This window comes from Ochotona princeps, chromosome 4 (genome assembly GCF_030435755.1).
Source record: "Ochotona princeps isolate mOchPri1 chromosome 4, mOchPri1.hap1, whole genome shotgun sequence".
Taxonomy (NCBI): Eukaryota; Metazoa; Chordata; class Mammalia; order Lagomorpha; family Ochotonidae; genus Ochotona; species Ochotona princeps.
Window position 1 is genome coordinate 4,728,164 of NC_080835.1, and position 64,355 is coordinate 4,792,518.

Below are 64,355 nucleotides of genomic sequence, written 5' to 3' on the forward strand. Positions count from 1 at the left end.
CAGGTTACAGTACCTGCCAGCACACATGTGGCTCAGGTGTGGGGGCAGCCAGGCCTGGCCAGTTCATAGCACCCACTAACAGATGTGAGAACCAGGATGAGGTGCAGGACAGGCCGAGTTGGACCGCACACCAGCCAGTTCACATTAGGGTCAGGTCTGGGGGCAGTCCAAGCTGGGTTAAGCTGCAGCACCTGCCAGCACGAGTTGGAACTGGAGCAGGCCAGGCCAGGCTCTAGTACCTGTTGGCAAATGCTGAGGTGAGGCAGGTCATGCCAGTCTGGGGCAGTGAGGGGATTTACCTGGCGAACATGTGAACTAGGACTGGGGGCAGACCAGGCTGGGCAGGGCTGCAACACCTGTTGGCCTTCCTGTGAATTAGATTAATGGGAGAGCCAGGCTGGGCTAACCCACTGTATCCATTGGTGCAGGCATGCGCCAGAGTAAGTTCAGGTTGGTTGGGCTTTGCTGCAGTGTCAGCTGATAAGTGCTGGGAATGGGGGCAAGTCCTGTCAAGCTACACTGCAGGACTACCTGAAAAGTGCAAGATCTGGGGCTGGGAGTGGGTCTAGTAGGGAAACTGTGGGCACCCCTCTAATGGGCTGCAGCTCTCACCAGTGAGCACCAGAACCAGGGCTTTGGGTGGACTAGAGTGGACAGGCAGGAGTGCCCACCAGCATAAGTGTGGGCTGGATTGTAGGACATTCGGATTGAGCTAGGCTGCAGCACTCATTGGTGTGTACATAAGCTGAATGGGACATGGAACAGACCATTGTGTGCAGGAATCAGGGCTAGGGATGGGCTTCACGGAGGTTACTGGAGGTCACTCGGACTGAACTGCATTTCCCACTGGTATATGTAAGGGCTTTTGGGTGTGGTGGATAAGGTTGGGCTGAGCCACGCAACCACCAGTTTGTATAAGAGACAGGGCCAGGGCCCGGCAGCGTGGCCTAGCGGCTAAAGTCCTCGCCTTGAACGTCCCGGGGTCCCATATGGGCGCCAGTTCTAATCCCGGCAGCTCCACTTCCCATCCAGCTCCCTGCTTGTGGCCTGGGAATGCAGTTGAGGACGGCCCAAAGCTTTGGGACCCTGCACCCGCGTGGGAGACCCGGAAGAGGTTCCTGGTTTCCGGCTTCGGATCGGCGCGCACCGGCCCGTTGCGGCTCACTTGGGGAGTGAAACATCGGACGGAAGATCTTCCCCTCTGTCTCACCTCCTCTGTGTATATCTGACTTTCCAATAATAATAAAAAAACTTTAAAAAAAAAAAATATGAGATGGGGCTGGAGCAGGGTTGGCGGCCAGGTTGGCAGAGCCAGTAAAGTTGCTGTGTGAGAGGCAGGTTCGTGTCCCAGCTGCTCCACTTCCCATCCAGCTCCCTGTCTGTGGCCTGGAAAAACAGTCGAGGATGGCCCAAAGCCTTGAGACCCTGCACCTGTGTGGGAGACCTCGAAGAATCTCCTGGTTCCCGACTTCAGATCAGCTCAGCTCTGGCCATTGCAGTCACTTGGGGAGTTACCAGCAGACAGAAGATCTTTTTCTATGTCTCATCTTTCGGTAAATCTATCTTTCCAATAAAAATAAACACATCTTAAAACAAAACAATACAAAAAAACTAAATACCCTACGGCTGAGTCCTGGGAAGCAGTAGGCTGTGCACCACCTGTGTCTGTGGCATCCCACATTGGCACGAGTTCCAGCTCTGGCCGTTGCAATTCCAGTCTAGCTCCCTGCTAATGCGCCTGGGTAAGCAGCAGAGAATGGTCTAGCTATTTAGGTCCCAGATGGAGTTTCTGGCTCCTGGCTCCTGCCCAGCTCCAGCAGGGCAGCCATTTGAAGGAGAGAACCGGCACGTGGAAGGTCTCTTTGTTTCCCTCTCTCCATGTCTCTGCTTCTTCAATAAACCTTTAAATACAAAACTGAAACCCCTGCTCCTTCTGTTTGCCTGTGAGTCTGCCGCCCCCGGCCACCCAGCCCAGCTCCAGCCACAGCCCCTGGCTGAGCCTCTGGGCTCACAGGCACTGCCTCCCTGGCCTTGCCCGAGGCACCGACAGCTGGCCTGGCCTCAGGTGCCCTGGCTGCGGCCTGGCAGCTTGTGTCTCCTTTGGTCCCCTGTCCCATGCCCCTGTTTCTGAGCCCATTCACCCCTCCACCCCTGCTCTCACAGGTACCCCCTAACATGCTCACCTGGGCTCTTGGTGCTTTGCTGGAAGGCAGTGATACTGCCCACAGCAGGCGGGTCCCAAGCACGGCGTCCCCAGCACCCACAGATGATGCTCCCATCCTACTCAGATGCTGCCTTCCAGACCGGCACCCACCTCCTCTGAGGTCCTGCCTAGTCCTTCTCCGCAGCCCAGGGCCACGCCGAACTATGATCTGCACTGGCACACCGTGGCTCCCCCACGCCCCCTCAGCTGAACCTCAGCCACTTACTGCCCCGGCCACACTGGAGGGAGAGGCAGGCGTGTGGACGGGAGGGCAGAGGCCTGCACACACAAACACTCCCTTTTACTATTACTTTTTAAATTTTTTTTTTAATAAATTTAAGAACAACTCCACCTTCTCTCTGTCCCCCCAAAAGCAACTAAAACCAACTAAAAGGAGTATGGCCCGGGGACCGGGGCAAAGGGCGCTAGGAGTCGTAGTCCTCTTCGTCCTCCATGTCTGGTGCAGATGGACCTGGGGGCACCGGCGGCGTGGGGGGCAGAGGCAGAGTGGGGGCGAAGGGCAGGAAAGGGGCGGCAGGGCTGTGGGAGGAGCAGAGGGGAGATGAGGCTGGGCCCCGCCCCACCCCACCCCTGCCTGCAATGGGAGCCAAGGCCCAGGCAAGGGGCAGGCCCCAGCTGATCACCGCCCGGCCCCGCCCACCGCTCCTGCTCAGGGTGTGGGGACAAGGCTTGCAGACCAGGGCCTAGCGTCTAGGACCCCCCTGCTCACCCCTTGGCTCCCATCCTCCACACCTGCCCCAAGTAGCAAGACCAAGTGACCACAAGGGACTGGAGAGAAACTACGGGGTCCCTGAAGAGGGGCTCACCTCTGAAAGTGGACAGGCGGGTGGCTGGTCTGGGGAGGGGGCATGGGTGTCTCCTCTTCCCCGTCCGTGTCTGTGTCCTCAGACTCGCCCTGGGAGGGGAGACGGCAACAGGCCAGGGCCCATCGTTGGGGGCTGAACCGGCTCCCCGTCATGCCCACCGGGGCCACCCGGAGAGCAGGGGCCCAGGCCGCGCAGGGCCTCACTCACCTCCTGCTCGGAGTCGGTGCCCGACAGCTTCTTGTCCTTGGCCTTGCTTCCCATGCCACCGTTCTTGCGGCCGCCGCTGCCTGGCTTCCGACCCCTGTGGGAAGGCCGGGCCTGTCTGCCCCACAGGTTCCCTGGCTCCTGAACCGGGACCCCCACCCCTCCACTCACCCGCCACCCCCCAGCACCAAGCCCTGCGGGCCCAGCCCCTACCTTCGGGGCGCCTTGTCGCCGTCCATGTGGTTGTCCTCCGCATCCCCCTGCATGTCGGGGACAGAGGCCACCAGGTCCTTCAGGAAATCAAACTGTTGCTCCACTTCAATGCACTGCTTCCTGTGAGAGCCAGGGCGGAGTGGGGGGCGACGCTGAGGTGTGGGCTCCCACACGGGGCAGCCCCTCTCCCCTCCGCCCAGCCAGGTGCTGGGCGCCTGGCTCCCTGGGGTCTCCCCGCCCCTGCAAAGTGCCCCAGCGGCGGCTCACAGGTGGGACGTGGTCATGGTCTTGGCATTTCGCGACTGTGTCACCTGGCAGGCCTTCCTCAAGAGGGATTCCAGGAAGAGTTCGAGGGCCCGGGCTGGGGGTGGAGGGTCGTTAAGGAGAACGTGGTGGGGACCCCCCTGAGCTGCACACCACACACACACAGCCCCCTTCCGGCAGGATACAGATGATGACAGGCACGGCGGCCGCCACCTTCCCGATCTCTTCGTCCGTTTGCATGATCTTCTTGATGCGCGCCTGCGGAGGAGACCGCAGGGTGGGGGCGGGGACGGGGATCCCGGGAAGCAGGGGGCGGGGACCGCGGAGCGAGGGGCGCGCGGAAGGGGGCGGGACGCTGGGCTCCCCGGAACGCCACCCCGCACCCCATACCCCGTCGCCGGTGCGGGGTCGGTGCGGGGAGGCCCGGAGTCTCCGCCGGGGCTCCCGGGCTGGCTCGCTGCGGCCGGGGCCTCCCAGCTCCCCCGCCACGTGCTCACCGGCGGAAACCGCGCGTTGTACTTCTTCTTCTTGCTCGGCATCTCCGGGCCTCGCTCCGCCGCGCCGGGCCCTGCGCCGCCCGCAGCCTCCCCCGGGCCCCGGGCCTGCTCCGCCGCCGGCCCGCCGCGGGTCCCCCCCGGGTCCTGCCGCCTGCCGCCCGCCCCGCCGCCGCCGCCGCCGGGTCCTAGCGCCGCCCGCAGCGGGCCTCCTGGCAGGCCCTGCGCCGCCGCGGTCCCCGGACGCGGTCGTCACTCCTCCCGCCCCCCGGGCCAGAAGAACGAACGTTAGCTCCGCCCCGTCCCGCCCAGGGCACGCCCCGCTCTCCCGGGTGACACCGCCCGGGGCCCGCCCCTCCCGCCGGCCACGCCCCCATCCGCGGCGCCGGTCACGCCCCCGCGGCGACGCTTGTCTATAAAATTGTTGTTGAGACGGCGCGGCGATAAGATGGCGGCGGCGGCTGCCGTGGCGGGGGCGGGGCGCGGCGGCGGTGGCACGGAGCCCCGGCCGGAGCGGACCCGGGCCCGGGCCTGGGCCGGCGCGGAACGCAGCGAAGGCCGGAGGTGACTACGGGGCAGGGCTGGAGCGGGAGGGACGGGGACCCAAGTGGGGCCGTGGGTGCTAATGGCGGCGGTCGCGGCAGGGCCTGATCCAGCAGGCCCTCCTTCCGCATGCTGACAGACCAGGGTTCGAGTCCCAGCCCCGGCCCATCAGTGTCCGACCAGTCGCTTACCCTCGGGGGCGGGGGTGGGAGGACTCAAGGTCCTCGTCGTTAAGTGGACCTGGTAACTTCCCGTAAGGAGGCCTGACCGTCCATAGGGCGATGGGGGGTGCAGGAAAGGGTTGCCAAGCGAATCTGCTTTTCTCCATGAATAACCCACCCTGGGAATAGCTACCTGCCAGACCCTCCGATGGCCGGAGTAGCCGAGGCCGGGGCTCCCACACGGGCCCTGCCCCTCACTGCAAATGCGGTCTTGGGCAAGACCCTCCCCATCCCTCAAAGCGTCGCCCCCTCCCCCGGGTGAGCCTGGGGGAGCCACAGCACCCCTGGCAATGGTGCTTAGCCAGGTGCGTCCCATGAAGGGCATTTAACTCTCACGATCCATCCACACCAGCCTGGAACACTTGCTGGCCCATGGTCCAGATGAGGCCTGAGGCCAGGCAGCGTAGGCAGTGCCCAGCGCCCGGTTGTCCTGGTCTCAGAACTGCTCACACAGGGTTCCGTCCCAGCAGGATGGAAGCAGGGGAGGAGCCAGAGGAGGACGACTCTCCTGGCGGCCGTGAAGATGGCTTCACCGCGGAGCACCTGGCTGCGGAGGCCATGGCGGCCGACATGGACCCCTGGCTGGTGTTTGATGCCCGCACCACGCCTGCTGCCGAGCTTGAAGCCTGGCTGGCCAAATACCCACCGTCCCAAGTTACCCGCTATGGGGACCCTGGTTCACCCAATCCCGAGCCCCGTGGGCTGGATTGCAGCCTACGGGCAGGGCTACACCCCCAACTCGGGCGACGTGCAAGGGCTGCAGGCAGCCTGGGAGGCCCTGCAGACCAGCGGCCGACCCGTCACGCCAGGAACCCTGCGCCAGCTTGCCATCACCCACCGTGTGCTCTCTGGCAAGTGGCTGATGCACCTGACACCTGGCTTCAAGCTGGACCATGCCTGGGCCGGCATCGCCCGGGCTGTGGTGGAGGGCCAGCTCCAGGTGGCCAAGGTGAGCCCCCGTGCCAAGGAGGGCGGGCGCCAGGTCATCTGTGTCTACACGGACGACTTCACGGACCGCTTGGGTGTCTTGGCAGCGGATGCAGCCATCCGAGCGGCGGGCATCAAGTGCCTGCTCACCTACAAGCCTGATGTCTACACCTACCTGGGCATCTACCGGGCCAACCGCTGGCACCTCTGCCCCACTCTCTATGAGAGCCGTTTCCAGCTGGGAGGCGGTACCCGTGGCTCCCGTGTACTGGACCGGGCCAACAATGTGGAACTGACCTAGTAACGGGGAAACCTCCCTCTGGTCTCCCCTCTGGTCTCCCCTGCTGGAGGCTGGGTCCTCCTTGTCCCAAGGTCAAGGTCCCCCAAAAACTGCCTGTGTCTTCCAAACCCTTGAACTTGGGCGCTGTGTTTAGGGCTGGCTCGCGCTTCCATACGTTCTGGCTCCCAGCGGGCCCAGTGCCCAGCCACCCTTTCAGTGCTCCCCGCCGCAGACCAGGGCCAGACATTGGGTGCAGACGCCGTGGGAGAAAGCCCACCTTGGCCACCTTTGCCAGACTGCCCCTTCCTCCCACCCCCGCCTTCCTCCCTCTCAAGGGGAAAACAGTGCTTCCAGGCCCTCACTACGGGGCCTTCAGGGTCCAGGGAAAGGGGCCCCGCAGCCCAAGCATGTCACTTTGCCAGGAGGGTAGTTGTACCCACTCATCCCCCAGCAGAGAGAGGGGATGCCAGCGCCACGGACATGGTTCTGCCCCTCGCCACCCACACAGCCTGCTCCACCGTCCTCCCCTCCCAGCTACCCTGACATGTGCCTGCTCCTGGCAAGCTCAATAAAAGTCAACTTGGGTCTGTGTCCTGTGTGTCTTTCAAAAGAGTGGCTGAGAGGCAGGGTCAGGAGGGTGCCCTGGCCCAGCTGGGCACCCCTATGTTACCAATGACTCTTGGAGCCCTGCCCAGAGTCCAGCGGGAAGTTTGTAGAGCACTTGGGGTGCATCGTTGAGTCCTCACCCCACTGCAGAGGTGACACTGACTGTTCTGCAGTCAACAAAATAGAGGCCAAGTAGGGAAAGTTTTCTGAGGTCACGTGCTGAGCTGGGTAGGGCTGGGACGACTGTCACCAGAGCGAGGCCTGTTGTCACCCGTGAAGTTGGCGCCTTGGCCAAGTACATGTGCTCACGTGGTCTAGCTGGGAGCCCCCTGGGATGCTTCTCTCCCGCGTGCCAGAGCTGACTCAGCCCCCAGCAGCCTCAGCACGCTGGAATTTGGAGCGGAGATGCCACAGGGCTGACTGGGTGGAAGTGGCTGAGTCATGAGATGCTGGCTCATCCCCCCCCAGCTTCCTCCCCACCCTGAGTATCCACAGTGCTAAGTCCTCCCAGCCCAGTGGTGGGATGTCTCTGGAACCAGTAGTCTCAGTTGGGGCTTGGCACCCTACCACCCTCAGGCCCTGACACTCGACATGTAGAACTGCCTGCGTTCCCTAACACGGCTGCAGAAATGAGCCTATCCACCCAGGGCCAGTCATAGCCCAGATGTGAGCTACCTTCAGGCACCCCTTTGTGCCTGTGCTGCTGCACGGATGCCAGCTGGCACCTGGTTCAGCCCCTGGCACACAGCCCTGGGCCTCAGGCTTGCTCATGCTTGAACACCTGCCACGCGGTGCTACTCAGAGGATTGTGGGCTCGGTTGAGGCCTGCTTTCTGCCAGCCGTTTAGCCACATGCCCAGACCATGTGCCCTGTGAGGACAGGAGCAGTGTGTAAGGCAGTCCTGTGCCCAGGGCCTAGCCCCGTGTGTGGCCAGAGCCAGCTGCAAAGCCCATTCAATGGACGAAGGAAGCCCTCCTGTGCGCCTGCTCACCCTCCTTGTTCCAGAAACGCACACTGTGCGTTGTTTCCCCGCACTCATCCTGCCCTTTGTCACTTCTGTGTCTCGGTTCTTCCTGTGGCCCCTGCTTAGCATGGCCTACTTTCCTGGCTGACTTCCCATCCCAGTGTCAGTAGCTTGCCTGTCACCCTCGCTCACATTCCTCCCCACCTAAGCTCACCCACAGGCTCTCATCTCTGTACTGGGGACCTCTTGAGGATGGCTTAGCTCCGGATTCTGGGTCATTCTCATCACCCAGCAGAGGACCCAGTGCACTGCAGGTGCCAAAGATACGTTCTTTTTTATTTAAAAATATAGCTATTTGAAAGGCAGCGTTACAGAGCTGCAGAGGCAGAGATTTTTTAAAAAGTTTTTAAAAAGGCAGATATACAGAGAGAAGAAGAGACAGAGAGGAAGATCTTCCGCCCACTAATCACTCCCCAAGTGGCTGCAACAGCCAGAGCTATGCTGATCTGAAGCCAGGAGCCAGGAGCTTTTTCTGGGTCTCCCACATGGATGCAGGGTCTCAGTGCTTTGGGCCATCCTCAACTGCCCTCCCAGGCCACAAGCAGCGAGCTGGGAACTAAGGCAGCCAGGATTAGCACCGGCACCCATATGACATTCTGGCGCATTCAAGGTGAGGATTTAGTCACTATTGTACCAGGCCTCTAATTTTATTTTTATTTTTTATTTATTTTTATTTTTTATTTATTTTTTTAAAGATTTATTTTATTGGAAAGGCAGATATACAGAGAGGAGTAGAAACAGAAAAGAAGATCCTCCATCCGATGATTCACTCCCCAAGTGGCTGCAACGGCCGGTGCTGTGCCGATTCGAAGCCGGGAACCAGGAACTTCCTCCAGGTCTCCCACACGGCTGCAGGGTCCCAAGGCTTTGGGCCGTCCTCGACTGCTTTCCCAGGCCACAAGCAGGGAGCTGGATGGGAAGTGGAGCTTCCATTAGAACCGGCGCCCATATAGGATCCCAGCGCGTTCAAGGCGAGGACCTTAACCATTACACTATCATGCCGGGCTAATTTTATTTTTAATGTTGTTCATATAGCTGAGAGGGATGCATGCCCATGTGGGTCTCTGATTAAGGTGAGGACGGTCCAAGTATCAAAGAAGGTGGGTGGGACAAATGTTTCAATTTTTTTTTCTTCTGAGTGCCCAAGAAGAGGATAGGAAGGGAGCCACTTCCAAGTGTCAAACTACATCAGCACCTGGGGATGGGGCACAGTCATCTGATGACTCCTTAGAGACCCCAGTGTGGGGAGAGTGTTCTGCAGGTGTTACTTGAGTGGTTTTGATAGTTGTGAGGTATCTTTTAAGGCTAACCAAGTCCACCTTAGTTCATTTACAGGCCCAGGAGCATGTTGCAAAGCTTGGCCAGGAGTGTGGTCCAACCTGTTCTGTTAGCTATCCTCTAACGAGGCACTCGACGTCCTGAGCTAGCTGTCATGTCCTCTGTGCATCTGGGCATGCCATCCACTGCACAAGCACCAGCAACTGAGGAGGCCCAGTCTTGTGGCTAGGGTTTGAGTTTAGCCATCTAGTTAGGGGTGTCCCCCAAGAAATCTTGCCTGGGGTGACCTCAGACTTGACTATTTTTTAATATTTATTTGTTTTTCTTGGCTCCCTTCCTATCTCCCCCCCCCCCCTTGGGAACACAGAGGAAAGAGAGATTTACAGAAAGAAGGAGATAAAGAGAAAGATCTTCCGTCTACTGGTTCACTCCCCAAGTAGCCACAATGGCCAGAGCTGGGGCTATGCAAAGCCAGGAGCTAGGAGCTTCTTTCTTTCTATTTTTTTTCCCATTTTTTAATTTTATTTTTGACAATCCTTACATAGCTAATTAGGGTAAAGAGGTTCAAGGGCTACAGGAAAATGGGTAAGATACTATTTCCATATTGTTTCCTTCATGTATCTAAGGAAAAGGGGGATTTTAAGGGAGAAGCCCCACCCAGGCTCCCCCCCCACCCTAGGTCCCCGGTGTGGGGCATTAGGAGCTTCTTTCTGGGTTTCCCAAGTGGTTACAGGGTCCAAGGCTTTGGGCCATTCTCCACTGCTTCCCTAGGCCACAAACAGGGAGCTGGACTGGAAGTGGAGCTAGAATGTGAACCGGTGCCCATGTGGGATCCCAACGCATGCAAGATGAGGATTTAGCCACTGAGCCATCGTACAGGGCCCAATTTGACTCTTATATGCACCGTTGGAGGGTCAGTTTCAGTCTGTCACCTGCACCAACCAACACACACATACTGGTGGATGCAATTCCCTAGTCAGTTGTACCCCAAGCCCTAGCTCTCAAGGGGACAATTAGCCAGTTGAGCCATCGCACCAGGCCCAACAGAGGGCTTCTATCTACTGTTTCATTCCCCAATGTAACCGTAACAGATTTTGTGCAGGCCGAAGCCAGGAGGCAGAAACACTACATCTGGGTTTCCTACATGTGTGTCAGGACCCAAGAACCTGGACCATCTGCTGCTGCTTTCCCAGGTGCAGTAGCACAGAGCTGGGTAGGAAGTGGAGTAGCCAGGACTTGAACCATTGCTCCAGGAAGGAATGCTGGACCCTGGAACAGCTAGGCAGGGACCCCAGGGCCACCTGGCAGGGAGGTTGGGCCAAAGTGTGGACTGCACCATGGAAACAGGCCCAGTGAATGCAGAAACTACCCCAGCCTGGGTAGCAGTCTCCCAGGTGCATAGTTGGGGCCCTTCCCCTGACAGGCCTACGGCTCCCCAAAGCTCACCCTACAGGCTGGCATTCCATTTGGTCCCCAGCCCCTTCCCCCATGGGGACAGGGTAGTGCCCGAAACCCCAGGACGTGAAGGGAGGCAACTGAACCCACACTTCTCCCTCCTCTGAGTCACTCAATATGTGAAGCCCCCATGGTGGGGGATGGGGTGGAGTTCTCCCTCTGACCCTTGCCCCAGCCAGAGCTCCATAGAAGCGGGAAGCCAGGAAATGGCTGAGTTGAGAGAAGCCTGTGGCCCAAGCTTTTGCAGGGTTTGTGGGATTTTCCCATCCAGGGCAGCTGTACCCCACTCCCACTGGCTGGGAGGGCCTTGGCAGGGACCAGGATTGGGTCACACGGCTGATTCATCCCAGGAGGGAAACTCCCCACTCTGTGCCGCTCATCTCCAGGCACCGAGAGCAGGCTTGACAGCACTCAGCTAAGAAACCCACCAGCACCATCTGGTTTTGGTTCTGGCCTCCCAGGAAAGTACAAGTGAGGTAGAGGGCCCCAGGAGGCCCAGCGTGCCAGGGCTGCAGGGAGAGCTGCTCCGGGGCAGGAAGCAGAGATGGGGACCAGGGGGAAGCCTGCTTTTCATCCCAGCTTTATTTTGGAAGAAAAAACACTTTTAAAAAAGTGAATTAAGAGCAGCACTGTGGCTCAACAAGTTCAGCTGCCGCCTATAACACTAGCATTCCACATGCATCCCAGCTGCTCCACTGCCCATCCAGCTCCGTGCTAACATGCCTGGGAAGGTAGTGGAGTATGGTTCAAGTCCTTGGGCCCCCTCATCCATTTGGGAGACCCGGAAGAAGCTGCTCCTGTCTTCTGGCTTCAGACCAGCCCCGCTCCAGCCAGCCCAGCTATTTAGGAAATGAGTGGAAGGATGGAAGATCTCTCTCTCTCTCTCTCTCTCCCTCTCCTCTCTGTAACTTTTTCAAAAAACAAAACAAACCTTTTTTTAAAATAAGTTACTTAAATTAAGAGAGTTCCTAGACATCGATCCATTTCTCAGGGAACTTAATCCAGGGTTCCCTTGGAGGTGACAGAAACCCAAAGACGCGTAGTCTCCCGGAGCCCATTAGCAGGAACTGTGCCTGGAGCAGGACCCAGCTGCCTGGCGCCTACCGGTCCCCTCGTCCTGACGAAACACAGGCAGGAGCAGCCAGTAGCCAGCACCGGACCTCAGGCCCCCCGGGACACTGGCCTCCCTGTGACCAAGTCTCCCACCTACAGGTCCCAACCTTGCCCCTGGGGTCCCCCAGGAGAGGAAACAGGTCCACCAGTTCTGGGCTCTGTGACTGACGCTGCCTCCCACAGAGGCCTGGAGAGGGCGGCGCAGAGTTCCCGCCAAAACCCTGCAGAGCCCAGCGCTTCCCTAGCGGGTCAGCCTCCTTTCCCTGGGCTGCCAGCACAGCTTCCCATGCCCCTGCTGGGTGTCATAGGAAGCTGAGAGTCACGGCTCCCTAGGCGTGACCAGGGCCCCCACGCAGGCGAGCTGTGACCCACTTGGCTCCCACTCACAGGCTATGTGACTCACCCCGGCCCCCAATGACTCAGTTTACACAGTGTCCCGAGGTTCTCCTAGCATGGGTGGGGCAATTTATTGGCGCAGCCCAGGCCCACCAGCCCTTCATCCCTGTATGACCACTCCTGGCTCAGAGCAGGAACTGGCACCCATGGTCAGGACACGGGGGGCTGGCTCAGCTGCCAGAAGCCTGGAGAACAGGAAGGGGTGGGGAGCCCCAGGTCTAGGGGGCCGAAAGGAGCCCTCCCGGAACTGGCCAAGATAGGCTCTAAGTACCCTGGAGAAGGACCTGGGGCTGAGTGAGCCAAGGCGGCAGGAGACAGGCTCTTTTTAGAAGACATGGCCCCACAGCACAGAACTCAACAGCCAGAAAAAGCTCAGCCACATTTTGGTTTATTTTGTAAATGTGTTTAGTGGGCCCGGCACAGTGACCTAGCGGCTAAAGTCCTCACCTTGAACGCCCCGGGATCCCATATGGGCGCCGGTTCTAATCCCAGCAGCTCCACTTCCCATCCAGCTCCCTGCTTGTGGCCTGGGAAAGCAGTTGAGGACAGTCCAATGCTTTGGGACCCTGCACCCGCGTGGGAGACCTGGAAGAGGTTCCTGGTTCCCGGCTTCGGATCGGCACAGCACCGGCCGTTGCAGCCACTTGGGGAGTGAATCATCAGACAGAAGATCTTCCTCTCTGTCTCTCCTCTCTGTATATCTGACTTTGTAATAAAAATAAATAAATCTTTTTTAAAAATGTGTTTAGTGATACTGAGATGGAGATTATCTTCCATTCAGTGGTTCTCTTTCCTGATACTTGGGCCTAGGGCTGGGCTGAGGGCTGGGAACCACATTCAGTGGTTCTCTTTCCTGATACTTGGGCCTAGGGCTGGGCTGAGGGCTGGGAGCCAAGAGCGCAGAACTCAGTGCCGGTCACCCATGCCTGTGGGTGGGTGGGGTGGCAGGAACCTGTTGCCCACAGCGTGTACTTTAACAGGAAGCTGGAGTCAGAAGCAGAGGTAGGACTTGAACCCACGCTCCTGGCACTTCTCTGGCCTTGTGCCTTATCTCAGCACCCCTGCCAGCAAGTACCTCCTGTTGACAAATACAGATATCAAGTTAAGGGCATACACACGCAGGCATGTGGAATAGTGGGTTAAACCGCCTTGAGTGACACCAGCATCACTACGCACAGGAGGTGAGAAATGATAACCCTGATGCCCATGGGGGACACCCACATGGGCTTCCAGGCTTCTGGCCCAGCCTCAGCTGTTGGAGCCATTTAGAGAAGGAATCAGTGACTGGAGGAGCTGTGTGTATCTGTGTGTGTGTATGCATGACTGTGACTTGCACATAAATAAACACATAAACCTTTAAAACAAAAATAAACCCTGGCCAGTTGACAGAAAAACACGGAAGAGCTTCTTCCAGGTCTCCCACATGAGTGCAGGTTCTCTTGGACTGCTTTCCCGGACCACAAACAGGGAGCAGGAAGGGAAGTAGAGCAGCCGGGACATGAACTGGTACCCATATGGGATCCTGGCACATGCAAGGTGAGGACTTTAGCCACTAGGCTATTGTGCCGGGCCCCATCTGCTGTTTTACTACCTAAAAGTCCACAATAATCAGGGATGGGCTGGGAACTCCCACATGGATGGTAGGGACCCAAACATTGGGTCAGCCTCTGCTGCTTTCCCAAGCATGGTAGCAGGAAGCTGGACTGTGAGCAGAGCAGCCACTGGACCAATGCTCTGATATGCGATGCTAGTGCCACAATCAACAGCCTCACCCACTGCACACACTGCAAAGACCACACCTCCATTCATCTTTTATTTATTTTTTTAAAAAGGTTTATTTATTTTTATTACAAAGTCAGATATACAGAGAGGAGAAACAGAGGAAGATCTTCCGTCCGATGATTCACTCCCCAAGTGGCCGCAACGGCACGTGCTGCGCCGATCCGAAGCAGGGAACCTGGAACCTCTTCCAGGTCTCCCACACGGGTGCAGTGTCCCAATGCATTGGGCCGTCCTCAACTGCTTTCCCAGGCCACAAACAGGGAGCTGGATGGGAAGTGGAGCTGCCGGGATTAGAACCGGCACCCAGATGGGATCCTGGTGTTCAAGGTGAGGACTTTAACTGCTAGGTCACTGTGCCGGGCCCCTCCATTCATCTTTTATTTATGTATATTGGAAAGGCAGACTTGCAGAGAGGGGAGACATAGAGAAAGATCTTCCACCCATTGGTTTACTCCCCAAGTGGCTGCAGCAGCCTGAGCTGGACCAGGCTGAAGCTGAGAATAAGAAACTCCAACAGGGTCTCCCGCCTGGTAAGCAAGGGGCCAAGTGCTAGAGCCATCAGCTGTGCTGCCCCGGGTGTGCATCAGCAGGGAGCTGGGTAGCAAGCAGACACACACACACACTCGTGGGTGTCCCAAATGCCTGCCCCCAAATGTGTAAGAAATAGTAAGGACGAGCCAGCAATGCGGTGTAGTGGGTAAAGCCACAGCCTGTAATGCCGGCATCCTATGTTAGCTCCAGTTCAAGTACTAGCCACCTACTTCCTATCCAACTGCCTGCTAATAGACTGGGAAAGTAGTGGGAGATGGCCCAAGTCCTTGGGCCCCTGCACCCACATGGGAGACCTGGGTGGAGTTCCTGGCTTCACTTTCTGGAGAGTGAACCCCCTCTCCCTCTCTCTCTCTCTCTCCCACTCTTCCAGACCAGTAAATAAAAATAAGTCAGGGTGGGTATTTGTGTCATGAATCAGCTGCCATGTGGGGTGCCCAAAGCCCAGAAGGTCTTGTGGAAGTCCCAGCTCTGTTCAGTGGGGCGTCCTGCAGCTGGCATCCTAGGAGCCAGTAAATGGTGACTTCAGCGCTCGGGTTACCCTTGGGGAGACACGGATTGACTTCCAGGCTCCTACCTTGCTCCAGCCCAGGTGTAGCTGCTGGGGACACTTTGAGGGGAGTGAAAACTCAGGTGAGAAACTTCTCTTTCTCTTCAAATAAAATTATTCATTTTGAAAATTCGTACATAAAACCCAGTATTTTAAAGGAAAAAATGAAATTATAATAGATGAGGTCTCCACTTGGGGTGCTGGCTTCCCATGCGGGCACTGACACGTTCGAGTCCCAGCCGCGTCACTTCCCATCCAGCTCCCTGCTTCTGCTTGAGAAAGCAGCGGGGCTGACTCAAGTCCCTGCATCTAGTGGGAGACCCAAAAGAAGTTCCTGGCCTCAGATCAGCTCAGCTCTGGCTGTTGTAGACATTTGGGTAACGAGCCAGGGGATGGAAGATGTCTCTTTGTAACACCTTCTCTTTCAGTATTTCTGCTTTTCAAATGAAAAAAAAAATCTTTTTAAAAAATGTATTTTCTTTTTTTTAAAAAAAGAGTTATTTATTTTATTACAAAGTCAGATATACAGAGAGGAAGAGAGACAGAGAGGAAAATCTTCTGTCCGATGATTCACTCCCCAAGTGACCGCAACAGCTGGTGCTGTGCCAATCCGAAGTCGGGAACCAGAAGCCTCTTCTGGGTCTCCCACGCGGGTGCAGGGTCCCAATGCGTTGGGCTGTCCTCGACTGCTTTCCCAGGCCACAAGCAGGGAGCTGGATGGGAAGTGGGCTGCCGGGATTAGAACCGGCGCCCATATGGGATCCTGGTGCGTTCAAGGCGAGGACTTTAGCCACTAGGCCACTGAGCCGGGCCCTGTATATCTGACTTTGTAATAAAAATAAATAAATCTTAAAAAAAAAAAAAAGAAAAGAAAGTGCATTCACCTTGGTGGAAAAAGTTTTGAAATAAATGCATTGCACCTGCACCTGCATAGGAGACCAGGAAGAGGTTCCTGGTTCCTGGCTTCGGATCGGCGAGCACCGGCCGTTGCGGTCACTTGGGGAGTGAATCATCGGACGGAAGATTTTCCTCTCTATCTCTTCTCCTCTCTGTATATCTGACTGTTTTTTTTTTTAAAAAAAGATTTAATTTCTTTTTATTACAGTCATATGGGTGCCCATATTGGATCTTGGCGTGTTCAAGGTGAGGACTTCAGCCGCTAGGCCACGCTGCTGGCCCAAATGTACTTTTTCATTCAACTTTTGAAGGAGCCTCTTGTATCTGCAAAATGTACATTTAATTTAAAAAGATTTATCTATCTATATTTATCTGATCATAGAGTTACAGACATACAGAGGCCTTTCTTCCACTTTCTCGCTGCCCAAGTGGAAGCTAAGAAGCTTCATCTGGGTTTCCTGTGTGGCTGCAGGAGCACAGACTGGAGCCATCTTCTGCAGCCTTCCTCGGGCACATTATCCAGGAGTTGGATTCAAGTGGAGCAGCCAGAGCTTGAACCGGTGCCCATACAGGATGCGAGCATTGTAAGGGATGGCTTTACCCACTCCTGGCCCCCAAAAAGTGAGCCATGGAAATCGCTTTTCTCCATAAACGCAGTTGTTTTATTGTCGTCATAAAGGCACCGCCAGGAGAATGGGGAAGTGATTAGAATATTCCTCCACTGGAAAGCTCTACACCCAGCAGAGGTACCTGGCTCAGCACCAGCCCAGGTGACACCTACCGGCCTGGCCAGCAAAAGAAGCCAAACCCAAGGGCTTCGATTATCTTGTTGCTGCTTTCCCAGGCACGGTGGTCCGGTGTCCCCTGATACAGGGTGCTGGTGTGTCAAATAACAGCCTAACTCATTGGGCCACGGCACTGGCCCCAATACTCAACTTTCCTACATCAAAGAAATCACCGTGAATGTGCAAAGACCTCCTCCTGAAGAGGAAGAAATGAAGAATACAGGAATAACTGGTACAAGTCAACAGCAAACCAACAACCACCCCACTTCAAACAGACCAAGGAGTAGGAGCGACTTCTATCCAAAGGAGACACTGTCCCTAAGATGGAGAAGCACATGAGCAAACTGGTAACAAAGGAAACACAACAGTGAGCTAGTACCTTATGCCCCTAGGATGGAGAATAAGGGTCCGGCACAATGGCGCAATGCCTAAATCCTCACCTTGCAAGCACCAGGATCCCATAAGGGCTCTAGTTTATGTCCCGGCAGCTCCACTTCCCATCCAGCCATTGTGGTCTGTGAAAGCAGTCAAGGACGGCCGAAAGACTTGGGACCCTGCACCTGCGTGGGAGACCAGGAGGAAGTTCCTGGCTCCTGGCTTCGGATTGGAGCAGCACCCGCCATTGCGGTCACTTGGGTAGTGAATCATCGGACCGATGATCTTCCTCTCTGTCTCTTCTTCTCTCTGTAAATCTGACTTTGCAATCAAAACAAATAAATCTTGAAAAGAAGAAGAAATGATGGAGACAGAAGCAGAGAGGGAGAACAGTCGTGTGGTGCCTGGAGAGGATGGGGGGCGGAGGGGGTGTCTGGAGAGGATGAGGGCGGCGGGGGTGCCTGGAGAGGATGGGGGCGGGGGGGATGCCTGGAGAGGATGAGGGCGGCGGGGGTGCCTGGAGAGGATGGGCGGCAGGGGGATGTCTGGAGAGGATGGGGGGCAGCGGGGGTGCCTGGAGAGGATGGGGGGCGGCAGGGATGGTGGTGGGAATCGGTACAGTGACTTAATGCTTACCGGGTACTTTTTTGGAGTGAGACAGTTTGGAAACTAGAGAGAGGTGGCAGTTATACAATCTGTTGACTGGCCTGAATGCCACTGCAGTGGCCACTTGGAAACGGTTAATTGTACGTTATGGGAGTTTCACCTCCATGAAAAGTAAACCTCAATTTAAAAAGAGAATGGGGCCAGGCGAATGTAAACATCACCTCCAATGCCCCGGCAGCACAGAGTTCCTGCTGGGCACCATTTGGTCACCTCTGCAGCCCCAAGAGTCCCAGGGGGGGCTCAGAGAGAGAGAGAGAGAGAGAGAGAGAGAGAGAGAGAGAGAGAGAGAGAGAGAGATTGGGAGGAGCTGATCAGACTGGCGGAGAAGCCGCCAGTCTCTCAAGAGCTCCCCAGGCAGCCCCACCCTGCCCTGCTGGCTGCCTGGGTTGGTCCTCTCCTGGCTTCCCTGGGAAGGGGCTGGTGAGGTCAGGGCACTGGGAGCGTCTGTGCAGCCACAAGGCAGGAGCTGGTGACTGAAGGATTTGGAATGCACTGCCTCTCAGTGGGCCTCCTTGTGGCTCCGCCGACGGTTGGGGCAGGAAGGGACTTTCAGACTGGTCATGTACACACACACACACCCAACTGCATATCTCTGTTTTGCTACTATTTGTCAAGTGTTTGCCCTGTGCTAGGCTGTGACTTTATTCTACCCCTCCCTTCCAACAACCCTCAGATGCAGTTGCAATGTTTCCATCTGATAGCTGAGGGCAAAGCAGGACCCTGCCACCTACCCAGGGGGTGGGCAGTCCTAGCAGAGGTCACTGCTTCTGACCCTGCTCTCTCTCTCTCTCTCTCTCTCTCTCTCTCTCTCTCTCTCTCTCTCTCTCACCAGTATTTCTCATCTCAATTCTTGCTGGAACCAGGGCAAGAAAGGGAACCCAATTGGGAGTCCCCTTCCAAGCAGGGCACATTCCCATTTGTAGTCTTCTCGGGGCACAGCAACCCCAGAGGTCCGCAGGGAAGCCCTACGGGGACAGGGGCTGGGCTGGAAAAATGATCTATGTGAGGTCACACAGACAGCAAATGGTAGCCCTGGAACTGGACACTTGGGGTTAAAGTTGTCTCCTGGTGTCCTGGAGTGTGCCCACAGACCCCTTAGCTTCAGCTCTCCAGGCAGGCCCTCCCTGAGAGCAAGGTGGGGGCTGATCCATGATCAGACAGGCAAGCAAGCAGGAGGGCCCAATGCAGCCCTAGGACCCTAGGAGCTCCTGACTTCTGCTGGACCTCCGTCTTGCCATCTGTAAAATGGTCAGAAGCTAAAAAGGTACTGGAAGGGCTGGGAAGGGAGGGGGTTGAGGAAACTTGGCTGAGCTGGGCTAGCTTGACAAGAGTCATTCTTGTCTTGTGGCCTTGAAGGTGGCACAACCTCAGTCTGCATAGAAATGGCCGTGAGGACAGACCCTGTCGCGCAGTTGATTCTAGTGCCTCATTCCTACACAATCCCACTAAGTCTAGTGGCCAGGAAGTCCCCAAAGGACAGCAGCAGTAAAGCAGACCGCAGGACACCTGCACCCCACTGGAGGCTCTGCGTGTCATGGTTCTGTGAATCAAAACTCGGTTCAGGAGCTGCCACTACGGCTTAGTAAGTTAAGCTTGTCTGCGGTACAAGCATCCCGTATGAGCACTGGTTGGAATCCCGGCTGCTCCACTCCCCATCCAGCTCCCTGTTTATGACCTGGGAAAGCAGTCGAGGATGGCTCAAGTGCTTGGACCCCTGCACCCACATGGGAGACCTGGAAGAAGCGCCTGGCTCCAGGCTTTGGATGGGCTATTTGGAGAGTGAATCGGCAAATGGAAACTACCTCTCTCTCTCTCGCTCGCTCTCTCTGTCTTTTCTTCTGTTTCTGTAACTCTGCCTCTCAAATGAAAATAAATGTTAAATGCAAAAAAAAAAAAAGTTGTAGCTCCTTGCAATCACACTGAATAACCACATTTTCGCTGCAGCTGGCTGTGGATAGTTCAAAGCCACAGCGTCTTCACCGTTCCTATTTAACATACCCCACCATTTCCAGGGCTACAGTTTGCTAGTCACTGGCTTTCGGGTATAGCTGGAGCCTTAGAAGGAGTGGAGGGACTTCAGGCCGGCAAGGCCCCAGACTTCCAGGACGTGGTGAGAATGGAACTAATTCATCACATAGCTTTTTTGTTCCCTATGCATTTCACGGTTTCCAGGTCGTCTTCACATCCTGCGTCTCAGCCTCCCCTGGCGTGGTCAGGCTGCTCTATGATTATTTCGTTGTCTTTGACTCAGGCAAAAACGACCAGCCCAGGCCGAGAAAGCTCGGGGACGCCTTCCGGAACCGGCGAGTGGGGCCCGGTGGCTGGGCTAGCTGCTGGGCTGGGCGCACGGCTCCCGGCAGGTGCGTAAAAGCGCCGGGAAATCCTGGACTCCACCTGCACGCCCCTAGGAAATTGCACCATGTATGGGCAGCTACGTCACAGGGGGCGGGCCCGCCGCGGCGCCTGGGGGACGCCCAGTAGCCCCTTCCCTCCCCCGCCCCCAAGAGGCAGCTGCCCCCAAACAGCGGGACGTGTCGGAGGAGTGGGGGGCAAACGGGCACAGGGCGGCGCGTCTGGAGAGGTGGAGTCGCCGCCAGGGGACCCGCGCCGCCGCGCAACGCCCCACCCCCCATGGTCGCAAGTGGTTCAGCCCGAAAACTTTTCATTCATAAAACCCAGAGACTCCGCGAGGCGCGCGTGAGTCAGAATCCCAGCCGCCGACGCGGACCCCACGAAGCAACCAGCCTAGGGCATGTACCGAGACTTCAGCGAACCCGGCCCGAGCTCCGGAGCCGGCAGCGGGTACGGAGGCCCCGCGCAGCCCCCCGGCGTGGTGCAGGCGGCGACGCAGCAGGTGAGAGCGAGCGGCACACTTAGGGTCCCCCTCTCCGACGGAGGGGGAGTGGACGCGAGGGTGGACCGCGCTAGGGACGCCGGGGTCAGTTCCCGCGCACTCGGGGGCTGGAGCGGAGAACCCATTCGTGTCGCAGATCTAGGGGCCGGGACTTGGGATCCTGAGCGTTCTCGGCAGCCCAGGGGCCAGCTGCGCCCTGCCCGCTGACCCTGCCCGCACGACCTGCCCCCTCGCAGTCCGCATTCTGTCCTTCGGGCCCGAGCATCTTCTTGCTTACCTCGGGAAGAACGTGGGACGTTTTGGGGAGCCCTAGCCCGGAAGGCTTGAAAGACGTCCCCAGGACCCTAGAAACAGCTCAGTTCCTGAACTCCGCAGTCCGGGTCGCGCCTGGGGCAGCAGGCAGCGGGACCCCCCTTGGACCACCGGCTTCGGCCACTAGCCATGTGGATGGCCTGGCCCACCCCGACGTCCAGCCCCCAGCTGCTTCCTCCACACATCCGAGCTGGCTGCTCGGGGCAGGGGCACCCGCTGTGGACCCCCTTGCGGGCTGAGGTAAATCAGGATTTCGTGGTGCCGGCGCCAGGGCGCGCATGGGTCACGCAGCGGGCAGCTGGCACGCGCGCACCCCTCCACCCCCAGCCCCCGCCACCCGGACTCCCTGCCCGGAACGGCGCCCGCTGCCGGCTGGGGGGACTTGGGCAGCCGCAGGTGCCCATTTCCTGTCGAGGGGCAGCGAGCACGTGTCGCCAGGGGAGGGAAGGAGCAGCGTCCGTTCCGCCGAGTCACGGCGGCTGAGTCACCCTGGGGCGCCCCTCCCTTCCTGGCCCCGAGTGGCCAGGACCCGGGACAACTGGAGCGGGGACGCCGCCGGCAGTGCCGCGGGCCCGGAACTGGGGTCACTGGGTTGCCGGGCCCGCGGCTGTCCGGACTTGCCTGAGCTTGTGGAGCACCGCGCCTCGCGGTGCCCTAGGCTCCCACACCCAGGGCTTCGTGCGCAGGGCTCCAACCTCGCTTTTCCAGAGCGCGCAACACCCTCATTCCTGCCTGTCCCTCAGATTTCCGGCTGAAAGGGGACACCACGGGTGGCACCTAGAAGTGCATTCGATGGTGCTACCTGGTGTTGGGTGCCAGGGTACCCTGACTTAGGACCCCACGGATGAAAAGATGCACGGTTTGTGCCGTCCAGTTGTTTGCACGCTCTGGTGACTTCCAAGCTGTCAGAGGGTGCAGGTTGGCACCCTGAAATGTTGTCATCTTCAGCTACCATGATAGTACAAACGGGAAATTGTGGCACAAAAGATAAAACAACTAAGTCAGTGGCTGCATGGAGACAGCTTGAGTCACAGCAGTGCCCCTCGCTGGCGGCGCTGGGCACGGGGCTGTCACAGCTGCCCGCCTTGCCTTACCCTGTCTTCCCAGTGCAAGGGGTGGCTGAGGAGCCCAGGCTCCCGCCTAGTCCGCAGGCTGTGGCCAGCTGGCCTCCCGTTTCGTGCTGTGATGTGACTCAACTTTTGTAAAGTGGTTGGCAGCATAGCTGGTGGTTCACACTTAATAAGGGGACAGCAGGCATGGAGACGCTGGTGGCTTGCCCATTGTCTCACAGCTGTGAGTGGAGATTTGCCCTCCGTCAGTGTCTCTGCCTGCCAGGCTGTGAACCAGCCTGTGCACTGGGGGGCCGGGGGCAGTGGGTAGCCTGTCTCCCTGGAACTTTGCAACCCCTCCCATCTCACCTCAGCTCCCTGTTTCTTGCCCTTCAGAAGCTCTACCTGGTGCCAAGCCTCAACACTGTGAGTGGCAGCCAGGAACTGCAGTGGATGGTGCAGCCTCACTTTCTGGGGCCCAGTGGTCACCCCACCAGACCCCTGGCCTACCCCCAGTACCCTCCCCAGCCCAGACCCGGAGTCATCCAGGCCCTGGAGCCGCCCCCCAGAGGTTGGCGCCGGCCCAGTGAACAGGTAAGCAGCGCTGGCTCTAACAGCCCAGGGACACTAGGGGGCGACCGACATGGGGGAAAGAGGGCCCTGTTGCCCAGGGAAGGAAGTGACAGGAGCTCCTGGGAAGCCCCCCTCTCCACATCCCCAGGAGCAACAAAGGTCATTCCTGCCCCTGAGAGAGCTTGCTGGAGAAGGTAGCAGTTCTTGGCATGAAGGGAAGAACATTCCAGATGGAGAGGGGGCAGAGGGCTCAAAAGGGAGGGGTTGGTGAGACCATGTACGGGTGCACGTGAGCAAAGGAGAGGGGCTTCACAGGGTGGGCAGCCGGGAGGGGACAGGAATGTTAGCGGGGAGGCGTCCCTGGGGTTGCCCTCTGCCATGTGTGTGTTCATAGCTTCCACCAAGGGAATGAGGCCACCACAAAGGTGTCCTCTCTCACCTGGGGTCACACAGTAGTGAGAAGGGGGACAGGCCCGGCCCCAGGTTGGTCCCAACTGTACAGTCAGGCCTTGACCCCACTTGTCCCTGGGTAGGTGTCTCTAAGAGATGGCTCTGCTCCCTCCCCTGCCATGTCCGCTACTTGGGGAAAAGCTTGCTCAGAAGGCTGCGTAGAGGCTGGGGTGCAGGTTGGGATGATGAGAAAGGCCATGGACACCCCAAAACAGAGCAAAGGGCCACAGGACCATGAGCAACAGAAGCAGGCAGGGGCAACCCCTCTCTGCTTCCTTCCTCCCTGGGTATCCCCAGGTTGGGGCTGGGAAGGGGCCTCATGGGGTGATGGTCTCTACTCACTGGCCTGTCACTCAGCACTGATTGGAGTGCATGGATTCCAATTCCTGCCCTCAAAGCGTACACCAGTTACACTTCCCTGACCATGCTCTAGGGCTCAGTTCCTGGCATGGAAGGTGGGTTAAGAACATGTGTGCTGGAGATCAGTGTTATGGCATAGGGGGTAAGGCTGCCACCTGCCATGCCAACATCCCATATAGTACCAGTTCAACTATCAGCTGCTCAGCCTCTCATCCAGCTGCCTGCCGGGAGAAACAGAACAGCATGAGGTGGCCCAAGTGCTTGGGCCCCTACCATTCATGGGGAAGACCCCGATGAACCCTGGCTTCTGGCTGCCTTCTGGCCCAGCCCTGGCCGTGTAGACATCTAGAGGGTGAACCAGCAAATGGAAGACCTATCTCTCCCGCTCTCTGTAACTCTTCCAAATAAATAAATCTTATTAAAAGTGATATACATGTTGAGCTGCACATAGAAGGAGGTGTGGACACACTACTGTGTGACCCCAGGTGAGAGAGGACACCTTTGTGGTGGCCTCATTCCCTTGGTGGAAGCTATGAGCACACACATGGCAGAGGGCAACCCCAGGGACGCCCCTTCCACCCTACCCCGCAACTTCTTCGGTGTGCTGAGCGCCTCACCGCACTCACAGCTCCTGGGGACAGCACTGGTGGTCAAGAGCCAGCAAGAGTGCCCTGTGAAAAGGGGCATGTCCACATCTGGGACCCAGGGGAGGCTTGCTGGAGGCCGGGGTGCCCTAGCTGTGTCCCTGGAAAACAAGGAGGGTTAGGTTTGTGAGCACTGAACTCGGGGTCCAGCGGTGTCCATGGCACAGGTTGTGGCATGGCCAGGGTAAGTTCCAGGCAGCAGTGACCAGGGTCTGCCTCCTTCTCCTGCCCCCAGATCAGCCCAGAGGAAGAGGAGCGTCGCCGAGTGAGACGAGAGAGGAACAAGCTGGCGGCGGCCAAGTGCAGGAACAGGAGGAAGGAACTGACCGACTTCCTACAGGCGGTGAGCTGGCCCATGCCCAGAGCACCCAGGCCCCCCACTCCCCTGAGCTCCCCAAGGATTCTGGCTGCACCCCATCCTGGGCAGGGCAGGAGGGGGCAGTCCTCCTGGAAAAAAACTGTCAAAAATGTTTCCCTCACAACCAGGGTACAGTACAGCTGAGCCCCAGCCTGACCAGCAGTCTGCTTCCTTCAGAGCCACCCCAGGCCTGATGGGAGCTGTGCCCCTGCTTTCCCAAGGGCTCATGGGACTTGCAGTCCAGCCCTGCTGGAGAAACCCCACCCCCAAGGAGATGCCCTCACTTCTGAGGGGCCCCCTTCTTTCCTTCTGCAGGAGACAGACAAGCTGGAGGAGGAGAAGTCCGCCCTGCAGCGTGAGATCGAGGAGCTGCAGAAGCAGAAGGAGCGCCTGGAGTTGGTGCTGGAAGCCCACCGCCCCATCTGCAAGATGCCCCAGGGAGCGCAGGAGCAGGACGAGGCGGCCGCAGGCAGCTCGTCCAGTTGCTCCCACAGCCCACCGGCCCCCTCCCGCCCCGTGCCTTGTATGTCCCTTTCCCCGGGGCCTGTGCTGGAACCCGAGGCCCTGCACACCCCTACGCTCATGACCACACCCTCCCTGACTCCCTTCACCCCCAGTCTGGTCTTTACCTATCCCAGCACCCCTGAGCCCTGCGCCTCAGCTCATCGCAAGAGCAGCAGCAGCAGTGGGGACCTGTCCTCTGACCCCCTGGGCTCCCCAACCCTCCTGGCTTTATGAGGCAGTCCAGCCCCCCACCCCATCCCCTGGCTCCACCTCCCTGCAGGTGCCACCCCAGCCAGCCAGTCAGCGTCTTCTCCCCCCTCCCCCCATGGGTCCAGCTGGCCTGGTCCTCCAGATGAAAGTGGGTACAGTGGGTGGAGCTGCCAAAGCTGCCCCTCATCTTTCTAGAGCTGGCTTTTCTAGCACAACTGACACTAAGTCATAGACCAAAACTGTGGACAGCCCCCCAAAGACTCTGCAGACCCCTGGGGGTGCTTGCCCCTTTCTATCCCCCATCTCCATTCCCCTGTGCCCGTGATCACCCCAGACAGCAGGTTCTTCCAGTACAGAACACTAAGTACCACCCTTGCCCCCAACCCCACTGGCAGCAGAACAGGACACTCCGCCGACCCCTCCTGCACAAGTGTCCCAGGAGGGTTAAGCCCCGGTGAATCCAGGCCCCCTCAAGAGGTAGGGCAGCTGCTATTTATTTTCTAAAGAAGAGTATTTTTATACAAACCTGCCCAGATGGAAATAAAAGGCTTGAAACTCTGGCCCTGGGTGCCTCCTCGGAGCCCAAAGCCCTAGACTCACTGCTGCGTGACCTCAGACACATTCTTTGATACTTTCGTATCTTGCCTTATCTCACCCACAGGGCTGCGTCAAGTTCAGCCTCCTGGGGTAGGGCTGCACGAGGGGGCGGCGGCTCTGGGGTGCAACTGTAGGGGATTATCAGCCCGTGGGTGGGGGTGGGGGACCACGGAGTTCCCGCAAGCGCCACACGGGGCGCTGTTTCCTCCCCCTTCCACACTCCCGAAGCAGCCTGGGGGGGTTCGAGGCCCCCAGCACCTGCATCCTGCCCCATTGTCTAGCACAGGAAGGGAGCTGGACCGGCTTCAGGGACAGGATCACGGTCTGTCCCAGCACTGGAGGTGGGGGTGGGGAGGGTGCATTCCCACCCCAAACTGGCCCTGAGACAGCAGGAGTGTCGGGCCACCTCCGTGGGAGGGTGCCCCACCCCAGGAGCGGCGAGTGTCATACAGAGGCTGCCCAGGCCACGCGGGCTCCACTTCCGTGCCGGTTTATTAGCCCCCCGCCCAGCCCCCAGCCAGCCCGTCGGCTGCAGCCTCTAGTCCCCCTGATGCCCCGCCAGCGAGCGCGGGGGACCCTCCTCCTGGACGCCGGGGCTCATCTCGGGGCGCAGTTGGGGCTGGCATCCAGGCCCTGAGGTCCGCAGCGGTGCCCCGGTGCTCCGGACGCAAGCCGGGCGGGCGTCGGCGAGGAGGAAGCAGCTCCCTCAGTCCTCGGGGGAGCAGGCCAGGGGCAACTGATCGGGGCTGCCCACGCTGCCCGTGCTGGAGCTGCCATCGCCCAGGTCTCGGGGGCCGCAGGGGGGCAGGGCGAGCTCAGGGGTCGGCGCGGCCCCGGGGCCCCCTGCTCCGCCAGGACCGCTGCGGGGCCCCCACTCCTCGCCCAGGGCCAGGCAGAGCTCCTTCAGCGCCAGGTTCTCCCGCAGCAGCTCCTCCTGGCGTCCCTCCAGCTCGGCCAGCTTCTGCCAACAGCCGCCCAGGTCCTCGCGCACGGCCCGGGATGCCTGGGTCCCGAACAGCTGCCACTGGCGCGCGGCGCGACGGCCGCGCTGGCGCTCCGAGTCCAGGAAGCAGCAGAGGTCGCGCAGCTCGCGGTTCTCAGCCTGCAGACGCCGGTTCAGCTGCTTGAGCTCGCGGATCTCGCCCAGGTGACCCTGCAGCTGCCGGTTCACCTCCTGCATGAGGCGGCCGCGCTGCACCAGGGCCGCCAGGCGCGCCGCCTCCTCCCGCCGCAGCCGCCGCACCAGCTCCTCCTTGCCCAGAGCCGCCATCTCCTCGTCCGTCAGCTCCTCCAGGCCGCCGGCCTCGGCCTCCATGGCTGCCCGGGCCGCTGGAGCATCGCCGGCGGCAGGCAGTGTGGCCCGAGCCGGCAGCGGAGGCTGCAGCAGCCACCCCCGGGCACGGGAGGGGCGGGCACGCGGCGGGGCGCGCGCCGGGGCGGGGCCGCATGACGTCCAGGAAGCGCAGCCAATCCGGAGACGTCTTTCCGGAAAGGGGTGGGAGTCCTGGGGCCCGCCCACTACGGGCGGCGGGGTCTCGGCCCCTGCAGACCCTGTGTGGGGGAGCCCCAAGCCTTCGCCCCCTTCTGGGTGACCGTCCCGCTCCGGAACCGGACTGAAGGCCTCTCAGAGCCTGACTCCTGCGCAACCCCAGACGCCCTAGAGGAACCGGAGTCCCTGCTGCTGAGCCTGGCTCCCAGCTCCTGGACACCCCGAGCCCCCCCCCGCCGCGTCCTGCCTGACCATCAACCTGCCTGCCCCCTCCTTCCCTCCCCGCTTCCCCGGCAGCGTTTCCTGTCTGTGGGGAGGGAGGGACGGACAAGGGGTTCGTTTGTTTGTCGCATAAACCGTTATTGTGTGCAGCGCCCATGTAGAAATGTTCCTTTTAAGATTTTATTTGAAAGGCAGTGTTACAAAAAACTTATTACAAAAAGATTTATGTATGCATTCATAAAGCAGAATTACAGAGAGCACAGGCAGAGAGAGAGATCTTCCACCTACTAGTTCACTCCCCAATGGCCACTGCGGCTGCAGCTGGACTAGTCCAAGGCCAGGAGCCCGAAGATGCAGAGCTTTGAGAGGCGGATGAGGGTCAGTGGCCAGAGAGGCAGGCAGACAGCAAAGGCAGGCAGAAGCCCCCTTGCTAAAGGCTGCCAGGCCAGGGGCGGGCATGGTGCCTTAGTGAGCTAGTCTTCTGCCTGTGACGCCAGCATCTCATATGGGCACCTGCTTGAGTCCTGGCTGCTCCACTTCCCAGCTCCCTGCTTGTGGCCTGCAAAAGCAGTCAAGGAGGGCCCAACGCCCTGCGACCCTGCACCCACGAGGGAGACCTGGAGAAAGTTCATGGCTTCCAGCTTCAGATCAGCTCAGCTCTGGCTGTCGCAGCGATTTGGGGACTGAACCAGTGAATGGAAGATCTTTCTGTCTCTCCTCTCTGTAAATCTGATCTACCTTTCCAATAAACAAGAAAGCAAAAAAGGAACCACCATGAAGATGGAGGACCGTACAGAGGCAGGGTTGGCCGAGAGCAGGCAGCACGCTGGGGCTGGATGCAAGCCCAGATTTCAAGGGGAGAACTGTGGGAGCTCAGTTGCTCCTGACCAGGGTGGCAGCCAAGAAGCCCCGGGGGGGAGGGGGGGGAGACGGCCTGGAGCGCCTGAACCTTTTATTAATTTATTTGAAAGGCACTTCCAGGGCCCGGCAAGGTGGCTTAGCAGCTAAAGTCTTTGTCTTGAATGAGTCAGGATCCCACATGGGCGCCGGTTCTAATCCCAGCGGCCCTGCTTCCCGTCCAGCTCCCTGCTTGTGGCCTGGGAAGGCAGTCAAGGACGGCCCAAGACCTTGGGACCCGGCACCCGTGCCAATCCGAAGCCAGGAGCCAGGAGCCTCTGCCAGGTCTCCCACATGAGTGCAGGGTCCCAAGGCTTTGGGCCGTCCTCGACTGCTTTTCCAGGCCACAAGCAACGAGCTGGATGGGAAGTGGAGCTGCCGGGATCAGAACCTGCGTCCCACACAGCAGCTTTCCCGGCTCTGCCACCAGGCCCCCCACCCCTCGCCCCCCGAGGGCCTTCGGGATGTGACTTGCGGGCAGCGCCGTGGGGCCGAACAAGGGGTCACAGACGCGTGTGGGCGTGGGGAGCGTGTGGCGGCAGCTGCCCGGTGCGCAGGCTGGACGACGGCTCCCGGAAGGGCGCTAAGGAACCCCTAATGGCAGGGGACGGGGTCGTAGAGCCGCGAGCAGGCCTTCCCGACGCGCGGGGCCGAGGCGAGGCCCGAGATCTCCGCCCGCAGCCAGGACCTCCATCTCCCCTCAGCGTCTCCGCCCCGAGCAGCGGCCGCCCGGAAGTGGTCCTTGGCTAAGTCCGGGTACCCGGAACCTAATGTCGGCGCTCCCGGAAGCGTCTCCGTGAAGGGGGCGCGCCCGGCCGGGGCAAGTGCTTGCTTGCACCTGCTTGCGGGTGCGCGGGACAGGGGGTTTCGCCATGGCCAGCGAGTTGGACATTTTCGTAGGGAACACGACCCTAATCGATGAGGACGTGTATCGCCTGTGGCTGGATGGATACTCAGGTCTGGCTGGGGGGGGACGGAAGGCGCTGCCTGCAGGGAGCCCAGCCGGTGGGAGAGTGCGGGGCGGGCACTTGGTATTCTGCGTTTTGGGGAGGAGGTCGGTTTCTGGGATCCCTGGAGGGCCCCTGTGGACGTGGTAAGGAGGGCCCTGGTGCTACCGGTCCTCCCCACCCTCCCCGCAGTGAACGACGCGGTGGCCCTGCGGGTGCGCTCGGGGATCCTGGAGCAGACGGGCGCCACGGCCGCCGTGTTGCAGAGCGACACCATGGACCACTACCGCACCTTCCACATGCTGGAGCGCCTGCTGCACGCGCCGCCCAAGCTGCTGCACCAGCTCATCTTCCAGATCCCGCCCTCGCGGCAGGCGCTGCTTATTGAGAGGTGCTGGGACTGGGAGGCCTCACCACGGACCCGTTTTGCAGGCTGAGCCCCACGGCCCCGGTGGAAGAGCAGGGCACTCAGACGCCTGGGTGGGAACAGGCAGAAGGGTTATGGGCGTCCCCTCTGCTTCAAGGTACTACGCCTTTGATGAGGCCTTTGTCCGGGAGGTGCTGGGCAAGAAGTTGTCTAAGGGCACCAAGAAAGACTTAGATGACATCAGCGCCAAGACTGGCATCACCCTCAAGAGCTGCCGCCGACAGGTGCGTGCCCCTGCCCTGGCTACAGCCTCTGCGTCTGGCAGCTTCCTCATCCTGGCCTCTCGCACTCCCATGCTAGTGCCTTCGAAGCCTGTGGCCAGGGCAATACTTACACAAGCCCAAATCTGCCCATAGCTTTGCCCTGCTCATGGCCTCCTGTTACTGCTACCCCCCGGGATAGCAGTAGCCACTGGCCCTGGCCCCAAGATGGGCTAGTGAAGAACGGTGGCCTGTCGAACTTACAGATGGGAACCAGTGACCATTAACCCAGGGCAAGATGGCAGACACTGATAAACTGATAAACCCTTATTGGATCCGTAACAGCAGCTAAGAACTGCCTTTTTTTTTTTTTAAGATTTATTTTATTTTTATTGGAAAGGCAGATTTACAGAGAGAGGAAGCAGAGACAGAGAGAAACCTCTCCCATTTGCTGTTTCACTCTCCAAGTGGCTGCAACGGTTAGAGCTTAGCCAATCCAAAGCCAGGAGCCAGGAGCTTCTGCCAGGTCTCCCACACGGGTGCAGGGTCCCAAGGCTTTGTGCCATCCTCCACTGCTTTCCCAGGCTGCAAGCAAGAAGTTAGATAGAAAATGGAGCATCTGGGGGCCCGGCGCAGTGACCTAGCGGCTAAAGTCCTCACCTTGAACGCACCAGGATCCCATATGGGCGCTGGTTCTAATCCCGGCAGCTCCACTTCCCATCCAGCTCCCTGCTTGTGGCCTGGGAAAGCAGTGGAGGACAACCCAAAGCCTTGGGACCCTGCACCCGTGTGGGAGACCCGTAAGAGGTTCCTGGTTCCCGGCTTCGGCTCGGCGCACACCAGCCCATTGCGGCTCACTTGGGGAGTGAATCATCGGACGGAAGATCTTCCTTCCTGTCTCTCCTCCTCTGTGTATATCTGACTTTGTAATAAAAATAAATAAATCTTTTAAAAAAAGAAAAAGAAAATGGAGCATCTGGGACACGAACCAGTGTCCAGATGGGATTCCGGTGCTTGAAAGTTGAGGATTAGCCGCTTGAGCCATCACACCAGACCCAGAACTGCTGATTTGTGGAAGGAATATAAGTGCTAACTCAGCACCCACACACTGACGCACAGGGGCCTGGGAGAGGAGTGGGGGCACATGGGGGTTCTCCATGAGCAGCTGCTTGGCTCGGTCCTTCCACTGCCCCCCAATAGTTTGACAACTTCAAGCGAGTCTTCAAGGTGGTGGAGGAGATGCGGGGCTCACTAAGTGACAACATCCAGCAACACTTCCTACTCTCAGACCGCCTGGCCAGGTGAGAGCCAGCACGCCCCACCAGTCCTGCACAGGCTCCCCCCAGCCCTGCCCCTGTGGCTTCCTGGCTATGCTGTCATCTCACTTCAGTCTGTGCTCTCAGTCAGACCCAACCAGGGTTTGAATCCCAGGTGTCCACTTGGGGGAATTAGGGGCAGGGAAGACCAGAGCGCACATGCCTGGCTCAGTCCTGCGAGGACACACTCTCCGCTCCGAGCAGGGACTATGCGGCCATTGTCTTCTTTGCCAATAACCGCTTTGAGACGGGCAAGAAAAAGCTGCAGTACCTCAGCTTCGGTGACTTCGCCTACTGTGCTGAGCTCATGATCCAGAACTGGACCCTCGGGGCTGGCGGTGAGCCCCCTCGTGTACCCCAGCCTGACCCAGGGCTCTGGACACCTTTCCCCCCCCGCCCAGGGCTGCTTCCCCACCTGCAGGTGCTTTTGCAGACCCCCACGTCCCCGCAGGGCCCCTCACGCACCCTGGGCCACCTGTTTTTCCCACTCCTGGGGTAGCTCTCCTCCTTAGCTCCGGTCCCTGGCACCCACCACCTCCCTTCCTGGGCCTCACACAGACTCCCGGGCTGATGACATGGACATGGACTTGGACAAGGAGTTTCTGCAGGACTTGAAGGAGCTCAAGGTGCTTGTGGCTGATAAGGACCTTCTAGACCTGCACAAGAGGTGACTTGGAGTTCTCTGGGGCAGGGCCCGACGTGGGGCTCAGATGGAGGTGTCTGAGGGCCTGACCCCAGTCTACCCTGCAGCCTGGTGTGCACCGCCCTCCGGGGGAAGCTGGGTGTCTTCTCTGAGATGGAAGCCAACTTCAAGGTCTGTGGGTGCAGCACCCCTGTCCGGGGCTGGCCGCCAGGTGGCGCTGTTGCTGCCTCAGGTTGCCTGGGCGTGGGGCGCCCATCCCTCAAGTGGAGACTTGGTTGACTAAGGGAGGTGGGTGGGAGTGGGGCGCCGGCGCCTCAAGTGGGGACACGATTGACTCCCCCAGCCTCTGTGCTCAGTCCCCCACCCCCGGTTTCTGGGGCAGAAGGCAGGACTCCCAGGCTCCCTGCCCCACAGAACCTGTCCCGGGGGCTGGTGAACGTGGCCGCCAAGCTGACCCACAACAAGGACGTCAGGGACCTGTTTGTAGATCTGGTGGAGAAGGTAAGCTGACTGCTTGCTGCCCCCTACACACACACACACCCAATCCCTGACCAGCCGGCAGGGTGGGGCTGGCTGCATGGCACCCAACACTCCCTTGGCCCCACAGTTCGTGGAACCCTGCCGCTCGGACCACTGGCCGCTGGGGGATGTGCGGCTCTTCCTCAGTCAGTATATGGCGTCTGTGCACTCCCTGGATGGCTTCCGGTGAGAGACACCCTGCACACCCTAGGCCCTGGCCTCCTTGGGGGTGGGGGTGGCCCAGTGGCTGTGTGGCCATGGATGGGTGGCCTCATGTCTTTGTGACTCAGTTTCCCCACGCGAGGGGACATGAGGGGATGCCCACGTCAGCCAGCCTGGTCGCTGTTCCCCCCGCAGGCACCAGGCACTCTGGGACCGCTACATGAGCACGCTCCGGGGCTGCCTTCTGCGCCTCTACCACGACTAAGCCCCCCACCCAGCTGCTGCCCACACCCACAATAAAGTTGCCAAGAGTTTAATGATGGCCCCATCGCCCCTGGGGAGGAACCTGCGGACCGAGGACACACGCGTGCACTCATGGGGGTGTAGGGCATATGTTTGCAGGGACACAGGAAGCTGTGCCCGTGCCACTCACTCCAAGGCACGCACTCAGAACCACAGTGTGGTGTAGGTTTATTGAGGCCACGTGGGGTAGAGGGGACAGGCCGAGGGCAGTGGCATCCGGCAGGCTCACAGAGGGCAGGAGACCCGGGTCTTCTTAGTTGGCAGGCCCACGCGGGCTGAGACCGGGTACTTGGTAAGGCCACACGTGTTGCTCCCTCGGTGCAGCCGGAAATAGCCCTACGGGAGGCAGGCCACAGATCAGACCCGAAGGGGTCGCAGGCCTGTGTCCCGCCCCTCGCCCACAGATCACACTCACCCTTTCACCCCAGCTCTCTCCCCAGGAGTTCTTCAGGATCCAGTAAGGGATGGAGCGGCGCGGGCGGGGCCGGGACTCCTGCTTGCCCTCCTCCTCCTCTTTTTCGCTCCTGCCGAACCCCACCAGCAGGACCGAGTGGTCTACTATCTCAGGGTTACACTGGGCATGGGTGGACTTAATCACACCATTCTTGTATTGCTGCAGTGGGGAGGGGCAGGAGAAGGGTGCGTGAGGGGGCACCTCTTGGGCTGTCCCTCCCCCCACTTCCCACCACGGCTTACCATCAGTAGCTTTTTGTTGATGGTCACTGTAATGGGGCCATGGGTGGCCAGGTGCTGGGCAATTCCTGAGGACAGAGGGTTGACCCTCTGTGGGACTCTCGGCCCACAGATGCGGCCCGTCCCGCTGGCCCATTCCCCATCCAAGCCCCCACCCCTTGCTCACTGTCTTCATTGGCTGGCAGCATGAAGAAGTCCTGGATCCAGGCCACCTTCTGGTACTTCTTGGCCAGGCACTCCTGGGGTTCCTTAGTGCCCTGGAAGGGGTAGTCTTTCTCACTGGCCAGGCCACCTGGAAGCATAAGGGACAGGGTGGCAGACCCCACGCGCACCATGGCGAGGGTCCCCCTGCCCGGTGAGGTGGTGACTGGCCACGCACTGTTGTTGAGCACTGTCATGAACGCGTCCCACACGAAGCCACCATTGCAGCCATTGTTGCAGCGGTCACAGTCCAGCAGCTCTGGTCCGAGAAGAGACGGTGTGTGTGTGAATGGCGGGGCGCATGTGCGACAGGCCCCACTCCCGCCCCATCTGCAGGCCCCCTGGCCGCACCTTGCACGGACAGCTCCACAGACTTGTGGTTCCTGATGCCCCACAGGGCCTCAATATTGCCCACCGCTGCCATGGCCCAGCAGCACCTGCAGTTTCCCTGGTGGGGGTGGCAGAGGATGGAGCAGGGCTCCAGGCTCCGCCTTCTTGCCCCTCCATCCCCCTCCACCCCCCCAGGGCAGGCTAGGCTGCGAGGGACACGTGACACATACCTGGTTCCTGACGGGCAAGATGACGCCATGTACCTTCCGCCAGTCGCAAGTGGGGGGCAAAGACTCCCCCCCTGCTTCCGACACTACCTCTCTGCTCACATTGGGCACCGCGCCAGCCACCATCTGATGCCCATAGAGCTGGCCAAACTCATCTTCTGCGGGCCAGACAGGTTATAGGGGCTTTTGTTTTAAGACTTATTTATTTTTACTGGAAAAACCAGCCTTACAGGAGAGAAGGTGAGGCAATGATCTTCTAACCACTGGTTTACTCCTCAAATGGCTTCAACAGCTGGAACTGAGCTGATCCAAAGCCAGCATCCAGAATCTTCCTCCAGGTCTCCCATGTAGATATAGCACCCCAAGCACTTGGGCCATCCTCTGCTGCTTTCCCAGGCCATAAGCAGGGAGCTGGATGGGAAGCGGAGCAGCAGGGACATGAACTGGTGCCTCTATGGGATGCAGATACTTGAAGGTGGAGGATTAGCCTGTTGAGCCATGATGCTGGCCCCAGGTCCCAGGTTTAATCTCATCTCCTGTCGGTGCCTCTGCCACCCCAGCCAGCCGCATCCTCGGCTATTTGGGTCTGTCCCACAGTATGCTGGGAGGCAGAAAGGCTGGGAGTGTGGGGCTCCAGTGGTATGTATCCTCCTGTGCCGCTGCCTCTGCTTCCGGGGTGCGCGGGCAGTGAGGCCTCAGAGTTTTCACCCCTGCACCCTGGGGCTGCAGGCAAGAATCCAGGCCTCTGGTCCTCAGGGTCCCCTGCCCCCACCCACGGAAGTGGAAGGTCTACCGCAGGCCCTGGAGAAGGCCCTGCTTCCCTGCCCACCCCCCTGTGGTACCTGTGAGGTCACTGAACATAGTCACCCCAAACTCAGCCGTGCCCAAGTCCTCCTCCTGCAGCCGCTGCGCCTGGGCCAGGTTGTGGGCAAAGATGAGCAGACGGTGGGCTTGCTCTAAAACAAAAGGAAGTTGCACTGGACTTGTACCCAAAGCCTCTGCACAGGAAGTGGCCACTGCTCGCCCCCTTCCTACTTCCCCCCCGCCCTGCACCCTCTCTTCTCATGTCACCCCTGCAGACCCCTGGGCTGAGGCAGCGGGCCCAGGGCGTGGTACCAGAGGCAGTACGGTGGACATCTGCCCCTATCCTAGAGCTAAGCCACGCCAGGGGCCTGGAAGCCAAGGAACTTAAAGGGAAAGTGGTGGCTTCCTGCCAGGCCCTTGCCTGCCTCCACCTCTCCCACTTCTGACTGCAGCTGTGAGCTGGAACCTGGCAGGGGGCGGGGAGGATGAGCCACTGGCTGCCGGAACTGGGGCCACAGCCACAGACTCCCTGAGGGGGACGTGACTCAGAGGGAGGACTTGGGGGAGGGCAGGTCCCCAACTTGGGACAAAATGGGTGTCTGCTGGACTGCATGGGTGGGTAGTGGTACCAGCCCTTTCCTGGAGCCTGGAGATGCCCGGCAGCTGCCACCAGCTCCACCAAATTCATGGAAAAGGATCCTGTACCCATGCATGCTCCCAGGAAAACAGGACATATGCCCACAGCCCTGCCAACATCTGGCTTAGTGGCTTGGCTGAGGCTCTTATCCATTCCCAAGCCTGGATCTGGCCAATGGTGAGAGGGGGCTGCAGGAGTGCCCCCTGCCCCATTCCCCCCACTGCTGATACCTGCCGCACTCGTGTAACTGCGGTTGAACTGGATCTGGAACAACGCGAAGGCCTCTTTTAGCTCCAGTGACCAGGGCCCTGGGTCCTGGAGGGCAGACACAGGCGACAGCGTGAGTTAGGGCCGGGATCATCCCCCCCGCCACTCCCAGCCCTGCAAGGACAGGCCCAGGAGTCAGCAGGCAGCCACTGCCTTGGGCTCCTGGGCAAGGCAGCTGCCACCGCACCTCAGCCACTCCTTCGGAAGAATGGGAATGACAACCCAGTTGTTCCAGGCCGAGGAGCGCTCACCTGGATGCCTGGCCCCCTGACAGCCTGACCCAGGCCTGCAGCCAGCAGAGCAAGGAGGCAGGAGAGCTGCACAGCGAGTCTCATGGTGGTTCAGTCCCGAGTGCCTGGGGCAGGAAGCTGTGCAGACCAGGTGGAGGGGGTGGGAGGGCGGAGCTGGAGAAACCACAGGGAGCAAACAGGCTGGGGGTCGGCAGGGGTGGAGAGCGGGGAGAACCCTAGAACACAGGGGCTGCTCAGGCATCCGCTCCGCCCTGCTCTGCCGCCTCATCCCCGCCCCCACTGCTTTACTTTGTTCAAAGGCTCCAGGCCCATGGTGTCCTGGGCACTTTGCGGGTAGAGATTTCCAGAGCCCCCAAGGCAGATTCTCAGCCAACAGTGACAGTGCAGGGACCTCACTGCCATCGTGGGAAGCTGCAGACTGCTGAGAGGAGCCAGGGTGGTATGACCACCCACTCAGTCCTGATGCTCCCATGAGGCTCAGACAGCTCAAGGGCCACTTCCTCCAAGATGTCTGCCCTGCTCCCCCAGTCTCTGGTGTAACCTGCACCCCCGCCCACTTGGCATCCACCTCCCTGGTTACCACTCCAGAGGTGGCCAGTAGGCTCAAGTCCTTGAGTGTCCAGGACAAGGCAGGGCCTGGGGTGGGCTCAAGGGCTAACCACTGGCTGTTGCCCGGCTAGGAGCAGACAGGATGCCGCAGATGCGCAGGCCCAGTGTCTGAACTTGGGGGCCAGGCAGCGGATAGCACCCACAACTGCCTTCCATGTGCTGAGTGGCACCCCCCAGGTTGGGGGCCACTTTAGTGAGGATTCTGTGGCTGGGTGTGACTGACAGCAGAGATGGGTGTGAAATGCCGGCTTCCTGGGATGAAGAGAAGGGAGGTGGATGCTCTGCACCCAGACTCGTTTGTTCGTACATCGTCACTGCCCCGGCCACACTCTGCCCCTTTCCCCAGACCGAGCCAGCATCGCTGTCTGCACCAACGTATGTACACTAGGCCCGGGCGTTGGCCTGGCAGTGCAGATTCCTGCACCCCACATCTGGGGCCTAGGCTCCCACTTCCTGCTAACACACACCCTGGGAGGTAGCAGTGGCGGTCCACCCTTGGGTCCCTGCCACCCACTAGGAGACCTGGATTGGGTTTCTGGCTCCCAGCTTTGGCCAACCCAGCCCTAGGGAGGGGATGGTGAAGGCTCTTTCTGCCTCTCAAATCAATACATAAACTTTCCAAAAATGAACAGGTAGATCATCAAGCCACCCACCCTGCGGGTCTAGTCCAGAGGCCAATTTCGTGGCTCAAGCTACTCTGGCATCATATGTGTCTCCTGAGAGAGGGTAGGTGTGGGAGCTCACCCCTGGATCTCTGCCTGCTTGGCCTGTGTGGGAAGTTAAGGGCACACAGCACACCACGTCCCCAGGGGAACCCCTTGACAACGGAGACCTCGGACCGGCCTGTTCACTGGCCATGCAGGCGAGAGCGGTGGGCTGCATCCCAGTCTCTCTTCGCTGTCCTTGGACGAGCTGTGCTGGGACTTCCTTGATAAGCAACTCTGAGAAGTCAGGTGTGGCCCACGTTACCTGCCAGCCTAGCTGGTATATGCGACCCATGGCCTACCTACCATTTGTGAGTGTTGGATGTGACCTGTGACATGATTGGAGGGTCCAGAGAGAGACGTGCCTTCTAGCCAATTACAGTGTCATTGTTGGGTGGGAGGACTGTCAGGGTGTGCCCCCTGCCCTCCCCCTCTCTTAGTCTATACATGTTTGTGCGTGCTTTACCGTAAATGGCCACACTTAATCAGACCGTTTCCAGTGATTTGTGCTAAGAAACACCATGGCCACCTCAGCCCCTTGGTGGTTATGGGGCCTGCCAATCAGGAAAACCCCAAGAGGTGGGCACCATGAGGAGTGCCACACAGCCCCGTCTTGTCTGGGGCTGGGGAGTGGGTGGGGCCCTTCCTCTCGGATCCGCTGCCTTGGTGAGGCCGACTCCCTGTGGGTCAGGCTGGGTCCGGCTGGGTCCTGGTGCCTGGCAGTCCCCTCCAGCCTCTGCTGACTGAAGATGAGGGGCAGAAGCTAAAGTCCAACTTTGAGTCACCAACTGCCCTAAGCCATCCCCCTCAGGCCTGTTCCCCAGCTCTGTGGGATGAGGCTAGATGGAGCCCCTTGGCCAGACCCCTGATGACAGTACAACCCACGTCCTGCCCCTGAGGGCGGGTCTGGTAATGGTGCCTAACCCTGGCTTGTCTGGACAGTGGCCTCAGGCATGCGCAGCTGCTCTTGACAATTGAGAGCCTTAAAAAAAAAGAGATTTATTCATTTTTATTGCAAAGTCAGCTATACAGAGAGGAGGAGAGACAGAGAGGAAAATCTTCCATCCAATGATTCACTCCCCAAGTGAGCGCAGCGGCCGGTGCGGCACTGATCTGAAGCCAGGAGCCGAGAATTTCCTCCAGGTCTCCCCATGTGAGCAGCAGTTGTCCCATCCCCGCTTCTCTCCCCACTAGCTGCGGGCTGTGTAGCTTGCCCAGGCGGCCAGGTCACCTGGGTGGACACAGGGGCTTTTGTATGTGGCCTCTTGGAGTGTGGCGTGCACACTGCCCAGCAGTCTGGCCCGCATCCCGGCTAAGCTTTGCCTGAACACCATACCTGAACAAGGTGGGCACCCCCCGCCCTGGCTCACTCCCCAGCTGACAGACGCACACTTCAGGGCTGTGGCTACACGGAGGCTCTTTCCAATCCTGTGGCCCAGCCTTCCAGGTCGTGTGTGTGTGTTTGTGGGGGTGTTTACCTAGCAGCTACCCTGGAGGAGGGCCTCCAGGCCTCCACAGCCCTGCCTGCACTTGTGGGTGCTTTCCTGGCTTTTTAAAACTCTGACTTCAGGACTTAGTGTGGTAGCCTTAACAGTTGACGTCCTTGCCTTGCAAGCACCAGGATCCCATATAAGGACAGGTTCTAACCCTGACAGCCCTGCTTCCCACCCAGCTCCCTGCATGTGGCCTGGGAAAGCAGTTGAGGACAGCCCAAAGCCTTGGGACCCTGCATCTGCGTGAGAGACCCAGAAGAAACTCCTGGCTCCTAGTTTTGGATTGGCTCAGCCACTTAGGGAGTGAATCAATGGACAGAAGATCTTCCTCTCTGTCTCTCCTCCTCTCTGTATATCTGACTTTCCAATAAAAATAAAATAAGTTAAAAAAAAAAAAAAAAAAAAAGAACCCTGACTTGGAATGTCCTTGTTCCGGGAGTGGGGAAGGGTACCCACACCTGAGTCCCATCACGCCTTCCCTTCTCGCTGGGTCAGCCGAGAAGAGGCGTGCGATCGTGGGGGACAAGTAGCTCTGGGACAGGGACGCGCGGACTGGACCAGCCCCGCTCACAGCCTGCTGCCCAGTGCGGGTTTCCCTGCCCACGCGGCCTTCTACTGCCAGTCCCAGGTCGGAGACGTGGGCAGCGCGAAGCCCCGCCCCTTCCTGGGAGCGGACTCCGCCCCGGGCACGCCCATTGCTGGGGGCGCGCGAGGAGGAGGGGCGCGCCAGGGCTTGCCCTCCTCGGGGGCTTCCATTCATTCGGGGCCAGCAGGGAACGGCCGCCCCCGTCCCCCAAAAGTGTTGTGACTTTGCGGCGAGTGGAGGGCATGGGGGTGGCCCCCAGGCTGGAGACGGCCCCGGGGTCGAGGGCAGCGGGAGGAAGGGGCCAGTGGCCGCGCCTGGGAGCGGCTCCTCCCTGGGCGAGGGTCCGGGCACCCGGGATAACATGTTGGGAGCGTCTGGAGCCGCTGTCTGGGGCCGCAGAATACAAACCAGGGGAGTCAAGTTTGGATCTGGAGGTCCCGGGCCAGGGTAGCGGGACTCGGCACCCAGCCACTCCTGGGGGCGTCGACTGCCAGTCTGGGGTCCGAGATTGAGGGGTGGTTGCGCCGGATGGAGTTGGGAGCGCGCACTCTAGGTGGGGGCCAGGTGCACCGGCTGACGCTTGTGACGAGAGTCAGGGGGCTCCAGGGGGAAGTCTGGGGGCTGGACATCCAGGTTCTTGGCTCCCAGACCTAGCGCTGGGGGAGGCGGCCCGGGGCAGCGCCGCGGGGGACCGGGTGGGGGCCTGCGGCCGGCCGGGGGCGGAGAAGCCAGGGGGTCGGGGTCCCTCCCCCTGGCGCGGGCTCAGGAATCCGCCGAAGGGCGGGCGGAGGCGCCGGGGTGGGCCGCACCGCGGCGGGCGGGGGGCGCTTCCTGGGGCCGCGCGTCCAGGGAGCTGCGCGTCCGCCCGTCTGCCCGCAGGCACTGCTCTGGCCTCCGGAGCCGCGCGCGGGGCCGTCGCGGCCGAGTGAGTGGAGCTCGGTGGAGGGGGAGGGCGCGGGCCCGAGTGTCGGCCGAGTCGGCGGCCACGGAACCGAGAGGCCCACACCGCTGGAGTTGGAACCGGGCGGAGGCGGGGTTGTCCCGGAACCCAGGGCCTATGGGAAACGAGTGGGCCCCGGGGTCCTGCGTGGCTCCAGGGCTGCTGCGGGGGAGCTGGCAGCGCCAGGGCTCCACGCTGGGAGCGGGGTGGCCGGGCTGGAAGCCCCCTGACCCCTGCCCGCTTCCTCCCGCTCCAGGATGCTTCCTTTCGCCTCCTGCCTGCCCGGGTCTCTGCTGCTCTGGGCGCTGCTGCTGCTGCTCGTGGGGGCAGCGTCTCCGCAGGACTCGGAGGAGCCCGACAGCTTCACGGTGCGGGGGGCCAGGAGCGCTGCAGGGCTGGGACCGGGAGATGGGGGTTCCCGTGAGGGGAGGCTGCTGCTGTCTTGAGTAGCTTGTTCTTTCTGGACAGTGGAAGGGCTGAGGGGGTCATTGTTATGAGCAGGCCCCTTAGTCCTGGCCGGGCCAGTCTTCGGAGACCCCCTGGGGTGACAAGCATTGCCACCTCTGGTTCCCTTCCAGGAATGCACCGATGGCTATGAGTGGGACCCAGACACCCAGCACTGCCGGGGTGAGTGGACCTGCAGGACCAACACACCCCTCCCCAGGAACCCGGAAGAGAGCTGGGGCCAGCTCAACCAGAGGGGGCCCCTCCTTCTCCAAGAAACCCAGGAAATCCTGCCCCTACTGGCCCCCACCAGAGTGGACAAGAAGAGTGGGCACTGCCCAGCAGAGTGGGCCCTGGGTACCTCCAAAGGCCCTCTTAGCCCTGCTGTTGGTTCCGCTGCATCCTGGGAGGACAGCAGCAAGCAGCTGGCCGCTGCCGGAGGGTGAAAAGGCCTGCAGCTGGCTTCTGGACTTGGAGCGGGGGAGCCAGCAGGACTTGGAGCCCTCTACCCCACTTCCCGCCCCTTAGCCGCCTGTTGAGCTCAGAGAATTATTGCCAAGCTGGGCTCCTGCCTGTCCCCCACCCCACTGATGCCTCCCTGCAGAGCCAGCTGGGAGACTAGCTGTGCCAGCAAGGCCCCTTCCTGCAGATGTCAACGAGTGCCTGACCATCCCTGAGGCCTGCAAGGGGGAGATGAAGTGCATTAACCACTATGGGGGCTACTTGTGTCTGCCGCGCTCAGCCGCTGTCATCAATGACTTGCATGGCGAGGGGCCTCCCCCACCGGTGCCCCCCGCTCAGCACCCCAACTCCTGCCCACCAGGCTACGAGCCCGACGAACAGGAGAGCTGTGTGGGTGAGTCCCTGTGCATGCAGGGTTTTGATTGTGTGACCAAGCAGCCCCCTGGGGCTTGGGGTGACTGATGCAGGGTCCACCCACGCTCCTCCGGGGCTTAGGATGCTCCCCCCTCACCCCCTGTCCCCTGGGCCCCTCTCCTTGCTTGCTGAAGAGACCCTCCCGCCTGCCACTTGGCTGATCCAACCCTAAAAGCCACAGGCCCTGGAAGCAGGGTATCCTGTGACACTTGTTGCTGGGGGTCCAAGGCTGTGGGCAGTGCCATTTCCTGTGCAGCCAAAGACGCGTTTCCTGCTGGCTCCCTGGCTGGTGGGCGGGTCCAAGCCCTGTGTTCGTGTTCTGCAGGGGAGCCTACGCGGGGACATCTGGGTGCCTGTCATGTTGGACGAGCCCAGGTGGAGGCTCAGTGGTGTCTCCCACAGATGTGGACGAGTGTGCCCAGGCCTTGCACGACTGTCGACCCAGCCAGGACTGTCATAACCTGCCCGGCTCGTACGAGTGCACCTGTCCCGACGGCTACCGCAAGATTGGGCCCGAGTGTGTGGGTGAGTGCAGGCAGCAGCCTCTATGCTGACCCCGACTGGGCACTTGACCTTGACCCCAGTCCCCTGCCCCCTGCTACCTGGGCCTTCCAGCCAAAGGCACACAGGACCTTGCGGAGGTGTGTGCATGTGTATGTGTATGTCCATATCCTGGCTGACCGGTCCAGTCAGTGGCCTTAAGTCCCTGCGGGCCTCTGCCCTCCCTGCCTGCCTCTGCCGCAGACACCGACGAGTGCCGCTACCGCTACTGCCAGCACCGCTGTGTGAACCTGCCTGGCTCCTTCCGCTGCCAGTGTGAACCAGGCTTCCAGCTGGGGCCCAACAACCGCTCCTGTGTGGGTGAGGCTGGGCCAGGCCAGGCCCCCGGGGCTGCGGGGAGGGGAATGCCCTTGCTGACCCTTCCTGGGTTTTCATTCCGCTTGCCCCACCCGCAGATGTGAACGAGTGTGAGATGGGTGCCCCTTGCGAGCAGCGCTGCTTCAACTCCTATGGGACCTTCCTGTGTCGCTGCCACCCGGGTTATGAACTGCACCGCGACGGCTTCTCCTGCAGTGGTGAGCGCCCCCCACTACCCCTCGGTCCCTGGGCCTTCTGTCTGCTCCCATGGGCCCCACACCGCCCTGCCTGGAGATGCTCCCAGCTGGGTGGGGGGCAGCATAGGGGGAGCAGCATAGAGGGGGCTCAGCAGTTCTGTGAAAACGGACACGTGGCCTGTCAGGCTTGGCAGTGGAGTGGCAGCTCTGGTACCTGGTAGGACCAGGCTTCACACACGCTCAGGATGGGTGTCTGGCCACTAGGGGCGCCCATGGCTCCTAGCCCAACAACCCTGAGCTCCAGGCCGGCCTGCAGTTCTGGCTCCTTGCTCACTTTACAGCTGGGCGTCTGTCACTCACGTGGGACACCTGGAGTGGGTTCTAGGCTCCTGGTGTCTGCCTGGCCAGGCCTGGCTGGCGCAGGCATCTAAGGAGTGAAATGGTGAATGGAAGATTTCTCTGCTTTTCATGTAAAATAATTTAAAAAGAAAGAAAAATGGTCTTCTGCCTGTGTAGCTCCCTGGTGAGCTTCAGAGTTTGGGCCAAGTTATTGAGAATGAAACCAGGCTGGGCCCTCACAATCTCTCTAGTCCAACCCACTTTTTTTTTCTGTAAATTTTTTTTTTATTTGAAAGGCACCATTGCAGAGACAGAAATGTGTCTTCCAACCACTGACTCACTTCCCAAATGGCCACAATGGTCAGGGCTAGGCCAGGCCATCCTCCGCTGCGTTCCCAGGTGCACGAACAGGGAGCTGGATGAGAAGTAGAGCAGCCAGGATTTGAACTGGTGTCCCTGTGGGATGTGGTGAGCATTGTAGGTGGTGGCTTAATCTGATATGCCACAATACTGGCTCCTAACCCATTCATTTTAAGACAGGGAAAATCAGGTTACCCCCATAAACATCAGTGGGGTGCACACCAAAGAGATCTTGTTTTTTGGTTTCTGGCAGTCTTTGAGGCTGAGGTCTGGGGCCGGAGGGGCTTGTCTCATCCTCCCACGCTGGGTCCTCACCCCACCACCTTCCTCAGATATTGACGAGTGCAGCTACTCCAGCTATCTCTGCCAGTACCGCTGCGTCAACGAACCGGGACGGTTCTCCTGCCACTGCCCGCAGGGCTACCAGCTGATGGCCACACGCCTCTGCCAAGGTCAGGCTGGCCCAGGTGGGGCGGGCAGGCTGGTGCCAGGGGCTTTCGATGCCAGCTCCTCTCTCCTGGCACAGACATTGATGAGTGTGAGTCAGCGGCACACCAGTGCTCCGAGGCCCAAACCTGCATTAACTTCCACGGGGGTTACCGCTGCGTGGACACGAACCGCTGTGTGGAGCCCTACGTTCAGGTGGCTGACAAGTGAGTCAGTGCAATGCCAGCAGGAACTTTAACTCCCAGAGGGTTGTGCAGGGGGTGGGGAAGGGGACTGGAGGTGATGTGTGCCCATGAAGGCTGGCGGGAGTTGTACTGAGCCCTGCCCACAAGTTCCAGAAGGAATGGAAAGCTCCTTTGGCGGGTGGGCTAGGACTTCATGCATATCCCCGATCTTGGGGCCTCCAGCCGCTGCCTCTGTCCGGCTTCCAACCCCCTGTGTCGGGAGCAGCCCTCGTCCATTGTGCACCGCTACATGAGCATCACGTCGGAGCGCAGCGTGCCGGCCGACGTCTTCCAGATCCAGGCCACATCCGTCTACCCTGGCGCCTATAATGCCTTTCAGATCCGTGCGGGAAACTCACAGGGAGACTTCTACATCAGGGTAAGGCTTCCCCTCACCTCCACCCCCAAGGTGTTCCTGGAAGCCCTTCATGGGAGCCGGGGTTCTCTGTTAAGGCTGGCCTGCATCATACTTCCCGGGGGGGTCACAGACAGGTACCACGAGGGACCTACACACTATGGCTTGAGCTTCCTCCCATCTGATTTCAGCTGCTAAACCCATGAAACAAGGAAGGGAGGGGCATGGAGAGGATGTGCAGGGGCCTGGGGCCCCTTCCTGTGGTTCTCAAAGTGGTGCCAGGTTCTCCAGCCCATGGTCCTCTGCTGTGGGATCTGTCTGTGCTTTTTTAAAGATGTACTCATTTGAGAGAGAGAACCTTTCACATCTGCAGGTTCACTGCCCAGTGCTCCCAGTGGCCAGGGCTGGGCCAGCTCAGTCAGGTCGCTCGGGTGCGCATCTGCTGCCCACCAGGTGCATCAGCAGGAAGCTGGAACAGCAGGGACTCGGACTGGGCACTCACTCCATGTGGAGCCTAACCTGCTGTGCCACAGTGCTTGTTGTATTTAATCTTGTTGGGGGGTGTAAATGCTTTGAAGGGGTGTGGCCTGCTGCTGGTCACCAAGGACCTAGCCTGGCCTTAAATCCAGGAGTCCTGAGGCAGACCATGGGACTGGCCGGTGGGAGGGGAGGGGAGTGGAGCAGAGCACGGTCCTGCAGCCTAGGCTGATGCCATCTGCACGGCCCCTACCCTTGTGCCCGCAGCAAATCAACAACGTTAGTGCCATGCTGGTCCTGGCTCGGCCTGTGACAGGCCCCCGGGAGTACGTGCTGGACTTGGAGATGGTCACCATGAACTCCCTCATGAGCTACCGGGCCAGCTCCGTGCTGAGACTCACCGTCTTTGTGGGGGCCTACGCTTTCTGAGGGCACGGGAGGGCGCACCCCGCCTGCAGTCCCTGGAGTGAGGGGCTGGAGGAAGTGACAGGCAGTAAAGGGAGAAAGGAGCCTGCTGGCGGTGCAGGTGGGTGGCCCTGGGGAAGGGAGGAGCTCCTGGGAGACCCTGCCCCCAGTGCCAGGCCTGGCTGGGTTGCCTGGGCAGCAGCAGGAGGAGGCCAGGGGTCCCAGCTCTGTCCCAAGGAGACCTCTGCATAAGCCCTGCAGCTCCCTGGGCCTGCACTCTAAGTTATAAAAGAGGTAACTGCTCCTTCGTGGTTTCTGCTCTTCTTTTCCAAGCTCTTGCCAGAGGGAATTTTAGTTGCTCAAGACCCACTGATTATACAAACCAGATTCCCAAGTCGCCAGGCCCCACTGCCGCTGTCCCACAAGCCTGTGGAACTTGCTTTGAATGTCACTGGGCTCCTGGGCCACCCCAGATCGCACACATTAGCTGAAGCCCTCTCTTCTACCACATGCAAGTCTGTGAGCAGATCCTGGGATTTTTATTGTGGCCTGGTTAAATAAAAGGTGGGTGCGCCTGGGTGCTGGGGCACGAGGGGCCAGGGGCTCTGCGTTCTAGCCCAGCCCTTTCAGGTCAGGGGACTGCAGCTGCAGTAGAGTTGGGACAAGGTCCTGCTGAGAACGGGCCCCAGGTTCCTATGGGAGAAGAGGTACTCAGAGGCTGCCCCAGGGCTGGGGGCTGCCCCGTCCCGGCCACCCCTCCTCAGCGCCCTCCAGCCTCACCTCTGTAGACGCCCGCACTTGATGGTGCTGAGCAGCAGTTCCTGTTCCTTAGGCGTGGCGCAGGCGTCGTAGGCGGCCAGGAGGCTGTGGGGACAGGACGATGGTCAGCAGCTGGTCCACTCCTGAGGGCTGCAGGCCAGCTGGCAGGAGAGGCGCAGCGTGGGGCAGAGGAGGCTGAAGGCCTATCTGGGAAATGCTGCAGCCCACTGCCAGCCCTCTTTGGGGCAGACGGGTAGGTTCCCACAGCTGCACCCCCTGCACCCCATCTCCTCAGCCCCTCCTCCATGATACACGGGAAGTCACTCTCCCGGGACCTCCTCCAGGGCCCTAGGTCGCAGCTGCCTGTTTGCTTCCATTCATCTGTCCCTCCCCACCCGCCCCGGGCACTAGCGGAGGTGACTCCCGTGGGCAGGGACGCCCACCTGGAAGGGGTGCCGTAGCGCTCCACCAGGGCTGCCGCCTTCTCCCCGCTCACGCCGCTCACCTGCATCAGCTGTCGGGCAAAGACTTCGCGCACAGACTGGGCCTGTGGGTGGGAGGGCCCGGATGAGGGAAGGCCAGGGCCTGGCCAGGAGAGGGCCATTTGGGGAGGGAGGAGGCAGTACCTTGTTCTTGATGGCACCGGCATTGAAGTCATTGAAGGTGAGCAGTGAGCACAAAGGATTTGGGGCGGTTCTTGTCTCTGGGTGCAGGTCCCCTGGGTTCTCCAAGGGCCGACTGTGTAGGGTGTGGCCCTGAGAGAAGAGGGCACCAAGGCTGGCCTGGTCCTTGCCCAACACCAAGTCTGGGGAGCCAGCCGGGGGCACGGCTGAAAGGTGCAGCAGCTCACCTGATAGAGTCTCTGCAGACCTCGTGTCAGGAGGGCCAGGTAGGCAGCTGACTCCTTGATGTCCGCCGTGCGCTTCACGAAGAAGCCATCAATGACCTAGGCACAGGGACCCAGGAGAAGGCTGGGACTGGTGGCTTTGGCTGGAACCACAGGCCACAGGTCATCCCCCGCCCCCTAGCCTGTCTCTGAGCTGGCAGCTCACCTGCGTGTTGGTGACTGCCTGCAGCAGCGTGCTCTCTGGAAGGCTGAGGTTCTCGATTGAGCCGTGGTCCTCCACCAGGTACACTCGGCGTCCCAGGCCGCAACGCTTCAGCCGGAACTGGGGCGGGGGGGGAGTTAGACTGGGACACCTGTAGACCTGGGTTGTCCCCTCAGATCACAATCCAAACAGGAGGGGCCCTTGTGGCCTGTCTTGGTTTCCCTGTCACCTCTGGCTGTGGGATCAGCCCCAGAGCTGGGCTGAGGCACAGAGGCTCAGATTCCACTCCCAGAAGTCTGGGCCTGGTGTATCCTGGACTGCAAGGCCTGGGGACCCCTAGTTCTGCTGTGCACCTGTGGGGGGCGGTGCTGCCTGGAGCAGCTCTAATGGATGCAGCTGGAGTCTTGCGAGCGGGAGCCACCATGAGGTGTCCCAGATCGGCCCCTGAAGCCCTAGGGGCTGAGGTACTGGCACAGGCAGTGGGCAGGGGTGCGGCAGAGGCCAGGCAGGGCTGTGGCGGGCCTGGGCAGGCACCTTCTGCTCCCGGAAGCGGCCGTCAATGATGCTGCTGCACAGGTCGTCCAGCCGCTTGCGCTCCACAATGTGGTCCAGCACCAGCTCTCGGGGCCTTGCTGCAGAAGTCGAGGACACTCTCCTGAGTGTGCACCCCACCCTGCCTCGGTCCCTGCCCAGCCACCATCTATTTACCTGGGTCCTTGGGCCTGGTCTCCTGTGCCACCCACACAAAGTCGCCGACATGCAGCTTGCGCACCGAGTGGGCCACACGCAGCCGCTGCAGCTCCCGCAGCAGCTCAGGCCGGTGTCCCGCCCTGCGGGGGTGCAGGAGGAGGGCAGCCAAGGTCAGGGTAGGCCTGGCTCCACCCTCCCGCTCTGCTGGGCTCTTGGGGCTCCCTCCGCCACCTCACTCACCCCCTGGTCTCGCCGATGTCCACACATAAGAGCACCCTGTACTCCCCAGGCCCCAGCTGCAGCTGCTGGACACCCCCTTCACTGGCACCCCTGTGGGGAGGGGAAGAGTACGTGTACCTGCACCAGCGCCCCTGGCGCCAGGGCACAGCCTGGTGGAGTAGTCCCCCCGGCTGCAGGCTGCAGGGATGGGGTGGCTTCCTGTGCGGGGCCCCCTCCTGCCCCAGCCCCTCCTCACAGCTCAGCTGGGGCCGCTCCTGGCTTTGCTGGCTCCTCCCCAGGGGGCTGCTCAGGTCCGACACCGCCACACAGAGAGCTCAGTCCTTCAGACTCGGCCAGCTTCCGGGCCAGCTCCAGGCCCTCCGAGGACAGGAAGTACCTGGGAGGCAGGAAAGACCAACCTTACTCCCGCTTCTCTGCTGGCACCTAGCAGGCCCCCCCGCCTGCCGCCAGCTGGGCTGTCCTCGCCTGCACGGACAAGAACAGCCTCCCCCCGCCCCACCTTCCTGCCCCTCAGCTCAGCGTCCTCAGACCTGGCCAGGGTCCCTTCTCAGGTCTGCAGGGAGTAACTCTGGGACACACTGTGCAATCCCACCACAGTGAGCCAAAGGCTTTCGGCTTTTCCAGTTGCCATGGCAACCCCTCCCTCTACCTGGCAAGCCCCACCTGGCCGGCTGGTGCGTCCTGATGAGCAGGTTCCTCTGGAGCAGGGAGCGCAGGGCTGGCCAGGGTCGCCCTCTCTCAGGGGTCACCTGCAGAGCCAGAGGGAGATGCTGCTGGCGAGCCGGACGGAGCCCAGGCCTGCGAGGGCCCGCACCGGCTCTAGAGCACTCACCTTGGCTGCCTTCTGAGCACACCTCTGCAGCAGTTCCTCCTTGGTGAGGGAGCCCTGGCCCTCGGGACGCTGAAACCAGCGGAAACAATAGCGTGGGTTCCATGCCTGGGCCCCCTGCTCGCCCCGCTCCAGTGCCTGCTGTGCTTACCCCCTTCCAAGGTGTCCCAGTCCCCATCCCCCCTGGGGGGCCTGGCTCTCACCAGGTGCTCCTGGTAGAGCAGCAGCAGTATTGCCCGGGCCCCTGAGTGCCGAGGCGGCCAGTAGCCACCAGAACCTCTGGCCTGTGGCTGGGTGGAGACCTGGAAGGTGGGGAGTGGGGAGGGATGAAGCGTTACAGTCCATGCTCCCCCAGCACTCCTCCTCAACGGCTTCTGTTTCCTCAATCTGTAAAGCTGATGGGTTGATGCCCTCACACCAAGGGGGAGGGTCTGCAGGCCAAGCCTTGTTGCGCCGGCCCCACACCCTAAGAAGGCAGCAGTCTGTGCGGTTCGCTGGGCAGGGCTTCCCTAAGTGACTGCAGGTGGAGCTCTCACCAGCTGTCAGCTGTCAGCAACATGCCAAGGGACAAGTTAAAAACACTAAGGATGTCCTTTGCCCCAAACCAGGCATCCCAGGTGAGGGCCCAGGCCCAGGCCCGCAGACCTGCTGCTTTCCGCTCGCCCACTTAGCTTGCCACGGGCCTTCCTTGCCCCTCCTTACTGGCACGGAAGAGTCCTGCACTTGGGCGGGTCGCCTTGCACTCTCCTCTCCAGAGGGCGAGCCGGTGTCGCTGTCACCTGCGGGAGTAGAGTAACCCTGTACTCCAGCTCTGAGAGGCCTGGGATGCGGCCCGCGTCCGGCAGAACCCCGGGGGCTGGAGGGAAGCGCTCACCGCCGGCCGCTCGGTGCCGCTGCAGCCGCTCGTCCAGCATCCTGCAAAGCCCGTCCCCGAAGTGCTGCAAGATCTTGGCCTCCTTCCCGCTGCGCAGGGGCAGCGGGTACCGCCGGAGGGAGCGCAGCGCCTGGCCGGAGAGTGAGCGTGCTGGTCAGGGTCTGCCCGGTGGGAGCCAGCACCTGTCCGCCGCAGCCCAAGCCGGGACCCCACCTTCTGAAACACGAAGCGCGTGCGGCGGCCCTTGCTGGCCGCCTCGTCCCGCCACTCAGTCAGCCAGCGCACGAAGAGCGGGTTGGGGCAAGCGGGCAGCGGACGTTTCCGACCCAGGCGGATCGGCGCCGCCATGAGCCTCCCCCAACTCCCTCGCCCTTAGGGCTGAGTTTTCTGGGGCCCGGAGGACGCCGACAAGTACTGGGGACGGGATTCGAACACCTGGCCAGGGTAGGGACCTCTGCAGTCACGTGGCCCGGCCCTCCCCCCTGCGGCCCTAAACGGCAAGGAGCCGGCACCTCTCTCCTGGGTGCCCCCTTCCCGGCCAGAGACGAGCCCCGACCCGCCCCTTCCTCCCACCGCGGGTTGGAAAGCGAGTCGTGTCCTGGCCGGCGGGGAGGACGTGGCGGGCAGCGCTCTCTGGCGGCTGGGAGGGCTGCCCGGGATGGGGTGGGGTGGGGTGGGGGTGCTACCGCGCGTAACGGACGCACCCCAACTCGGCTACGCTAAAAGCTCTCCTCAGTGCGTTCCTGTTCCGCCTCAGCCTTGCCAAAATGAGCGCCTGGGCTCCAGAAGCCCAGGAGAGATGGGGATATAGGGGAGGAGAGAGATGGAGGCCGAAGGAGTGCAGCTGTCTCTAATCAGCATCAGAAAGGGGTTCGGGGGAGGCACCCACCCAAAATACGGTGGTGCGAGCTCCCCCGGGGACCGGGGTCCTGCGTGTGCGGTGCAGGGCCCAGCTGGGTGTAGCCTGGCGAGGGGGCGAACAGGACGGAGGAGAAGTAGGTCAGTGAGGAAGAGCAGGTGCCGGGGAGCCCCGGCAGGTGTGGCTGCGGCCTGAATCCGGCAGTGGGGGATGGGCCTGGCTGAGCAAGATGGCTGGGGGAGGACCCTAAATGCAGGTGAGGGGACCCCCGGCCCGTCCCCCAGCCGCTCAGGAGGTTTCAGGATGGGAACTGGGGGGGGGGGGTCCCGCGGGCGTCTGGAGCTGCGGCAGGCTCCCGCGCCCAGACCCGCCCCTCCAAGACCCCGCCTCGCCGGCGCTCCCAAGGCCCGCCGGGTCCGGCTCCCGCCGCCGCCCTCCCGGCACAGCCTTATAAGGAGCCCGAAGCCGGCGCCGCGCCTGGCGCCGCCCCCGCCCAGCTCATGCCCTAATAAGGACATCTAGGGCATCCCGCGGCCAGGGGGCGGGCGGGAGAGCGTCTCCAGGGCAACCGCGGCAGCCTCCTCCCCCCGCCGGGTTGCTCAGGGCAACGCCGGGGCTGCCCTCTCCCCGGGGCGGCGGCTCGAGGGGCGCTGGGGACTTGGGGGGTCCAGGGACGGCCTCCCCGGGGCGGCGGCTCGAGGGGCGCTGGGGACCTGGGGTCCAGCGATGGCCTCCCCGGGGCGCGGCCGCCCCCGACGACAAGCCCTGCGAGGTGTCCCCGACGACGGGCGTTGCTCTCCGTGGGGACCCGTTTATCCTCTGCGTGGGACTCGAAGCCTCCCGCGGCTTCTGGGTTCGCCTCGGAGTGGGCCTCCCCCCGTCTTTGTCCTTGGCCATGGCTGGTGTTCGGGGCCGAGAAAATCTCCGGGGAGTTCTCCGCTAGTACCGTTTTTATTATTTTAAATTAAGATTTACAGCCGTAGAGAGAACTGAGGGGAATCCTGGTTTAACATCGGTTTTTCCCACGGCCTGAAAGAGGCCCGTGAAGAAAACCCTGCCTCCCCGTCGCTGTTCCAGCCCTGGACCTTATTTTTTGATGCGCGGCTGGCTTTCTTTTGGAGACGCACTCCGCGGACATTCCTCTTGCCCTTTTTCCTCGCTGGAGGCCCAGATCTCCTCAGAAAAGACCCCGAACCCCGCCCCTCCCCATATCCCCGGGGACCCGGAAAAGCGCCCAGCGCGGTCTCCGGAGAATCGTTTCGCTTTGCTTCGAGAACCGACAGCCGCAGGAGAGGGAGAGCTTTCGGGTCAACAGGACCAGCGCCGGAGCCTTATTGGCTCCGCTCAGAGCGTTTCCGGGAAAATCCGACCAATGAGCTCGCGCTCCGCGCTATGGCCCCGCCTGCCACGGCGGTTTCGGCCTACAGGTCCCGGCATGCCCCGCGCGGAGCCGGGAGGCGAGCAGAGAGGACGCTAGGGAACGCCGGCGGAGCCCGACGGGACGCGCGGACTCCATTTCCCGTCGGCCCCAGGGCCGGAGCGCCGGAAGCCCGCCCCGCCCCTCATTGTGCGGCTCCTACTAAACGGAAGGGGCCGGGAGAGGCCGCGTTCAGTCGGAGCCAGGCAGCTGCCGCGGTGTCTCTCTCGTCTCCTCGGCCTCCGCTTTTGCCATCTTCCTCTCGCTTCCGGAAACATGGTGAGCGCGGGCAGGCCCGGGCGGACGTGTGCGCGCGCGGCGGAACGGGCGGCTGTCTGTGCACCCCGTTTCTCGTCCCGAGGCCCCAGGGCGGGCCGAGGGGGTCTCGCTGGGGGAAGAGCGCGGGGGGCGGGCGGCGGCGCTGTGCGCGTGCGCGCTCGGCCTCCCTCCCCCCCCGGCGGGCGCGGCCGTGGGGGAGGGGCGCGCGGGATCGGCGGCGCGCACGGTCCCTCGGGGCGCGCGTCCTGCTACAGCACGCGGCGGCCTCCCTGCGCCCGGGCCCCGGGGGTGGCACGGGGGAGAGGGAGGAAAAAATCATAAAAAACCATTATACTGATAATAAAGAAAAAGAAAAACCCGCGCGCGAGAGGGACCCCGGCGCGTGCGCCCTCCCCAAGGGCCGAGCCGCCCGTCTCGGAGCAGGTGGCCGGGGCAGCAGCCGGACACCGGGGCGGCTGCCTGCGGGGACCCCGTCGAGTGCGCCCGGCGCCTGCGCAGCACCCCGGGTCCCCGCCGCCCGGATGGGGCCGGCAGGTGGGGCCGAGTTTAGGGAAGTGCTGCTCCGGGTCGGCGCCGCCTGGAAAGCACCCCGCATCCTGTGTGGGGCCCGCAGCTGCGGCTCCCGTCGGCCCGCCTGGCCGCCCAGCCCGCCTGCGGGCAGACGCAGGGCCCCCCAGGCCGGCCGCTGCCCCCGGGTGGGCCTGGGCAGGGGGACGCCCGCCGTTCTCTCCCCGCCTGCTCCGGAAGCGGCGCGGTCACGTGGCCAGCTTCCTCTGCAGCTGGGGGGGCAGGCGTCCCCTCCTGGACACTGCCCGCCGGGCGCCGTGGCTCCGCAGCGGGCGTGTTGGGTTTTGTATTTTGTTTTTTGTTTGTTTACATTTTATTTATCGGACGAGCAGAGAACGTTTCTCGGCTGTTTTATTTCCCGGTGGCCAGTGCAGTCCATCTGGGTTAGGCTGTAGCTCCCATCCTGGTCTCCTGCATGGGTAGCAGGGCCCCGCCACCCTCACCCTTGGGCCATGTCAGCGGGAGGCGGGATGGGGAGCCCAGCCACAGGGCCCTCCGCCGTCACGGCTGTGGCCCCAGGCCAGCAGTGGCCGGCTCGGGATCTAAGTGAACTCTTGTGATTCTTACCTCGGTTGGGAGAGACCCCAGCGTGGGAGGCTCATGTTGGTTTTCGTGCTGATTGGGTTGAGCCGTTCCCGTGAGCTTGGCTGGCACTGGGGGGCCTCTGTTGGCATGCCTCCGGGCACAGCGGAGTGCCCGGTTGCTTCCTGTTGGGAGATTGGATGGTGGCTGAGGCGTCGGGTCCTAGCTTCGGTGGGCGCCCAAGTCCAGAGGCTGAGGCCAGGCTGGGACCCAGGGCTTGCCTGGGCCTTGCTCTCCCCAAGGCTTCCACGGCGAGGGTTGAGGTGCTGGGATCTGCCCGCGTCGCCTGGGGGGTGAAATAGTGACGGTCTCGGGAAGGCCTAATGACGTGGGAAGTGGGGCTGAGAGCGTTGGACGGGGCCTCCGCTCCCCCCTCAGGCCAGCCGTGTGTGCCGGTCCTCACGTGCTGTGTGTGGCTTGCCCCCTAGGCTTCTGGAGTGGCGGTGTCGGATGGTGTCATCAAGGTGTTCAACGACATGAAGGTGCGCAAGTCGTCGACGCCCGAGGAGGTGAAGAAGCGCAAGAAGGCGGTGCTGTTCTGCCTGAGTGAGGACAAGAAGAACATCATCCTGGAGGAGGGCAAGGAGATCCTGGTGGGCGACGTGGGCCAGACCGTGGACGACCCCTACGCCACCTTCGTCAAGATGCTGCCCGACAAGGACTGCCGCTACGCCCTGTACGACGCCACCTACGAGACCAAGGAGAGCAAGAAGGAGGACCTGGTGTTCATCTTCTGGTGAGCGGCTCGGGAGGGCAGGGGGGGGGGTGCAGACACCTGCTGGGCTCCACTGCCAGCCCCTCTGCTTTCTCCAGGGCCCCAGAGTGTGCGCCCCTCAAGAGCAAAATGATCTACGCCAGCTCCAAGGACGCCATCAAGAAGAAGCTGACAGGTACCGTGGCCTGTGCGGTGGGCGGCTGGGGTCTGCCCTCCCCCTGCACCCTGCTCATGACCTCCCCCCTTCCCTGCAGGGATCAAGCACGAATTACAAGCCAACTGCTACGAGGAGGTCAAGGACCGCTGCACCCTTGCCGAGAAGCTGGGGGGCAGTGCAGTCATCTCTCTGGAGGGCAAGCCCTTGTGAGCCCCCCAGCCCTGCCCGCAGTATCTCACAGCCCCAGGTCTGCCCTTGGGGGTTGCAGGCTGCCCCCTTCCTGCCAGACCGGAGGGGCTGCGGGGAACCAGCAGGGGGAGGGCAGTCCCTTTGCCCCAGTTGCCAAACAACCCGCTCTCTCCCTCCTCTCTCCTGCAGCCCTGATGGCTCTGGTCCCCACAAACCGCTTCCAATCTGATTCCTTTTGGGTTGAATAGACCAATCTCCCTCCCCCCAGGCGCCCAGGTTTGGGGGGCAGTCCTGTATTTTTTTTAACGATACCTGCTCCCCACCTGTTCCCGTCCCTTCCCGTGCTGCCAACTTCTAACCACAGTAGTGACTCCGTGCTTGTTCGTTTAGTTCTGTGTGTAAATGGAATGTTGTGGAGACGACCCCTCCCCTGCTGGCTGGTCCCCCCCGCTCCCCTGGTCTCCATCACTGTGGAAGCAGAACCAGTAAAGGGACCTTCAATTAAAAAAAAAAAAAAGACAATAGTAAGTTTTTGCTTGAGATTTCTTTGTTTGATAGGGAGCCCAACCTGTTCACAAGCTGGTTCACTGCGCAGGTGCTGAGGTTCGGCCTGTGGGCTTTAGCAGGAAGCTGGATTAGAAGTCCTGGTGGCAGGACTAGAGCCACTTCCTCACATCCTCTGCCCTGGGCTCACGTGTCCAGAGCGGCAGCGTGGTGCACTGCACCGCTGCGCCTCCCCCAGAAGGCTCATGGGTTAGTGTTTGTTCAGACTTGGGAGGGGTGACCAGTGCGTGTAGGAGCTTGCCCCAGAAAGCCTTCTTGGTGGTGCTAGATGGGCCATTTGGAAGTGTCAGTGCCTGGGGTGGGGGGTCTGCTGCTGGCTGCGGTTTGCCTGGCGTGCAGTGAGGGCCTCTGCGGTGCCCTGCGTGGTCAGGTGGCTTGCTGGGCTGCCTGTTACACCTTCTCGGTCCTGCTGTCTCCTGTACAGCTGACTCATATTAATGAGGGCCAGGTTCAGTGGCAACTGAGTCAGAGGCCAAGGGGCGTCCTTGGCCTTCAGTCTGTGGCTGGAGTCCATCCTGGGTGGGGCCAGCCAGCCAGAGTCCAGGACTTCAGACTGACCCAGGTGCCTTGGGCCTCAGTTCCCACCCCCCCCCCCCCCCCGTATGTTTAACCAAAAGGGCGTTCCCTGGGCTGGAGCCTTCACCCAGCTGCGCAGGCTGCACTTTGGGCTTTCGCTGCCTGGCAGTTGCCCTGGGTACAACAGGCTTTGGATCTCCTGGGAGGGAGGGAGAGAGAGAGCTGTGTTTCTCCGGTTAGTGTATACCTGGAATAGGGGGTGATGGTGATGAGTGTGGTCTTGTGAGGTGCTGCAGACCCCAGGACCTACTCCAGTACTCTCGCAGATAGCATTCCCAGCTGGCCCTTGGGCTGGGAGGCTGCCTGGCTACAGAACAAAGCCGCATGGGGTAGCCCTGCGCTGCCTGAAGGCTCCTCCCCCGCCGAAGGTGGTTAGGGCCCTTGGCTCCATGTACCTGTGGAAGGTGGCTCCTGGGCTGCCTTGGGCTTGGGTTAGGCTGGCTGCAGCAGGAGGTCTTCCTGAAGGACTCTGGCACTGGGAAGCCTTTGGGCCACAGCTTTCAGTCATAGGCTTCTGACCAGTGAAAGAGAGGGGAAGGGTTTTGGCCAAGATGGGGAACTGGTCTTACCCTCCTTACAGTTTGTACAAGCGTGAGCATGTGGGAGGGGAGGCCTCATCTGCTCACCTGGGCCTGTTAGGGGCTGTGAGCTCTGCAGAGGGGGTGCTGGGCCTGGTGACTGGCTGGTGGAGGGTCCTGTGCGCCCAGAGCTGCCAGTATATCCCCTGGGAGCTCCTTCCAGTCCACCTGGTTCCTGGTGCATATCACTACTGTGTTGGTAGTGTCAGCTAGTTCCCAGAGCTGCGGGTACAGCTGCCCCATCCCAAGGGTTGCCTCACCTTGACTGTCTAATAGCTTCAGTGTGCTGGGGGGCACCTGGCCTTCCAGTTTGGGAAACAGGAAGTGGGTAGGAAGGGGACTTCTAAGAGGGGCAGCGCAGGGGTGTGGGAGGCTGTTCTTGGGCCCTGATGGTCACTGCAGCAGGCAGGGAAAGGCCTCATGATGGGGGAAGAGGGTTAGTGGTGTGTGGCTGGATCTCAGGGTTCCCCCTGGGGGAGGAGTTAACTAGAAAGCTGAAGGCATCACAGACATGGTGTGTGGGGCATTTGTCAGGGAAGGAGGTGGTGCCAGGTGGTCACAGGGTGCGAAGCCTAAGGACTTGGCGCTTTGTGTCCTAGGCCTGGGAAGAGATGCCCTCCAGCAGACACCTTGGGAAGACTGGAGGAAGATCCAAGAAGTGCATTTTAGCAGTTACCCTGTGTCTGGCACCTTTGGGTACCTTCCCTCAGGCATGCCCACGCGGAGCTCTGCCCACTTGAGGCAGCAGGAGGGGTTAGGGCAGGGGCAGGGCAGCATCCCCCTTCCTGAGTACCTGCCCTCCCAGTCCCTGTGGGAGCTTCGGCGCCTCCACCTCAAGCTGACCTTGCATCCACAGAGCAGGCCCTCGTGGGCAGCAGAGGTGCCGAGCATCCAGAGGTCTCTGCTGTGAGGCCTGTTGGGAGCAGTGCCCCTCAGAACCTTGCTGGAGAGAGGAGCGGGGAGCCCTGCCTTTATGTGGGGGTGCATGGTATGGTCTCCCCACAGGGAGGTGTCTCAAGTGAGGGTGGTGTGGCACCCGGAAGGCCCTTGTACTCACAAAAGAGGAAGTGGGCAGGACCCTGCTGCCCTTTTCGGCAATCCTGGGGCCAGAGGTCAGGCTCCCTAAACACCTGAGGGGGGAAGTCAGCGAAGAGTTGGCAGCAGATTGGTGGGGGTGCTAGAGGATGGGGGCCTTGCCAGCTCTGGCTCTTCCCCACATGCGTAGCTACCCCCTGTCCAGTTTTTGCCGCTTCTCCCACAAAAGCTCAATGGCAGCCCTTGGAGGGGCTGAGAAGGCCATTACCACCTCCAGTGCTCAGCCGGGGCCCAGGCCTGTCCTCAGCCCCTCCTCGTTCTCCACGTTGGTGTCACAGAGATGATCTCCTACCCTGTGACAGAGAACCCACCTGGGTGAGGTGTGGGAAGCCTGTCCAAGTCTCGTGCCTCCTTCCAACCTCCTGGCACCCACCAGGGGTTCCCCACCCCCCAGCTGGGACTCGCATGTTAGACATGGGGAGCTCAGGCCAGACACTGACCTGGATCGCTGCCTAAGGGCTGGGGTGAGGGCACAGCCAGGAGCTGTGGGCCAGAGGCTGTGCTGGGTCTAGGTGCCCTCCCCTGGATTGAATGGTGATTTTCCAACAAGGAGCCCTCCCTGTAGATGCCACCAGCAGCGAGGGCTGGAAGGGCACCTTTGTCCGCCCCCCGCCCAGCAACGCCATTGCTCAGGCGTGCCGGTGTCACCAGGCAGGGGCACTGTTAAGTTGCTGCCCATCCTAGAGGCTGGCAGGAGGCTCCCGATCATTGAGCACCCAGAAATGAAACCACCAAAGAGGGAGTAACTTAGGATTTGAATCTAGTTTCCTGACTGCCAGCCCTGGGTGCTTTCTGAGCCCCCCACCCAGCCCGTCCCCTGCTGGCTACCTGAGGCACCACTTCTCCAGGCCTTCAGTGGGCAGTGGGAGGAGAAGCCTCGGCCTCTTTCCAGGAGCTGCTGCAAGCATGCCAAGGAGGGGACCGCTTGCAGGCAAAGCAAGCAGAGATCCATGCGGGAACCAGGCCACTAGCTCGTTCTTTTTTTTTTTTTTTTTAACACTAGCTCATTCTCCCTGGGCTACTGGGTGTGCATTTATGGAATCCCTGCTGTGTACACTGCACCATGCCATGTGGGCCAGCAGGAGGGAAGAAGCTGAGGAGCCACGCGCCTTTAATGACCTGGCAAGTGCTCTTCCCCTGCCGAGCAGTTTGTAGCTGTCCTCCCCTGACTCTCTGAGCAACTAGCCCTGAGGCCGCAGCTCTGGATGGCTTCTCTGTCTTCAGTGGAGGCCTGAGTTATGCACAGTTAAGTGCAAAAGTCCCCCATGCAAATAACAGCTGTGTGCACAGTTGGGGACTTCAAAGATGGCAGCTTGGGCCTGGCACGATAGCATAGTGGTTAAGGTCTTTGCCTTGCACGCCTGGGATCCCATATGGGCGCTGGTTCTGGTCCTGGTGGCCCCACTTCCCATCCAGCTCCCTGCTTGTGGCCTGGGAAAGCAGTCAAGGACGGCCTGGAGCCTTGAGACCCTGCACGCGCATGTGAGACCCAGGAAAGGCTCCTGGCTTCGGATTGGCTCAGCTCCAGCCATTGTGGCCGCTTGGGGAGTGAATCATCGGACAGAGGATCTTCCTCTCTGTCTCTCCTCTTCTCTATATATCTGCCTTTCCAATAAAAATGAATAAATCTTTAAAAAAACAAAAGATGGCAGCTTGATTCCTAATAGCCGGAAACCAGGGATAATCCAGGAGTGGAATGAAAAGGTGTTAACACAAAGAAAGATTGGATCTACCCAAAGTTCATACAAATATGTAATATTAAGCATTAAATAGGTAGACTTAAATTTGCACCAAAAGAAACACCTTTTTTTTTTTTTTAAAGATTTATTCATTTTATTACAGCCAGATATACACAGAGGAGGAAAGACAGGAAGATCTTCTGTCCGATGATTCACTCCCCAAGTGAGCCGCAACCCGGTGCACGCTGATCCGAAGCCGGGAACCAGGAACCTCTTCCGGGTCTCCCACGTGGGTGCAGGGTCCCAAGGCTTTGGGCCGTCCTCGACTGCTTTCCCAGGCCACAAGCAGGGAGCTGGATGGGAAGTGGAGCTGCCGGGACTAGAACTGGCGCCCATATGGGATCCTGGGGCTTTCAAGGCGAGGACTTTAGCCGCTGGGCCCAAGAAACACCTTTTTTAACAAAGTATTAACGGTTTAATCTACTTTCCTGTGACCCTTGACCCTTTGTGCCCTAATCAACTATGTAAAGATTATCAAAATAAAGAAAAAAATTTAAGTATTTATTTGAAAGAGAGGGACACAGATTTGTCCTGGTTCTACTCCCCAAATGGCCATAATAGCCAGTACCAGATCAGGTTGATGCCCGGAGCCAAAAGCCGCATGCAGACTGCCCACGGGTGCAGGGGCCTAACACTCTTGTTGCCTTGCCCAGGCCATCAGCACGGAGCTGGATGGGAAGCAGAGCCACTCATATGGGCAACAGGGTCAGCTTTTCCTGATATTCCACAACACTGGCCCAACATTTAAAAAAAAAAAAAACATTAAAAAATAATTTCTGGACCTGGCATTGTAACCTGACAGCTAAAGTCTTTGCCTTGCACTCACTGGGATCCCATATGGGTGCCAGTTCCAATTCCATATGGCCCCATTTCCCATCCAGCTCCCTGCTTGTGGCCTGGGAAAACAGTCGAGGACGGCCCAAAGCCTTGGGACCCTGCACCTGCGTGGGAGACCTGGAATAAGTTCCTGTTCAGATCAGCTTATTGGGGAATGACTCAATGGATGGAAGATCTTTCTGTCCTCTCTGTAAATCTGTCTTTCCAATAAAAATAAATCTTTGAAAAGAAAAATAAAAGGCAAAGGAACAGGGAGAGAAAGAGGGAAAGATAAAGAATGTCCCACAGTGTTAGATGCTGAGCTGATCCAGGAGCTTCCTCTGGGTCTCCCATGTGGGTGCAGAGGCTCAAGCCCTTGGGCCGTCCTCCACTGCTCTCCCAGGGGCATTAGCAAGGAGCTGGATCAGAAGTGGAGCAGCTGGGGAAATGAACTGGTGTCCATATGGCACTGGCATCCATTCTGTGGCACTGAATGGAGGGTTAGTGTGCTGTGCCACCACCCTGTCCCCAAAAACATCTTTCCAGTTTTCCCTAAACTTTTGAATGTCCCCTGTATGTTTACACCTGTGACCAGCTCAAGATACACAAATATTTCTACTTTGGGGTTCCCTGTTGATCCCATCCCACTCAGTTACTACCCCACCCCCACCTAGAGCTCACCACCTATCTGACTTCTATTCAGCATGGACTCACTTTGCCGATTCTTGAACTTCATTTAGTGATACCTGTAGGTCATAACCGATGTATCCACTGCACGGGCAGCGGTCACGTGGCTCATTCCTAGTCTTTGGCTGTTGTGAATGAAGCTGCCGTGCACACACTGAAGTATGTCTTTGGTATGTCCTTGTGACTGTTGGCTGAGAATTGTTAAGTCACAGGGCAGGCATGGGTTTCAGATGCTTTAGTAGACCCTGCCAGACAGCTCCAGGAGGCTGGACCAACTCGCACGACCACCAGCATCGCATCCAAGATCCCATGTTCCTACATCCTTGCCCGGACATGGAATGGTGAGTCCTTGCCCTTCTGCAGGACGAGAGTGAGGCAGTAGTGCCGCGGGAGCTAGCCCTGGGAGCTGGGTGAGGAATGGCATTGGACCAACTTGCCACACCCACCAGCCATCTCAGCTGCATTTGCAGGAAGTGGCCTGGGAAGTGGAACAGCCAGGACTTGAACCGGTGCTCATATGGCATGCCGGGGTCACAAGCAGTGGCTTGAGCCTGCACTAAGGTACAGAGTGTCCGGTGTGGGCTGCGACGACTCACTCTGCCCCTTGGCCGGCCAGTCTGCTCAGACTTTCTTCCCTGTGTTGAACTGCATTGGTGCACACTCTTGGTAGATCAATGAGCTTCTTAAACATGATCAATTCTGAGCTTTATTTTTTTAGATTTATTTACTTGAAAGTCAAAGTTACTGGATCAAGGGAAGATCTTCCATCCACTCATTCACTCCCAAGATGACCATTCACAGTGGTCAGCCCTTACCAGGCCAAAGCCAGAAGCCAGAAGCTTCTTAAGTTTCCCATATGGTGGCAGGGGTGCAAGCACTTGGGCCATTTTCCTATGCTTTCCCAGGCCATTAGCAAGGAGCTGGATGGGAAGTGCAGCAGCCTGGTAGGAACCTGGCACCCGATGGGGATGCTGGCACTCAGGTGGCATCTTAACCTGCTTTGCCACAAAGTCAGCTCCTGAACTCTCTTCAATTCAGATGTTCTGTCAGTCCTCATGACAATCTCTCACTATCTTCATTGCTTTACTTTGATAGGGTAGGTTTCAAATCTGACCATGTAAAGCTTCCAACTTTGTTCTTTTTCAAAACCTATTGTTGGGCCTAGCGCAACGGCTCAGTGGCTAAATCCTCACCTTGCATGCACCAGGATCTCATATGGGTACCAGTTCCTGGCTCCTCCACTTCCCATCCAGCTCCCTGCCTGTGGCCTGGGAAAGCAGTCAAGCCATGGGAGGACTGGAAGAAGCTCTTGGCTTCTGGCTTTCCATCGGCTCAGCTCTAGCCACTGCGGCTACTTGGGGAGTGAACCAGCAGACGAAAGATCTGTCTCTCCTTCGCTCTGTATATCTTCCTTTCCAATAAAAATTAATTTTAAAAAATCACGTTGGTTATTCCAGGTCATTGCTTTCACTTTTATCAGTTTGTAATACATTACAACCTTTGTGAAGTTCACTCCAGAGGTAGAGGCAGAGCTCTCATCAGCTGGTGTACTCCGTCAGGTGACTGCATGGAGATGGCAGGAACTGTCCCTGGAGCCAGAGCCGAGCCTCAAGTGCAGGGACTCTGATGTGGGACCCGGCCACTGGGACTGTCATCGGCTGCTGCCTTCCCTGGTGCATGGCAGGGAGCTGGACTGGAAGTGGAACAGCTGAGACTTGAACCAGTGCCTGCATGGGACACTGGCATTGCAGGCAGCGGCCTCACCCATTGCACCACAATGCCAGTCCCTATTCCTAGGGTATTTGGGGGGGGCGGGGGGGGCATTGGCACATGTACATAATCATTTATTCCAAGTCCATGTCTCAGACAAAGGTAAAAATTGCAACTGTAGACATTTATGAAGTACACAAATAGGAGCAGGATTCAACAGTGAGAGAGAAAACACATTCATGTGCCAGGGTGGGCTGCCCTCGCGGTGTTCCTATGACAGAAAGGGAGAGAGAGAGAGAGAGAATCTTCTGTCTGCTTGTTCACAACCCAAATACCCTCACAGCCAGGCTGAGTGCAGGGACCTGAGCCTCCGCCCAGGTGCCCCATGTGGGCTGCAGAAGCCCATGTGCCTGAGCCCGCTCTGCTTCTCCCAGCACCCCAGCATGGAGCTGCTTCAGCGGCAGATGTGGGACTCCATTGTAGACACACGACAGGCCATGCAGGTATCCCGAGCTGGCTTAACAGTTCCTGCCCCATTCGAGGGATTTATTTTGCTATTTACATTTTTTTCAAAGGCAGAGACATGGAATGAGTATCTCCCACGCGGGCTTTGCTTCATTCCTCTAAAAGTCTGCCAGGAGCAAGACTGGGCCAAGCCGGGGCCAGCAGGCAGGAACTCAACTCAGGTCTCCCTCACAGGCGGCTAGAACCTACTCCTCGGCGCTCCCCTGCTGCCTGCCAGGACGTACATTAGCAAGAAACTAGAAACTGGAGTCAGCTGCTGGGAGCTGAGCCGAGGCACTAGAGACAGTATCATTTTAGGAAAACTGTTTACTTATTTATTTGTATTTGGAAAGCAGAGGCAGAAACAGAGATCTTGCTCCTTTTGATTCAGTCCCCATGTCTGCCAACAGTCAGGCTGAGCCAGGCGAAGGCCAGCATCTAATCCAGGCCTCCCAGGTGGACCACCTTCTGCGGCTCCCCAGGGTGTGCATGAAGAGGCTGGAGGAGAGAAGGGCTGGCACTCACACTGGCACTCCACCCAGGATGTGGACACACCAACAGGAGCTTTATCTGCCTCCGAAAGGCGTCCCAGATGCTCCTTGGCACATCAGTGAGCTCCCTTGCCGGGCCGAGTCTCAAGAGAGGGTGATTTTTGTCACTTTTCTCTCCCAGGATGGAGAGAGGCACATGACTTTGTTATTGTGTTCCACACTGAATTTTGTTGATTTCTTGTTAAGCCACTATGTATTCCTGAAAGAAGGCCCTGCTTATGAAATATTATCTGCTTATGTATTGCTTCTCCAATTTGATAGGTTGTCAGGTTTGCATCCATGTTCATATTAAAAGAAATTTTTCCTTTCTTGTAGTGTTCCTGTCTGCTTTTATTGTAAAATATACACTATGAAATTAACTATTTTAAATTTCCATGAGGAAAAAAAAATCCTGATAGATTACCGTCCTCCAGGCCCAGCGGTGTGGCCAAGCGGCTAAAGTCCTTGCCTTGAACGCTCCGGGATCATCCCGGTTCTAATCCCGGCAGCTCCACTTCCCATCCAGCTCCCTGCTTGTGGCCTGGGAAAGTAGTCGAGGATGGCCCAAAGCTTTGGGACCCTGCACCCGCATGGGAGACCTGGAGGAGGTTCCTGGCTTCTGGCTTCGGATCAGCGTGCAGCATCGGTCGGCCGTTGCGGTCACTTGGGGAGTGAATCATCGGATGGAAGATCTCTCTCTCTCCTCCTATCTGTATATCTGACCTTGTAATAAAAAAAATAAATCTTTAAAAAAAAAAAAAAGGAAAGATCTTACTCTCTGTCTCTCCTCCTCTGTATATCTGACTTTCCAATAAAAATAAAATAAATCTTTCAAAAAAAAATTTCCGTCCTCCTTAAAAACTGTGAGAACTGTGCCTAGATCTACACACTGCAAGGGTGGTTTCGTTTCTTTCTGAATGCTTCAAATAACTCACCTG

General features: G+C 59.8%; 9 protein-coding genes across 14 annotated transcripts; 5 read left to right on the plus strand and 4 right to left on the minus strand.

Moving 5' to 3' along the window:
* Positions 1-2,510: 2,510 nt before the first annotated feature.
* Positions 2,511-4,367, minus strand: DRAP1 (DR1 associated protein 1). The gene is made up of 7 exons (XM_058662383.1): positions 4,209-4,367; positions 3,897-3,969; positions 3,715-3,808; positions 3,448-3,567; positions 3,238-3,331; positions 3,031-3,119; positions 2,511-2,743 (listed from the first exon to the last, which is right to left on the minus strand). The coding sequence occupies exons 1-7, from the start codon at positions 4,248-4,250 to the stop codon at positions 2,629-2,631; spliced, it is 627 nt and encodes a 208-aa protein (XP_058518366.1). The 5' UTR covers positions 4,251-4,367; the 3' UTR covers positions 2,511-2,628.
* Positions 4,368-4,619: 252 nt separating this feature from the next.
* C4H11orf68 (chromosome 4 C11orf68 homolog) lies at positions 4,620-6,221 on the plus strand. Its single transcript, XM_058662384.1, is given in 3 exon segments — positions 4,620-4,769; positions 5,440-5,662; positions 5,664-6,221. Coding segments are annotated over 3 exon segments (873 nt in total). The 5' UTR covers positions 4,620-4,653; the 3' UTR covers positions 6,198-6,221.
* A 13,827-nt stretch (positions 6,222-20,048) lies between these two features.
* Positions 20,049-25,274, plus strand: FOSL1 (FOS like 1, AP-1 transcription factor subunit). 2 transcript variants are annotated; one of them, XM_058662386.1, is made up of 4 exons: positions 20,049-20,506; positions 22,264-22,461; positions 24,130-24,237; positions 24,568-25,274. In XM_058662386.1, exons 1-4 carry the CDS (start codon positions 20,405-20,407, stop codon positions 24,988-24,990), a joined length of 831 nt encoding a protein of 276 aa, XP_058518369.1. In that variant the 5' UTR covers positions 20,049-20,404; the 3' UTR covers positions 24,991-25,274. The 2 variants fall into 2 exon arrangements, with proteins under 2 accessions (XP_058518369.1, XP_058518368.1); XM_058662385.1 differs by lacking the exon at positions 20,049-20,506 and adding an exon at positions 20,540-21,058.
* A 763-nt stretch (positions 25,275-26,037) lies between these two features.
* CCDC85B (coiled-coil domain containing 85B) lies at positions 26,038-26,993 on the minus strand. The gene has a single exon (XM_004596661.2). The coding sequence runs from the start codon at positions 26,876-26,878 to the stop codon at positions 26,270-26,272; it is 609 nt and encodes a 202-aa protein (XP_004596718.1). The 5' UTR covers positions 26,879-26,993; the 3' UTR covers positions 26,038-26,269.
* A 1,868-nt stretch (positions 26,994-28,861) lies between these two features.
* FIBP (FGF1 intracellular binding protein) lies at positions 28,862-32,700 on the plus strand. 3 transcript variants are annotated; one of them, XM_004596663.4, is made up of 10 exons: positions 28,862-29,128; positions 29,311-29,509; positions 29,643-29,769; positions 30,946-31,046; positions 31,266-31,399; positions 31,620-31,728; positions 31,812-31,875; positions 32,119-32,205; positions 32,312-32,409; positions 32,581-32,700. In XM_004596663.4, exons 1-10 carry the CDS (start codon positions 29,044-29,046, stop codon positions 32,648-32,650), a joined length of 1,074 nt encoding a protein of 357 aa, XP_004596720.1. In that variant the 5' UTR covers positions 28,862-29,043; the 3' UTR covers positions 32,651-32,700. The 3 variants fall into 3 exon arrangements, 1 of the variants encoding a protein (XP_004596720.1); XR_009245220.1 differs by lacking the exon at positions 32,581-32,700 and having other exon boundaries at positions 32,087-32,205; XR_009245221.1 differs by lacking the exon at positions 32,581-32,700 and having other exon boundaries at positions 32,090-32,205.
* Positions 32,701-32,849: 149 nt separating this feature from the next.
* On the minus strand, positions 32,850-36,295 carry CTSW (cathepsin W). The gene is made up of 10 exons (XM_004596846.2): positions 36,099-36,295; positions 35,811-35,895; positions 34,982-35,095; positions 34,143-34,297; positions 33,934-34,030; positions 33,761-33,841; positions 33,548-33,673; positions 33,385-33,449; positions 33,104-33,301; positions 32,850-33,024 (listed from the first exon to the last, which is right to left on the minus strand). Exons 1-10 carry the CDS (start codon positions 36,180-36,182, stop codon positions 32,914-32,916), a joined length of 1,116 nt encoding a protein of 371 aa, XP_004596903.2. The 5' UTR covers positions 36,183-36,295; the 3' UTR covers positions 32,850-32,913.
* A 3,937-nt stretch (positions 36,296-40,232) lies between these two features.
* EFEMP2 (EGF containing fibulin extracellular matrix protein 2) lies at positions 40,233-45,716 on the plus strand. Its single transcript, XM_058662778.1, has 11 exons — positions 40,233-40,415; positions 40,687-40,798; positions 41,009-41,057; positions 41,524-41,730; positions 42,153-42,275; positions 42,495-42,611; positions 42,707-42,826; positions 43,837-43,956; positions 44,031-44,157; positions 44,359-44,554; positions 45,275-45,716. Exons 2-11 carry the CDS (start codon positions 40,688-40,690, stop codon positions 45,434-45,436), a joined length of 1,332 nt encoding a protein of 443 aa, XP_058518761.1. The 5' UTR covers positions 40,233-40,415; position 40,687; the 3' UTR covers positions 45,437-45,716.
* Positions 45,717-46,027: 311 nt separating this feature from the next.
* MUS81 (MUS81 structure-specific endonuclease subunit) lies at positions 46,028-50,948 on the minus strand. 3 transcript variants are annotated; one of them, XM_058662777.1, is made up of 16 exons: positions 50,743-50,948; positions 49,854-49,983; positions 49,682-49,758; positions 49,183-49,281; positions 48,983-49,051; positions 48,814-48,899; positions 48,386-48,526; positions 48,151-48,240; positions 47,929-48,050; positions 47,755-47,852; positions 47,224-47,340; positions 47,022-47,117; positions 46,798-46,926; positions 46,615-46,718; positions 46,193-46,276; positions 46,028-46,105 (listed from the first exon to the last, which is right to left on the minus strand). In XM_058662777.1, exons 2-16 carry the CDS (start codon positions 49,891-49,893, stop codon positions 46,039-46,041), a joined length of 1,419 nt encoding a protein of 472 aa, XP_058518760.1. In that variant the 5' UTR covers positions 49,894-49,983; positions 50,743-50,948; the 3' UTR covers positions 46,028-46,038. The 3 variants fall into 3 exon arrangements, with proteins under 3 accessions (XP_058518760.1, XP_004596722.2, XP_058518758.1); XM_004596665.2 differs by lacking the exon at positions 50,743-50,948 and adding an exon at positions 50,067-50,398; XM_058662775.1 differs by lacking the exon at positions 50,743-50,948 and adding an exon at positions 50,067-50,398 and having other exon boundaries at positions 46,033-46,105; positions 46,677-46,718.
* Positions 50,949-52,018: 1,070 nt separating this feature from the next.
* On the plus strand, positions 52,019-55,142 carry CFL1 (cofilin 1). Its single transcript, XM_004596666.3, has 4 exons — positions 52,019-52,408; positions 53,986-54,293; positions 54,371-54,447; positions 54,527-55,142. The coding sequence occupies exons 1-4, from the start codon at positions 52,406-52,408 to the stop codon at positions 54,637-54,639; spliced, it is 501 nt and encodes a 166-aa protein (XP_004596723.2). The 5' UTR covers positions 52,019-52,405; the 3' UTR covers positions 54,640-55,142.
* The last annotated feature ends 9,213 nt before the right edge of the window (positions 55,143-64,355 follow it).

Bases quoted from the DNA above. Each gene is read 5' to 3' on its own strand.
- DRAP1 (XM_058662383.1), bottom strand. From the start codon at position 4,250: ATGCCGAGCAAGAAGAAGAAGTACAACGCGCGGTTTCCGCCG. The intron at 3,568-3,714 runs GTGAGCCGCCGC...TGGCTCTCACAG, and splicing joins ACCATGACCACGTCCCACCT to GAAGCAGTGCATTGAAGTGG. The intron at 3,332-3,447 runs GTAGGGGCTGGG...GCCTTCCCACAG, and splicing joins GGCGACAAGGCGCCCCGAAG to GGGTCGGAAGCCAGGCAGCG.
- FOSL1 (XM_058662385.1), top strand. From the start codon at position 20,948: ATGTGGATGGCCTGGCCCACCCCGACGTCCAGCCCCCAGCTGCTTCCT. The intron at 21,059-22,263 runs GTAAATCAGGAT...CTTGCCCTTCAG, and splicing joins GGACCCCCTTGCGGGCTGAG to AAGCTCTACCTGGTGCCAAG. The intron at 22,462-24,129 runs GTAAGCAGCGCT...TCCTGCCCCCAG, and splicing joins GGCGCCGGCCCAGTGAACAG to ATCAGCCCAGAGGAAGAGGA.
- CCDC85B (XM_004596661.2), bottom strand. From the start codon at position 26,878: ATGGAGGCCGAGGCCGGCGGCCTGGAGGAGCTGACGGACGAGGAGATG.
- FIBP (XM_004596663.4), top strand. From the start codon at position 29,044: ATGGCCAGCGAGTTGGACATTTTCGTAGGGAACACGACCCTAATCGAT. The intron at 31,729-31,811 runs GTGACTTGGAGT...TCTACCCTGCAG, and splicing joins CTTCTAGACCTGCACAAGAG to CCTGGTGTGCACCGCCCTCC. The intron at 31,876-32,118 runs GTCTGTGGGTGC...CCTGCCCCACAG, and splicing joins AGATGGAAGCCAACTTCAAG to AACCTGTCCCGGGGGCTGGT.
- CTSW (XM_004596846.2), bottom strand. From the start codon at position 36,182: ATGAGACTCGCTGTGCAGCTCTCCTGCCTCCTTGCTCTGCTGGCTGCA. The intron at 35,096-35,810 runs GTATCAGCAGTG...CTTTTGTTTTAG, and splicing joins CAGTTACACGAGTGCGGCAG to AGCAAGCCCACCGTCTGCTC. The intron at 33,842-33,933 runs GTGCGGCCAGGG...TTCTCGGACCAG, and splicing joins TGTGGAGCTGTCCGTGCAAG to AGCTGCTGGACTGTGACCGC.
- EFEMP2 (XM_058662778.1), top strand. From the start codon at position 40,688: ATGCTTCCTTTCGCCTCCTGCCTGCCCGGGTCTCTGCTGCTCTGGGCG. The intron at 44,158-44,358 runs GTGAGTCAGTGC...TGGGGCCTCCAG, and splicing joins TACGTTCAGGTGGCTGACAA to CCGCTGCCTCTGTCCGGCTT. The intron at 44,555-45,274 runs GTAAGGCTTCCC...TTGTGCCCGCAG, and splicing joins AGGGAGACTTCTACATCAGG to CAAATCAACAACGTTAGTGC.
- MUS81 (XM_004596665.2), bottom strand. From the start codon at position 50,201: ATGGCGGCGCCGATCCGCCTGGGTCGGAAACGTCCGCTGCCCGCTTGC. The intron at 49,759-49,853 runs GTGAGCGCTTCC...CTACTCCCGCAG, and splicing joins GCGGCACCGAGCGGCCGGCG to GTGACAGCGACACCGGCTCG. The intron at 47,341-47,754 runs GTGCCTGCCCAG...CCCCCGCCCCAG, and splicing joins GCCGCTTCCGGGAGCAGAAG to TTCCGGCTGAAGCGTTGCGG.
- CFL1 (XM_004596666.3), top strand. The intron at 54,294-54,370 runs GTGAGCGGCTCG...TGCTTTCTCCAG, and splicing joins GACCTGGTGTTCATCTTCTG to GGCCCCAGAGTGTGCGCCCC. The intron at 54,448-54,526 runs GTACCGTGGCCT...CCTTCCCTGCAG, and splicing joins CATCAAGAAGAAGCTGACAG to GGATCAAGCACGAATTACAA.